The following is a 72089-nucleotide window of genomic DNA, read 5'->3' as shown; positions in this document are numbered from 1 at the left end:
CCCTAACATATCTTTTAAATAAACTGGTGCCATGTAACTAGGTGCATATACATTGATAATAGTTATATCTTCCTGTTGAATTGATCCCTTAATCATTATATAGTGCCCCTCTTTGTCTCTCCTAACAGATTTTGTGTTAAAGTTTATTTTGTCTGATATTAATATGGCTACACCTGCTTTTTTTTGGTTTCTGTGGCATGGAATATCTTTTTCCAACCTTTCAGTCTGCAGGCATCTTTGTCGGAAAGATGTGTTTCTTGTAGGAAGCAAATACATGGGTTTTGTTCCTTAATCCATTCAGCCAGTCTGCGTCTTTAACTGGAGAGTTGAGGCCATTAATGTTCAATGTGACTATTGATAAGTGGTAACTTTGCCCTGCCATTTCCCAAAAGATATTTTCTAATATATGCTTTGAACTTCCAGTGATCTTTTGCTGTGAGGTTTCCTTCCTTTACCTTCTTTCATATCGATGACTGTGTTTCTGTGTTTCTGTGTGTAACACATCTTTAAGCATCTGTTGCAGGGCTGGACGAGTGGCGACAAATTCTTTCAATTTCTGTTTGCTATGAAAAGTCTTTATTTCACCTTCATTCACAAATGAGAGCTTTGCAGGATATAATATTCTGGGCTGGCAGTTTTTCTCTCTTAGTACCTGGGCTATATCTTGCCATTCCCTCCTAGCTTGTAGTGTTTCTGATGAGAAGTCAGCTGTGAGTCTAATTGGAGATCCTCTGAGAGTAATCTGATATTTCTCTCTTGTACATTTTAGAATCTTTTCTTTCTGTTTCACTGTGGAGAGTTTAATTACAACGTGTCGTGGTGAGGATCTCTTTAGGTCATGTTTACTAGGGGTTATATGAGCTTCCTGTACTAGGATGTCTCTGTCCTCCAAACCTGGGAAGTTCTCGGCAAGTATCTCACTAAAAAGGCCTTCTAATCCTTTCTCTCTCTCCATGCCTTCAGGAACTCCTAGAACCCAAATGTTGGTTTTTAAATAGTATCCTGTATATTTCCAATAATATTTTTTAGATTTTTAATTTCCTCTTCTTTTCTTTGGTTTGACTGTATACTTTCTGTGCTCTGTCTTCTAAGTCTGATATTCTCTCTTCTGCTTCACTGATTCTGTTTTTAAGGCTCTCTGTTGCGTTTTTCATTTGATCTAATGAATTCTTCATTTCATTATTTCTCTTCACTATCACAGTTTCATGTTCTACTAGTTGCTTCATTTCATTTCGATTTCTCCTTAATATTTCATTTTCACGAGAGAGAATTTCTATCCTACCTAGTAAGGATTTCTGTAGTTCAAGAATTTGTTTTTGAGAACTTTATTTTGAGATCTGCTTCTTGCATTTCTTCTATCTCGTCATCTTATAAGCTTGAATTGGGGTGTCTTTTTCATTTGGGGGCATCATAATGTCTTCCTTGTTCTTGTTTCCTTGGTTTCTGTGTTTGTTGCTTGGCATTATGGAGATATTCTTTGGTTTCTTCACTGTAGTGTTTTTTCTCATTATACTATGACTCTAGATTAAGTGGACTGTCTGCTTTTGATGGATCCTTAGAGGCTTGTGATGGGTGTTGCCAGAGAGCTCTGGTTCTTCAGGGTTAAGGGTGTGCCAAAGATCACACACCTAATTTAGGAGTGGTAAATCTTCTCTCTCTCCCTCTCTCTCTCTCTCTCTCTTTATTCACAAGGGAAGTAATTCCACACAGCTGTGTGGAATTGAAGATAGTCAATGTCTGAGCTCTGGCCCCTGTGGGTATAATATTCGTCTGCTCTGTTCCAAGGACCACACAAAGGATCTGTGCAGACCTCAGTGTAAGCTCAGATTCCTCTGCAGTCTCCCACCGGGTTGCCAAGGTTACCAAGCTTGTGTACTCTCCCAAGAATATTCATGTCTCAGGTATTCTGTGAGTTCTCTCCCACAACCTCAGTTTTTCACAGTCTCAGTTCATTAGCTCCACACATTCACTAGGTCTTAACCTCCTGTTATTTCTCCCCACCAGAGACAGGTTTTTCTGCTTGGCTGACGGCAGGCGCAGCTTTTATGTATGTCCAAAATGGCATCTGCTCTTTGTCTTTCTCACCTTTATAAGGTGAGTGGAGAGAGAGACTCATGTCTGTACTGGTCCCTTTTATTTATTTATTTATTTATTTCTCTCCTCTAATTAGCCATGTGAACTTTTCCCAACAGGGCTTCAAGCCTTGTTCCCTGTAGGCTCTTCCTGCCATTTCCCCGCTGATGTCTCTGGCTACTGAGGTTTCGCCTCACCTCCCTTTCCATCGCTGGTTCGTAGACTCTGTGACTGGAGTCCTGAGCCATGGGCACCCTTGCCCTCCACGTAGGTCCACTGTGTCCTACTAGTTCTGGAAGTGTTTCCTCTGCAGTTGTTTCTTTTTTTCCTAAATTTTCACTGAAACTACAGTAACTCCACTTTTATTAAACAATCTTTTTCCCGGATTGTCAGTGCACACCCTCATTATTCTGCCATTTTGGAGGAGCCTCTCTGCAAACTCATAGTGTGCTATTATTTCTAAAATTTGCTATGTTTGTAAATTTAGAAATGCCTCTCATTCATGTCCTTTATTATCAATTGTTAACATCATGAATGGAGTTTTGTTATTTTACATAAATCAATATGGATAAAATTTTGACACCCATAAAAGAAACAGCATTTGTTATATCAGTCTCTCACACTAATTATAATTACATTCAAATTGACCAGTTTTAAACTAATTTTAAATTTATAACTTCTAAATCCAATAAAATATTAGTTTACCATAATCCTAAGTATTAAGATTTAAAAATTCATTTATGATTATAAATGATTTAACTAAGCTCAAGTCAATCAAATAATGATGAATTTCTGGTTTAAAAATTATGCAGAATATAATGAAACTCACTGAGTTTTGAAAATGTAGGTAAAAGCATGAAATATTTTTGTTCAGAATAAATCCTATATCATTTTAATAAATATTTTAAAATAAAACATGTGCATTTTAATAATATTTTTAAAGTTTATTTTTTCTAAAAAAATTCATGTGAATAGGACATCAAACCTTATTACATACAAGTTCCAATGAATTATGGAATAGTTTATGAGATTGCAGATGGAACATTAAATTGCTATTAGTGTTTTTATTAAACATTTAAAATACTATAAACACTACTATGTATATGTATATGTGTATATATATATATATGGATGTTTGTGTGCTATAAATGATATTCCAATTATTTATGACAAAAACTTACAGTCTTGTCACATATAGCACTCAAAATATCTTAATTTTATATGTGCATATAAAATATAAATTGCATTGCATTGTATTATAACATATTACTTTAAATTATATCAACAGTCACACCAAAAGTGATATAGGTACACAAATATCATTATTGAGTAATATGTATATAATGAAATGTAAATTTTATCATATAATAAATACTGGGAATGGCAAATATCTTTCATTGAATTGCATTTAAAAAACTATGAGAGTAATGTGGAGCTTCTTTTAGAACAAAGGAAATAATTTATCCAATGATTCAATTGCATAAAAAATATTAAAATTCATCATTCTGAGGTGAGCAGCCAAACACTGAATAATTCAGTCATAATTTTCAAAGATTAAAAAGTATATAAAAGACAAAAACACAAAGGGAAACAATGGATAATGATGCTAGGAGAAATTAACTCAGAAAAGTTTTCCATCTCTTTTCACATTGTACTTGCTTTCCAGTTTCAGTTCCTGATTTTTAAATATCCAGGGTTTTTGGAGAGACTGAATGATAAGTAATAAGCCATATAATTCTAGATTAAACATTTTTGAAATCTTAAAAAATTATTACTTTACATTTGAAACATGGTTATTGAATATAAAGCAGTTAAATATGTAAGTAGAGAAAAAAGCTGACAGTATATTCGTTCAATATTATTTTGTGCAATATCTAATTTATCCATTAAAAGAGGGCTGGTAAAATTTAAATGTGTGCTTCATAAAGTGTTAAAGTCTATTGTCCGGTACCTGTGAGTGTGGTCTCATCTGGAAATAGAATCTTTTCAGATGACAAAATTAAACAGGATTATTAGAATGGACTCTAATCCCTTATGATTGAGCCCTTAAAAAAAGACGGTATTTGTGCACAAAGAGAAGTTCTTTGTAAAAACTGGAGTTGTGCTCTGGTGGAGAAATACCAAAGACTGCCAAAAAAAAAAAAAAAATCAGAAGATAGAGACCAGGCACAAAATAGAGTCTCTTCACAATTCCCAGAACCAATCAACATTATAAATATATTGATTTGGGACTTCTTAGTTCCACAAACTTGAGGGAATATATTTATGTTGTTTAAATCATCCAGTTGGTGCTACATTTTGTTTTTCACAGTGGCATGGAAAACTAATACAGTAGAGTTATATATTTGACTTAGTATTTACTGTTGAGACTTACATTCTGTAAACAAATTGTTAACCTGTATATTTTATCTGGTATATTTGCAAATAGTTTTGGTTGGTAGAAAAAATAAACTCGAAGTTTCAAATTTTATTGTGTGACAGGAAAGGGAAAATTTGGTCTCATTGCCTTCTGCAATGCCTGCATCCCACACCGGAACTGTTTCCTGTCCTGGCTGCTCCACTTCCAATCCAGCTCCATGATATTGGCCCAGGAAAAAATAGCTAGGGCCCCTGCTACCCACATGGGAGACCTGGAGGAAGCGCCTACCTCCTGGTTTCAGCCCGGCTCAGCCTCTTCTGTTGCAGCCATCTGGGGAGTGGGACAGCAGATGGGAGATCTTTCTCACTATCTCTCTTTCCATCTCCCTCTCTCTCTCTGTATCACTGACTTTCTAAAAAAAATAGATAAATCGTCAAGAAAAAAATAAAAAGTAAATCGTATCTTAAAACTCTTCCAAGAATGTTAAAAATAAAAGAACTCTAAAGGGACTTAGATTTTACCTAGCTTGAAATTAGCGAGTTAGTCTGCACACATTATGAATACTAGTGGAATACATAAGATTTCTGAATCAGAGATCCACATAACAGTATAAATAATGAATATTTGCACCAGTTTCTGTCACATTCAATTACCACAAAGATGGCATACATAGTGTCAGATGGATGTCTGAAAGGAAAAAAGAGTCCTTCCCTCCCAGTTTATATGGTGAAAGCTTATCCCCTAAGGTGATAGAATTGGAAGCTGGGGTTATGGAGAGATGATTAGGTCCACACAGGCAGAGCTCCCAAGATTGGAACGGTTATCCTTATTGAAACACCAAAATGGTCCTGAGTCTTTTCCATCATGTGGCATCCATGCACAACTGGAAGGCACTAGTAGGTGATCTCTCATCAGACAGTGGCTGTGCCAACACCTTGATCTTAGAATTCCCTTCCTCTAGAAATGAAAAAGAAAGCGCTCTTGTTTGTCAGCCACCAGGTCTTATATTTGGTTTCACAAGCCAAACAGATTAATAATACCCATCAAATACATTATAAAATAAGGCAAAAGAAGGAAATGGGTAAAAGATATGTATAGTTACCTATAGATTGGAAAAGCATCCTGAAACATATATTATTAGCTTTATTAATAATTAGAGAACTGTGAATTAAAATATTCCATTAGACCTGTAGTGAATTCACAATCTGAAAGGGGAGTAGGAGGGTGTTGATAAGTAAAAATGTTCAAACCATACACTGCTCATGGCTGGATACATTCCTTAAAATCATTTTGTGCCATAATTTAGAAAAAGATACCAAGATAAAAATGATCATCACTAGGATGGCTGGCACACTCTAATTAAGGAAGGAATCACACAAATACAAGATGGAATTAATTATAATCTGAAGCTCTTCCACAGTTACACATATATAGATCTACTCAAGGGGTATCTGCATTACACCTACATGAGAAGGTAATTAGCTTTTGTGTGTGTGTGTATGTGTGATTGTATTTGTGGGTGTGTATACGTGTATGTCAGAATAATCATGCCTTCTGAAACTTTTGTGAAAAATACTTTAATATAACCAAGAGAAGGGTTGGAGCTCTACACTGTTGTATTTGGTTGAATTCCATACTTTAAATGACTACCTAAACGAAACTGAGCAAATGAATATGTAAGTATAGATAATTGAGTCCCTTGATAACTAAATGCAAATAATACTCAGCCAAGTGTTTTCAGTGTGCGCAATATAAAGCACACTAATTTATTGTCTCAATAAATAATGAAAATCCCTTTTCAAATAGTTTCATGTTATTACTTCAGCTATATTTTAGAAATTTATATTTATAAAAAGAAATTGAGCAATGTTGGTATTGAAGGTGATTTAAATATTAAGTTTTAGAATGTTTAAAGAATAAAATAGAATTTAATTTGCTCATCAAAAGAATTCTATTGTTACTATCTATAATGTAATATAGGAATTAACCAAAAATAAAAGTTCATATTTGATGGCTATTAACATCTTATTTTCAGAGTTTCATAATTACAAAAACAGACGTTCTTTTTTTAAGATTTTATTTATTTATTTGAGAGGTAGAGTTGCAGACAGTGAGAGATAGAGACAGAGAGAAAGGTCTTCATTCCGTTGGTTCACTCCCCAGATGGTTGCTACGGCCAGAGCTATGCCAGTCCTAAGCCAGGAGCCAGGTGCTTCCTCCTGGTCTCTCATGCTGGTGAAAGGGCCCAAGCACTTGGGCCATCTTCTACTGCTTATCCAGGCCACAGCAGAGAGCTGGTTGGAAGAGGAGCAGCCAGATCTACAACCAGTGCCCATATGGGATGCCAGTGCCGCAGGCAGAGGATTAACCTGCTGCACCACGGAGCCGGCCAGCCCCCCAAAACAGACATATTATAAGAAATTAAGTTAATGTATTATTAAAAATCAAAATTTACTGATAAGGGATTAATAACCAGAATCTACAAAGAGATCAAGAAACTCCATAACAACAAAACAAACAACCCACTTAAGAGATGGGCTAAGGACCTCAATAGAGATGTTTCAAAAGAGGAAATCCAAATGGCCAACAGGCACATGAAAAAATGTTCAAGATCACTAGCCACCAGGGAAATGCAAATCAAAACCCCAATGAGATTTCACCTCACCCCGGTTAGAAAGACTTATATACGGAAATCTACCATAAACAGATGCTGGTGAGGATGTGAGGAAAAACAGACACTAACCCACTGTTGGTGGGAATGCAAACTGGTAAAGCAACCTGGAAGTCAGTTTGGAGATTGCTCAGAAACCTGAATATAACCCTACCATACAACCCAACCATCCCACTCCTTGGAATTTATTCAAAGGAAATTAAATTGGCAAATAAAAGAGCCATCTGCACCTCAATGTTTATTGCAGTTCAATTCACAAAAGCTAAGACATAGAATCAACCTAAATGCCCATTAAGAGAAGACCAAATAAAGAAATTATGGGATATGTACTCTATAGAACACAACAGTAAAAAGAATGCAATCTGGTCATTTGAAACAAAATGGAGGAATCTGGAAAACATCATGCTGAATGAAATAAGTCATTCCCAAAGGGACAAATATTATATGCTCTCCCTGATCGGTGACAATTAACTGACCACCTAAAAGGAAGCCTGTTGAAGTGAAACGGACACTATGAGAAACAATGTCTTGATCAGCCCTTGTCCTGACTATCGAGGAACAACTTACTATTTTATTCCTTTTAGTATTTTTTTGTTCTACTTAATACCATTGGTTGAACTCTTTAATTAACACACAAATATTCTTAGTCATTTAAATTTGAACCTCCACTTTGACTATGACCTTGTCTAAATAAGATCGAAGTCGGCAAACCCAAAAGGCTTCCACAGCCTTGGCAACTCATGATAAGAGCGTGAGATCCCAGCAGAAAGAACCGGCAATCAAATTAGGCAGTACCTTTCTTTGAAGGGAGAACTTCTACTTTGCATATGGCCTTGTCTAAATAAGGTTGGAGTTGGCGAACTCAATAGGCTTCCAAGGCTTGGCAGCTCATCACAAGAGCCTTGGGTGATTGCTGACATCATAAATAAGAGTGTCAGCCAGCGCCGCAGCTCAAAAGGCTAATCCTCCACCTTGTGGCGCCGGCACACCGGGTTCTAGTCCCGGTCAGGGCGCCGGATTCTGTCCCAGTTGCCCCTCTTCCAGGCCAGCTCTCTGCTATGGCCTGGGAGTGCAGCGGAGGATGGTCCAAGTCCTTGGGCCCTGCACCCCATCGCAGACCAGGAGAAGCACCTGGCTCCTGCCTTCGGGTCCGCACGGTGCGCCGGCCACAGTGCGCCGGCCGCAGCAGCCATTGGAGGGAGAACCAATGGCAAAGGAAGACCTTTCTCTCTCTCTCTCTCTCTCTCTCTCTCTCTCACTGTCCACTCTGCCTGTAAAAAAAAATAAGAGTGTCAATTTTTAAATCAACAACGGGAGTCACTGTGCACCTGCTCCCCATGTAGGACCTCTGTCCTTAAATGTGTTGTACTATGCAAATTAACGGTAAAACTACTACTCAAACTGTACTGTAAACTTTGTGTGTCTTTGTGGGTGTGGTCTATTGAAATCTTTACTTAGTATATACTAAGTTGATCTTCTGTATATAAAGGTAATTGAAAATGAATCTTGATGAAGAATGGGATGGGAGAGGGAGTGTGAGGTCGGATGGTTGTGGGTGGGAGGGAGGTTATAGGGGGGAAAAGCTGCTATAATTCAAAAGTTGTACTTTGGAAATTTATATTTATTAAATAAAAGTTTAAAAAATCAATATTAAGAAGCTGGCATGTTGGCGTAGCAGGTAAAGTTACTATCTGAAGTATCATATGCACACTGGTTCAAGTCCCAGCCACTCCACTTCTGATCCAGGTCCCTGCTAATTAATGTACCTGGGAATTCAGCAGAAGATGGATCAAATTCTTGGGCCCCTGCACACATATGCGAGACCCAAAAGAAGCATAGGGCTACAGCATGTCCCCTCCTGGCAAGAGGCCAGGAAAGAAGAGAAGGGCCCGACACAGTGTGTCCCAGGCTTTTAACCCACTTCCAAAGGGGAGTGGTTAATTAACCTGATTGGCTGGTGGGCACCCAGGTGTGGCCAGGTAGTGGGATGAGGTCACACAGGGGCAGGTCCAAGGCCTGGTCTTCCAGCTCACAAACCTTATCAATTTTAAACTATATGCCTGCCTACTTCACAGGGGCCCAAGGACTTGGGCCATCATTTACTGCTTTCCCAGGCCATAGCTGAGAGCTGGATGGGAAGCGGAGCAGCCAGGACTCAAACTGGCACCTATATGGGATGTCAGCACTACAGGCCAGGGCTTTAACCCACTGTGCCACAGTGCTGGCACCAACATCAACTTTTTTAAAACACTAGAAATTAATTGAAGTCTTTACAGTACTTCATACAGTATTTATTAAAGAATAAATAAATGAACTTCAGGAACAGTAGTAGTGAAATTTTAACTTGCTCTAATGTCCCTTTCTCTGCTCTGAAGTAGCCTGAAATCAGGTGGAAAACCTTGGCCTGATGATGGTCAAAGTTGCAAATAGAATATATATCCATCAAAGCTCCACTCAATTTGTCAATAATTGACCTGTCCAGTGATTCTCCACCTGGCTCAAACTTCTCCAGTTTTAAGATAAAATTTAGCTGGTTGGCATCTGTTGAAAACAATCATCAGCAATTGCTTACAATACACATGCCTGAGGCAGTGAGAAACAATTGGGTCAAAATGTAAGCTAAGGAAATGGAAATGTTGGGAAATGAGATATCTGTAGGAGGCTTTAAATAGCCTTGATATGTTTTTTAGTATCTAGAAAGCCATGTGCAAGTGTCAGTCAGAGTGAATAGCTGATGGTTACAGACATGCTGTGACACACATAGATTCTTGGCAGAAAAGGAAGCTGTATTAATTACAAGCTTTTAGAAACATCATGAAACAATTAATGAGTATCCACCAAGCTTACCAAGAAGAAACTTAAGTGACAATAAAAATCACAAAATGAATTCAAATTTTACATCATTATTTTTTAAAGTCACTAAATAAGTAAGCAGCAAGAGCAAACTCTTGGTAGGGGGTTTGATTTCCAGAGTTGCCATGTTATGGGAAAATGGAGGTAGAGAAATTATTGTTACCTCAGTTTTTTGTCTCACATGGAAGAAGAATTTCCAAGTGGATGGCAAAAAGATTTAAAATTTATTAAATTTATTATAAAATTTATTAAATCAAGGGCCTCCAGCTGGAGGGGCATGGAGGGGGGGCTTCCAAGAGAGGAAAGAGCCCATAAAGTCTCATAGCATTCTGGTTGGTTTTTAAGTAAAATTTCAAAGGGAAAAAAAAAAAAAAAACTTGACAATCAAATTGGCATTCAGTTACCAGGTGGGGACAAAAACCATCAAAAGACCTCATTACAATCCAGGATAACTATCTGGTTTGCTCATAATAAAACAAAACCATCCAGAAGGGTGGGATAGGTGACCTGCCTTCACAGCACACTGTGAGCTCAGATGCCATCACCACTCCATTGCTATTCTCAGGGTAAATTTGTAAATTTGGAGATTCCTAAAGAAGCAAGACACTTTGATCTGCTAAAGATAAGCTTTTGGGGGAAGGAAGCAAATATTTTACACCAGGAATTCCATTGGGATCTCCTGGGTATCTATTAACCCTTCTGACTCCTCACAATGTCACATTTGAATTGTTTAATAAATACATATTCAATGATTGAAAAACAGAGGAAGAAATAAGAAAATATGGCCCATACATAGGAAATGAGGCAGCCAGGTAATGGATTTATTAGACAAAGTCATTGTTATTTTAAAGATTATCAAGTAACTTCAGGAAAATATGTCTACTCTACTAAATAATGGGAATAATATATATATCAAACATAAAATGCCAATAAAGAAATGAAGTTAGAGTCAAATAAAAATAAAGGAGTTGAAAAGAACAAGGAACGATGTCACCTATTTGCTGCAAGCATTCACAAGCCAATTGTACTTGGAAGACAGAAAACTGGATGGTAGCTGTACTTACATGAGTCAGTCTGAGAAACAGAAAGTGAAAAGGAAGGAGAAAAATTAACAGACTTTGAAACCTAGAGCATGGCAAGAAGTACAGCAATATTTACTTAATGGAGAAAGAAATGAGAACAAGTAAACGGAACGATTACTTTCAGGAGTTGCTCTGAGATGACATGAAAGAGTAAAAGAGAGAGAGACACTGAACTTCCAGGTGTCAGAGTAGATGATTTTAAAAACCAAACTAAAAAATGACAGTGTCAAGCTTTTTTAATTTTTTTTGGACAGTCAAAGTGGACAGTGAGAAAGAAAGAGAGAAAGGTCTTCCTTTGCCATTGGTTCACCCTCCAATGGCCTCCGCGGCTGGCGCGCTGCCAGCGCACCCCGCTGATCCGATGGCAGGAGCCAGGTGCTTCTCCTGGTCTCCCATAGGGTGCAGGGCCCAAGTATTTGGGCCATCCTCCACTGCACTCCCTGGCCACAGCAGAGAGCTGGCCTGGAAGAGGGGCAACCAGGACAGAATCCAGCGTCCCGACCGGCACTAGAACCCGGTGTGCTGGTACCGCAAGGCGGAGGATCAGCCTAGTGAGCCGCAGCGCCGGCTAGTGTTAAGCTTTTAATCACTTGTTGCAATTGTATAAGCAAGGGACAAAAACAGGAGAAAATATTGATTCCTACTTGTCACTCTTCCTTCATGAAAATACATGCAGGTAAATTAGGGCAGACGTGATATTGCCTCACTGTTGAGGCTGTATGACACAAGCTATTTCCATAGTTTACTCTCACTTTTCATGTGGCAAGGGGTGGGGGCGGAGGCTAAGAGGGTAAAGGCACTAGGTACTCATTCAGAGTGGGGAACATTTTCTTCAAGTTTTCCTACCACCGCAAGGTAATTTTGGTAAAGGTATGACAAGAGGACCTCTGTCCACGGTCCAGTCCAAAAAAACTATGAAAGCAGGGGCCTGAGCTATGAATTTAAATTTTTAAAAGAGCACAATGTGCTGCGGGCCTGAGACTTTGCTACTTCTTTCAGAAAGTGCAATGCCTTGGTACAGATTTGTGTAGGGTGGACAGTTTTGTCCAATGAGGCATGTCAACAAGATTCCTTGTCATTGGTGTTGGTCAAGCCTGGAAACTTGTATGTGGGCTTTTAACCAAGAACTGGGCTTTCAAAATATTTGATGAAATAATGAACCAGAAGTTCCCAAGTTTGAAGAATGATGTTAACCTACCTAAGGGGCTCAACATGCTTCAAATCAGATAAAATGAAAGGGATCCACACTTAGACATGACGAAAAGAAATTGTTAAAAACACAGAAAAGATGTTGAAATGAGTAACAGAGTTGTAATTCATTATACACAAGAATTCCACCGAAAGATGGGTAGCTTGCCTTTTGTTTTTAGGAACCAAACAGGCCAGAAAGCAGCAGTCTATCTAGCAAAATGGGATAATTTTATAGATACTAAGATGAATAAAAACAGAGAATTTTGTTGTTACAAGACATGTTCTACAAAACAAATGTTAATGGGAATCATTCAAACTGAAAAAAATTACACCAGAAAATTATTTGATTCTACAGGAAGACGTAAGGTGCATCAATAAAGATAATGCCATACATTAATCTTAGTATATGTATAATGTTTGTGATAGAATATAATGGCAACTAAAGAAAACAGCATGTACACATTTTGTTTGTTGTTACACAGTTTATGAAGACAGATTTTGGTGGCTAACAACAGCACAAAAATGATAGAGGGACTGAAGATGCAAATATAAAATATGTTTGTACAGTATTGGAAATAAGTTGTTATTAATAGTAGAAATTTTAATGTCATTGATTGTAAGTAAAACCAGTAAAAAATTATCTCTAACACTTAGTGAATGAACAACAGGTGAAAGAAAAGGATACACTGGGAAAACGTCTATTTAACCAAGAGAAAGCAGTAACTATAGGGTAGATAAACAAAAGGCAATAACAAATACAGAAAAAAAATTATTGCACAAGCATTCCACCTCATAAATAATTATGTCATAAAAAAGGTCCTGGGGTCCTGAATATTTCTGTGTTATATAAATGACAACTAAATAGAAACAAAACTGAGAACCATTCTGCAATGTTAGATATAATTAGCTTTATATCATACAGAAAGCTATTGATGTACAGAACTTTAAGCTGATGATGAATGTAACTGAAGAAAGATACAGAAAAGCAATATTCTTGACTATAAAAGCATGCATATATATAAATATCTGTGTGTATATATATTTATATATCCTTTCTATATACAATTTTAAAATAAAAGCGGGTTAGAGATAGATCTTTTCTTTTAAACATAAAAAATATCTTTAAAATCTGTTTAAGGAAAAATAAGCTTTAAAACAGTCCCATACACATTTAAAAACAATAAAAAATGTACCTACACATATATAAGGTATTGATTTTATTATATACTTATAAGGGCTTACAACATGACAATATACTGAGTGTATAAATCTGCAGCCAAGGAGTTAATTTTAGGGAAAGGTAGTGTGGACAACTATGCTCTTAAATGATTTCTAAAAAGAGTTCACTTTTAATTTCATTACAATGTTTATATTTCCCTTGTTAGAAGACTATGTTTGTTTTTGTTTTTGTTTTTGTTTTTTTACAGGCAGAGTGGACAGTGAGAGAGAGAGACCGAGAGAAAGGTCTTCCTTTTGCCATTGCTTCACCCTTCAATGGCCGCCGTGGCCAGCCCGCTGTGGCCAGCGCATCGTGCTGACCCAATGGCAGGAGCCAGGTACTTCTCCTGGTCTCCCATGGGGTGCAGGGCCCAAGCACTTGGGCCATCCTCCACTGCACTCCCTGGCCACAGCAGAGAGCTGGCCTGGAACCTGGAAGAGGGGCAACCGGGACTGAATCCGGCGCCCTGACCGGGACTAGAACCCGGTGTGCAGGTGCCGCAAGGAGGAAGATTAGCCTAGTGAGCTGTGGCACCGGCCTTAAATGCTTTTTATATCATACTTTCAAGTTATATATTATATCAGTAAATTTCTGCTTCCTACTTTATATAAGCAATTTAATCAAACCATTACAAATGAAATTAGAAGACAGTGAAAATGATTTTTGTTATTAGATATCCTATATCTCCCACATATTATACTATATAAAATGTTAAACAGTTCCTAAACAATACTCCTGTGCTCTGTATTTTCACATTTGTACTTAGCATTCTATGTACTTGTGGCATAGGAAAAAAAAAACAAGACTTCATAACTGGCATCAAACTTCTACAATATTCACAATAGGGATTGTATTCTGATTATTTATCAGCTTAAATTGTAGTTTGTAGTACTGCTTCGCACAATTAAAGAGCTGCAGCAATCTCCAATCTGGTTTCCTGGTGTTTCTCCTGCAGCTCTCCCAGCTCTGGCGCCAGATGCCTCTCTATTTACTCTTCTGACGATCAATATAATGACATAAACGGGATCACATCGCTCCTCGACTCAAAGTCCTCCAGTGACATCTCATTTCTGAATAAAAGCCACAGGTATTTTTATGGCCTGCATGACATTATGTGCACTTTCTCCTGATGCTGCCTTATTATCTTCCCATTGTTCTTAGCTATCCAGTAATCTTTTCACTTTGTTCCGTGAAGTGAAGTCAGTCCCCAACTCAGTACCACGTATTGCAATTACCTCCATCTGGAGTAATTTCTCTAGGGTATCCGTGTGGAGTATTTTCCTATTTTATTAAAAAATATGCTCATGTGTCTTGTAACAGAAAGGCCATTTCATTCTTAACAAGTTTTTATACCTCTCAGGTGTACTTCATTCTTTACCTAATGCTAATTTTATTCCCAAAAAGATTTTTTTTTGGTAGTCATAAGGGGCTGCAGCCATGGCAAGCCCAATGTTCATTTAGTTTCACGGACCAGAGCGACATCTTCTAGGTGTCTGGGTCTCACTTTCTCTTGCTTTAGTGATACAGTGACGTGTGGGCAAGTGGATGAGTTTTTCCTCTTAGGAAAAAGAAATATTGTCCACCGTGAAGCTGAGGATGAGTAAGGCTGTCTATCGTGTGTGTGCTAAAAATGAGTGATACAAACAGTCCTTCAGAAAGGAATTCATTCTTTTATCAGTATATGAATAGATTGATGCTAGAAAGAAACAGAAAACAGCGATACTTTGGTAAGCTGTTAGTGTGGAGGTAAATTATTTAATTCCATTTCTTTCTAACTTTGTGAGAGAAATGTTGGATAACTCAGTAAAGCAAAGAAAAAAAGTATCTCAAAAACCTAAAAATAACCATTAGTATAATTTTTATGTATACTCACAAATTTATATGTAATTTAAAAATGAGTCTGTTTTATACAAATAACAAAGTAGCCTATAAAATGTCATTTAATGTATCAAAAATTACATTTCAGGTTTGTTGAATTTTGTCCCACTGAGGAACTGTAATGTCAATGATCCTTTTCTCTATAAGGTTCTTTCCAGTTTTGCAGCATTTTAAACATTGCTATGTTGAATATTCTGGCAACTATTTAGTATTCATGCCATGAAAATTTCCTCTAATTGAAATCATGGATATACTTTTAAAACTCAGATGTATGTTAGTCTCTTTTCTTCAAGAATGAAATTTGTTGCCACTTTTTTGTGTGTGTGTGTGTGACAAGTAGAGTTATAGACAGTGAGAGAGAGAGATAGAAAGATCTTCCTTCCATTGGTTCACCCCCCAAGTGGCCACTATGGCCAGAGCTACGCCGATCAGAAGCCAGGAGCCAGGTGCTTCTTCCTGGGTGCAGGGGCCCAAACTCTTGGGCCATTTTCTACTGCTATCCCAGGTCATAGCAGAGAGCTGGACTGGAAGAGGAGCAACCAGGACTAGAACCCAGCGCCCATATGGGATGCTGGCACCGCAGGCGGAGGATTAACCAAGTGAGCCATGGCGCCGGCCCCTGTTGCCAGTTTTTTAAACAATTTATTTATTTATTTGAGAGGTAGAGCTACAGAGAGAAAGAGATCTTTCATCTGCTGGATCACTCCCCAAATCAATACTATGGCAGGATCTGAGCTGATCTGAAGCTGAGAGCCAGGAGCTTCTTCCCAGTCTCCCATGTGGGTGCAGGGGCCCAAGGACTAGGGCCATCCTCCACTGCTTTCTCAGGTCCATTAGCAGGGAGCTGGATAGAAAGTGGAGCAGCTGGGACTTAAACCAGTGTCCATATGGGAGGCTGGCACTGCATGCCAGGACTTTAACCCACTGCACCACAGCATCGGCCCCTGTTGCCACTTTTGTATCAGGAAATAAACAGTTTATTCCCTATCACAGTAGTTTAAGAAAAATAAAATCAATTTACAGTCATTTTGCATTGCTTTCTTCTGGGTCTGATTGGTAAATAGATGTTTAGAAGTTTCATTTTCTTAAAGAAACGATTTCGATCCCTCTCAAAGCCACATAAAAAGAGAAAATTCCCTGAATATAAAAATCTCATTGTGCAATCAAACATATACCACCAAAAATAATGATATTCATTGGTGTTGTCTTATCCTTAGAATATATAATCTATATGAATAGATTAAAAACAATGAGAAAAGGGAAACTTTCCTTATTCCATAAGTTATTAATTAAACATATATTATCAATAAAGAACCAAGCAAAAATTAAAAAAATCTATTACTCAGGAAAGAAAATAATGTAACTTAGAAAAATCTGTAATCAACAAATTTATTACAATTATCCAAATGTTATACAAATACAATAAAAATTATTTAACTTAGATTCAATGTCATTTTACTTGTTTAGGCATTGATTGCTAAAATATCATGTATGACTTTCATAAATAGATTCTCTACTTAACTTCTCATGATAATGTATTTTTAAAAAATATATTATTTATTTATTTGAAAGGCAGATTTACAGAGAAAGAGGGTAGAGCAACCAATCAATATTCCATCATCTGATTTATTTCCCAAATGGCCTCAATGGCCAGTGTTGGGTCAGGTGTTTCATCATTCAGGTCTCTCACATGGGTGCAGGGTCCCAAGCACTTGTGCCATCTTCTGCTGCTTTCCCCTGGCAGGGAGCCAGGGTGGCAGTGGAGCATTAGGAACTCAAACCGCCACCCACATAGGGTGCTGGTTTCATAGGTAATGGCTTAACCCACCAAGCCACAGCACCAGACCTCCTGATAATGCATTAAACCATTTTCTTTTACTCAGGGTCTTGGCTGTAGCTTTGTCACATCTATAGGGTGTAGTTAGTAATTTAAATAATTGAACCTGAGAAGATTGGTATGTTAATTTAATTAAAACTTCTCTGCCAATTGTTCTTGTTATTGTGCCATGTTTCATTGCCAAAACTTTCATAAGCTCTGGAAGCAGTTGAGGAAAATGCTTACACTTTGCAATGAATTTCTCTTTCTGCTGAAAATGAGAACCATTATAAAATTTTATTTAGCCATTTATCCAAGATGGCAATACACTACATGCAGGATTATAGGCCTGTCTGTTTGACATCTTCTGGTGATTGAATGCTCACTCTCCCAGCCCAGCCCTATGGTAACCTGATTGCACTGCCTTGAAGTAGTAAACACGCTGCTTGACATCTAAATACATGCAGAACTTGTGCCAAAAGCACAGAATTGACTAATGATGTTCAGTGGTGTCAGCCAAGAGAGTGTCAGAAAAGGCCAAGTGCAAGGTTTTAACTTGAGAGTCTTGCTACTGATCATTGGAAGTACTTGGCTGGAGCCATGTTTTTAAGGCCCAGTATTTCAGGTGAATTAGTAAATTAAATATGACATTATCTGTATGTATATATTTATATTCTTTCACATTCTCAGTAAATGCAATCTATCTGCAGTGACCAAATCTAGAAATCAGAATAACCAGACACAATTATGTACTGGTCAAGATTTAATTATTGAGATTTCGTTTAAGATACAACATAAGAGAGAAGCTTCAAGATATGACATGAGAGAGAAGATGCAAATATAGTTAGATCTAATTTGAGGATTGGAAAACAAGTTTAAAGACATTCAGTATCCTGTACAATTTAGTAATTTGGAGAACCAGGATTTAATAGCAAGCTGGCTATTGGATTTACATAAGCTTATTTTTTTACACTACATTATATTTGCTTTAAACTGATAATATAGAAGTCAAGCAGTAAGGTGAAGAGATTTGAAAATAAATAAGGAATCATCTCAAAGGCGCCACTGCCTTTCTTTGCCAGAATTACCCTTAGTGTCTCTTTAATTTTGTAGTGTCCAGGGACATTCACGCTGGCAATCACAGGAGACTATACATTTGGACTCTGCTCAAAATTCTCTCTCCACTCACATGTATTAACATTGTGTTACCTTCTCTTTCCTCTGGTAAATATTGATAGCTAATAAACAAACTTAGAAAATCTGCAAAAAGGGTATGATTCTGATACTAATTGTTTTGTAATCATTTTCTTTGAGGGGTTTTAATTAAATAAAGATTATCATAAATTCTTTGATACTGTTATAGTGTAGAGTTCTGTGTCCAATGTGGACATAGTCTTGAGAAATTCTAATAGAATAAGGAATAAATGACATAGCATCGCCTTCCATGTCTAGCTGCTTTCACTTTTTGTCTCTTATATTAACATGTGTAGAACCCAGGACTATGCCACAAACAGTCAAGGATAGAAGAGGAGGCCACATGTATTCTACAACTCAGCTGCCAGCCAATAGCAGTATAAACCAAAAAATGTGACTGTATTGTCTTTGCCATCCAGGCAGGCCAAGTTTGCAGATTGCACTAGTGCTAGCTTCCTTTTAATGCAACCAAGATGAAAGTTTCCAATCAAGATGTGCCCAGCAGATCCTTCTCAAGCCAGAGAAACATACCAGAGACAACATACTTTTTGTTGTTGTTGTAGGGAATCAAGTTTTGGTGTGTTATACAATAAACTCACAGGTTGTTACATACCCAATTATCTGAACATCACAGAAATGCAGTATGCTGTGATAAAATATAATACACCAGATGAAATATATCTGTGCCTGGCCCATTTCTAGAATCTATTTAAAATTTGTTATCAATCTCTCTATCATAACTTAAATTGCAATCATCACCTTAATGTGTCTCAAATTGATTAGATTTCTGTAACTAAAACCTACACAAGCAATTCAAACTTAACTAAATCATTTATTCTGCCTCACCATGTCCATGTATTCCTATACTACTTTCTTTGCTTAATAGAAATAGAATTTCAGAGCCACACATCCTCTAACTATCCAACGGTTCTTTAAATGTTTTAGGTATCTGAATTCTTCGTATTCCTCTAGGAACATCCTTAATTTTACATTTATGATTGATAAACCAAAACTTATCTTATCCTACTTACTACTTACCAAGCTATCTTCTACCTGGTTCTTTGGATTATCTTTCTGAAGACAAATGTATGAATGCCACTACTTCTCTTGGTTTGTTTATTATAGAACCAGTTTTATTTTTCTCAGTCTGGGAGATGTCAGGTAAAGAATGCTCAGGAAGAACTCTGGAGGTTTGGAATTCAGGAATTGATTAGGATTCAGAGATCCCAGGCATGTCTTTATACAAATTAAATCAAATAATGAAGAGTGATAGTAATGCTGAATACTTAAGTAATACTTCATTTAACTTCTTTATCTGAGTTTTAAATGCTCACCAAGGTTGAGGACAATAGGGACTCTTTAAAAAGGAGCTCTTTAAGAAGGGAGCAGTGTCACCTTCCAAATCTTGGGGAGAACTGATCAGACTAAACCGTTGGCATAATTTCCTGCACTTGACCTTTCCATACAGGAAGAGCCTGAACATTTTATTTATTCAGAAGATTGGACTTCACTTGATAAAGGAAAATCATTGGAGCAAGAGCGATTTGATTTTTCCTATGACTTTGTTGAATATGAGTAATGAAATGAGGTTTTCAACTTAAATATCAAGATATAGGCAGCATGACTTGATGAACAAAGGCATGTCAAAAATTTGTGGAAAACTGTAAGTAAAAGAAAAGTTTATTTTGTTTAAAAATAATTATAAAGTGTATACTTACTTTTAAGTAATATACATTTCCTATGAAATTTTTAAGATCCTAGCCCCCTCGTATGCATGTATTTAAAATATTTTGCATGAAAACATCTTTTAATTCAATATCCCCTGAACTTCTTGAATTACCCTCATTGAATGACTGAAAAATTATGAGGTGAGAGGTAAACATATGTGTGCTTTACCAGAGTGTCTATACTCTTTAATGTACATTTAGCTCATTTGTGTTGAAATCTCTAAGGCTGAGTCTATAATCATATGTTTGGTAGTTTTCTATTTTTTATTGATATAAAGAGAACAGATTTCATGTATCTCAAAGGCACAATTCTTAGAAGATAATTATACTCATACATCCCTCCCTCTTTCTTTCCCTTCCTCAATAGCCCTCCTTCCTGAGTGCCTTTTTTCATAAATTTTTGCAGAAAACAAAATTCCAGTCTGCTCCACAGTCAGAGGCTTAATGCACCACTAACCATAATATTAAAGATACAAAAAACATGGAAAGACCACAGTAACACAGGAGTATAAACAAGGGCTAACAATAACAATGGAATCTCAAGATGTCTTTTTTTGTTCTTCTACATTATTTTTGTATTCTATGTTAACTAATACATATCAGAGAAAACATGATATTTACCTTTCAGGAATAGGTTTATTACAGTTAGCATAATGATCTTCAGTTGCATCCATTTTGTTACAAAAGACAGGATTTCATTTTTTTATGGCCAAGTTGTATTCTATAACATAAATGTACCTTATTTCCTTTATCCAGTAATTAATTGATGGAAATCTGTGTTGCTTCCATATCTTAGCTATTGTGAATTGAGCTGCAATAAACATAGAGGTACAGATAACACTTCCATAAGCTGATCTCATTTTGTTTGTGCAAGTTCCCAAAGTAAGATGCCTGGGTCATATGATAGGTATATTTTCAAATTTCTGAGGAATCTTCATTTTGTCTTCCATAATCATTTTATGAAATTCTTTTTTTGTAAGATTTATTTATTTTTGCAAGTCACTTATAGAAACAGCAAGAGGAGAGACATATGCTTCCATCTGTATGCACGCACACACATACACACACATACACAAAGACAGAGAGAGAGGAATCTTCCATCCACTGGGTAACTCCCCAGAGGGCCGCTACAGCCAGCATTTGGTCAGGCTGAAGCCAGGAGCCAGGAGCCTCTTCTAGGTCTCTCACATGGGTACAGGGGCCCAAACACTTGGGCCATCTTCTGCTGCTTTTCCCAGGCCATTAGCAGGGAGCTGGATTGGAAGGGGAGCATCCAGGACACAAACCAGTACCCATATGGGGATGCTGGCATTGCAGGCAGTGGCTTTACCTGCTACGCCTCAGCGCCAGCCCCAGACATGTGGAGGTAAATCACCCTATACATTATTGGTGGGAATAGAATTTCATAAAATTTTGACAGGCTGAGTTAGACAGTGAGAGAGAGAGAAAGAAAAGTCTTTCTTCTATTGGTTCACCCCCCAAATGGCCGCTACTGCTGGTGCGCTGGGCTGATCCGAAGCCAGGAGCCAGGAGCTTCTTCCTGGTCTCCCATGCAGGTGTAGGGCCCAAGCACTTGGGCCATCCTCCACTGCCTTCCCGGGCCACAGCAGAGAGCTGGACTGGAAGAGGAGCAACCAGGACAGAATCCAGTACCCCAACCGGGACTAGAACCTGGGGTGCCAGTGCTGCAGGCAGAGGATTAGCCTAGTGAGCTGTGGCGCGGTCCAGGAATATTCTTTTTATAAATTATTTACTTGGCCGGCGCCGCGGCTCACTAGGCTAATCCTCCGCCTAGCGGCGCCGGCACACCGGGTTCTAGTCCCGGTTGGGGCGCCGGATTCTGTCCCGGTTGCCCCTCTTCCAGGCCAGCCCTCTGCTGTGGCCAGGGAGTGCAGTGGAGGATGGCCCAGGTGCTTGGGCCCTGCATCCCATGGGAGACCAGGAAAAGCACCTGGCTCCTGGCTCCTGCCATCAGATCAGCGCGGTGCGCTGGCTGCAGCGCGCCGGCCACGGCGGCCATTGGAGGGTGAACCAACGGCAAAGGAAGACCTTTCTCTCTGTCTCTTTCTCACTGTCCACTCTGCCTGTCAAAAAAAAATTTAAAAAAATATATAAATTATTTACTTAAGGTTTTTTTATCATGAAAGATGTTGTATTTTATCAAATGTTTTCTCTGCATCCATTGAGAAAATACAGTGGTTTTTATTCTTTAATTTATTAATGTGATGTATTATATTTATTGATTTGCATATGTTGCACCATCCTTACAAACCAGAGATAAATTTCACTTGGTCTGGATGAGTGAATACATATGGTATTTTCCCTTTTGGGACTGGCTTATTTAACTAAGCATAATGGTTTCCAGTTGCATCCATTTTGTTGCAAAAGACAGGATTTCATAGTTTTTTTATGGCTGAGTAGTATTCTACATATATAACAAATTCTTTATTCAGTCATCAGTTAATGGAGTTGATAGACATCTGGGTTGATTCCATATCTTAACAATTGTGAATTGAGATGCAATGAACATGAGGTACAGATAACTCTCTCATATCCTGATTTCATTTCCTTTGGGTAAATTTCAAGGAGTGTGATTGCTGGCCATATGGTATATGTATTTTCAGGTTTCTGAGGTGTCTCCTTACTATCATCACATGGCTGTACTAGTTTACATTCCCACCAACAGTGGATTTACATTCCCACCAACAGTGGATTTGGGTACCTTTCCCCCCACAATTTTGCCATCATTTATTTTTATTGATTTCTGTATGAAAGCCATTCTAACTAGAGTGAGGTGAAACCTCACTGTGATTCTGATTTGAATTTCCCTAAGGAAGAGTGATGCTGAGCATTTTTTCATGAGCCTGTTGGCCATTTGAATTTCCTCATTTGAAAAATGCCTGTTCAAGTCCTTTGCCCATTTCTTAACTGGATTTTTTTGTTCTGTTGTTGAGTCCATTCTGATTTCTCTTATGATCCACCATTCTTTCAGAAGTATGTTGTTCATTTTCCATATGTTTACATATTTTCTAGAATTTCTTAAATTGTGATTTTCCAGCCACATTCTGTTGTGTTCAGAAAATACACAAGGTATGATTTCAATTTTTATGAATTTTTTGATACTTGCTTTTTGGCCAAGCATGTGGTCCCTCTTAGAGAAAGTTCCATGTACTGATTAAAAGAAAATGTGTTCTGCAGCTGTGGGATGAAGTGTTCTATAGATATCAATTAGGTTCTTTTGGTCCATAGTGTGGTTTAGCTCTGCTGTCTTCTTTGTTCATGTTTCTTGTATCCCTATGTTTATTTTTAAGCATTTGTGGAAACACTTGTTTTTCTCCTCTGTTGGCTTTTGTCTTTGAAATACATCTCTGTGGATTAGTGGAGTTTCTGCTTCTTCATTGGATGTCTAGATATGCATGCTGGATGGGGCCGGAAACTGGTCAGTGCACAGGGGTGGACCAAGAGTCCAGGTGACACCCTGCTCTATCTATAGCAAGAGGGAGAGTATGATCACATTTGCTGGCATGATCACAGCCTCAGCCCCTCTCTGCCTATATGAACCAAGCACTCGGGGTGGCCCTGCAGCGCCATGCACTTCGCCCATGCAGGTGCCTGAACACACAAATGATCTGTGTGTTCCTCTGTGTGAGCATGGAATCCAGCACCTCTGAAGTTCGACAGAGCAGCTGCGCAAGGACTCAGCAACGCCCAATTGCACACCTTAACACATAGTAACAGAATTCCTGAAGTCAATAGATGCAGGTCTCACACAGTCACAGGGAGCAAGGGATCCACCCTTAGCGCAATAAGCCTCTGCAGTCTAAGGACACAGCCATGGAAATCCCATAGTTGGCTGCCTAATTTATAGGGTTTTTTTCTGATTCTCCACCTTTGCAAATGGAGTCTGGGTACTGTGATAGAGAGGAAGGGAGCTCTTCATGGATGTTTTCCTGATCATGGCTTTAGACTGTAATATTCATGCTACTGCAGGGCTACTCTTCTTTTTTGAGAATTTATGCTGCAAACTTCTCTCCAGGGGTCCTCTGGGAATACAGTGCCTCCTCTTTTCTTCTATAATCTTCCTGTGGTCAGAATGATAGTTTTAACATTAATTTCCATCCTTGCATTGAATGGGAATATTTCCAAAAATTAATGGTCATTTCTGTCTATGTTAGCTTTGCAAAAAGTTGGTTATTTACTTTTATAAGGCTTGTGATGAAAAATAGTAGCCTGAGCACAAACTTACTATCTATTCCCAATAGGTTATATCTTTCAACTCTTTTGTTATTTTTCTCCTTATCTCTAAATGACATATTACATTGCTATATTTGTTTATTTTTTGTTTTAGTCACTATCTATGTATATCCATCTGGGAGATATATGGTTATCTTTCTTTTTCCTCTCTCATATACTGATTTTTATCCTTTGATTTTCTGGAAGACGCAATAGTATAAGTTTTGTTATATCACCATTCAGTAGTTATATTGTTACGACAAGAGCATGCCTATGTCCTTCCTTCTCTCTTATAACAAATATGAGGTATTTTTATATACTAAACAATAATCTGAATATTAGAGATCATTTGTCAGAAAAAACTGAAAATGTCTCACCGTACAAAGTTTACATTAATGAAAAAAATAAACTACATAAATAATAAATGAATCTGAAATGAGGCTAGAAATAAATGAATACTACTAAGCAGAGTCAGAATAAAATTAAAATTATATCTGTATGGGGCTGGTGCTGATGTGTAGTGGGAAAAACTGCTCCACTTCAGATCCAGCTCTCTGCTATGGCCTGAGAAAGAATAGAGGGTGGCCCAAGTTCTTGGGCCCCTGCACCCATGTGGGAGACCCAGAAGAAGTCCTTAGCTCTTGGCTTCGGAAAAGGCTCAGCTCTGCCATTGCAGCCAATTGGAGAGTGAATCAGAGGATGGAATACTCTCTCTATCCCTACCTCTGTCTCTGTAACTGTCTTTCAAAAAATAAATGAAATATTAAAAAATTGCTCTTAGGAAATACACAATGAATTTAATTGAGCACCAATACTGTAAGACCCCTATGTAAAGAAAAATGATTGACCATGCAAATCTAGTGATGAAAATATTGTAGCCAGTGATAACAGTAATTATAAAGTTCCTCTGGCTTGAGTATATTTATATTGGACCTGAAAATTTTGCAAGAGACTTGTTGCCAGAATGGAAAGCAGGTAAATAAATAAGTAATGAGAAAAAAATGAATGGATAAGTCATGAATGGCCTTATACAATATTGTTAGATCTTTGGTTTTTCAAATGAATGGAATTGAAAAGCATTACAGGAAAAAATAATAAAAGAAATGCACTGCATAGTTGTGAATAGAAAAAAATTATCAGACTTAAAAAATAAGAAGTTCAGCTGTTGTTGCTGTAAAAATGAAATGTTGTTGAAATAAAAAATGTCACTCTCTAAGTGAAAGATATGATGAGGTCACAGCAAATGAATATGATGGTACAACAGACCCAGGAGTTAGCAGCTGAAATGGAGAGATGTTCTCAAATCTGGATACATTCTGAGTGTAAGAAATTGGGTTTTGGCCGGCGCCGCGGCTCATTAGGCTAATCCTCCGCCTAGCGGCGCCGGCACACCGGGTTCTAGTCCCGGTTGGGGCGCCGGATTCTGTCCCGGTTGCCCCTCTTCCAGGCCAGCTCTCTGCTGTGGCCCGGGAGTGCAGTGGAGGATGGCCCAGGTGCTTGGGCCCTGCACCCCATGGGAGACCAGGAGAAGCACCTGGCTCCTGCCATCGGATCAGCGCAGTGCGCTGGCCATGGCGGCCATTGGAGGGTGAACCAATGGCAAAGGAAGACCTTTCTCTCTGTCTCTCTCTCTCACTGTCCACTCTGCCTGTCAAAAAAAAAATAAATAAATAAATAAATTGGGTTTTGTGAAAGAATTGAATGTGAAAAATGAGAATGAAAATTCATACATATCATCAGGCTTTCTTTTTCCTCAACACCCGGGAGGAAAAAGATGCCATCAAGTGAGATATGAATGGTGTTAGTAGGGTAGCCTGATGTGAGGCAGAGACTTAGGATTTTACTTTCAGCTCTGCCTGTTCCAGATGCTAAAGAGACAATCTTGTGTGCGGAAGCCTACACAAGGCCAGCACTACAAGTGTAATTTTGGTAGTGAACATACAGATTTAATCTATGATATTGGGAGTGAACACCAAAGAAATGAAGATAGAGTCAGATTTGATGATTAAACCTTGGATATGCAGACATAAAGAAATTGAGGAGAAGAGGAAGAACCAGAACAAGAAACTAAGAAGGAATTTTCAGAGTATAAGAGGTGATCAAGGGGAGTGAGCTAATTATGAATGGGGAAGAGAGCTGCATTAAGAAAAAGTGATGTGTCAAATTTACTGCTACCTTTCTGAAGCACTGTGGTAACATTTTTTTGTTGTTGTAGTCCTGTGCTCTTTCATTTGTAGGCGTCTTCATTGTCTTGTCAATGGTCCTTTCTTGAATTCTGCAAGCATCTCTGTGTTCTCTTGTCTTTTTCTAGAACTTCTCTTATTTCTGTATAATCTGCAGTGAGTAGTCTGACTCTCCTCCCACCCTTTTTATCTTCCTTGTAATAATTTCCTGTTCATTTATTTTAGTCTTGTATTCTTTCATTGGAGATTTTTATTTCTGTTACATTGTTTAGATAAACATCCACCAAATAGCATTTTGTCCTCTGAATGTTTCTTCTTTATCACATCCACTTGTTAATTCATTAATGCTGGTTTTCTTTCAATGCTCACAAGCAATTAGTTTTACAGTTATCTCGGTGCACAGCTTCTGGTGTTTTCCTACTATTTTCGCCTTCTTATTTGTTAATCTCAATATATTAAGTAGAGGTTTTATTGGTTTTGTTTTTTATTTTTTATGTAAGCTTCTAGTGATCTCTGGTTGCTTTCTTCAAAGCAGATTACTTTAAATCAATGTACTATTTGGAAATGCTGCCCACCTAGATATGACTCACTTTCTGTGTTTTTATTGATGCATGCAGAGCCATGTCACCAAGAACCACAAATATTAAAATCTTTTATTTCTCTTGTCAAAGCCAAACAAAAACAAAAACAAAAGTTCCAGAAAAGGTGCTTTTACTTAAATAAGAAGACTCATGTTGCAAGTTGGGACACACATGCAGAGTCTGGAATGGTCTCCTGTGTGTCTGAACAAAAGCAGCATGGGAGCCTCTCATGGACTGAGAAGTCCATGAGAAGTTTCCAGGACGTCTCAGGGAGCTGGGAAGTTCTGTCTGGGAAGTGGCAGCAGTTACTCTGCAAAGCTACTGTTAAGATCACAGTTGGCAGGTCCATTGCTAGTGATGAAGAAATAAAACGTCTTGAGTTAGAGTGTTTCTTTGGATTGCTCTCATGTAAGCCAGTTTCTGAAGCAATCCTTTGTGATTCAAGCATTTCTTTTAACTCATGACCTCTCTGCTCTATTTTAAGTGAATGTGACAACAATGTTTTCATGTGTATGGCCAACTTCCACACTCTTGAGCAGGTAAGATTATGTGAAGGAGTTTTCTCCATTATTCAGCATAGAAGAATGAATGCCTGCCTAACTGCTCTAAAAAAATCCAGAATTCTGTCAGGAAAAAACACCTGTAGGTCCTAATATTCATACATGTTATGCAAGCTTTTCCTTAAACCATACCAATTGTATATTAACCTAGAATCTTATTGCTCTCTCTGAGAATTGTTTTCAATCTTCTGCTATATATAAGAAAATCAACTTCAGACAGCATGGAAAGGGCAGGTGGAGTGTGGTTATAAATTCAGTTGAGACAATCTTTCACTCCATCTTCCTATTTTCATATCAAGTTCACCTCCTCTTTGAGATTTATTTGTTGCAGCCAATCCTAGAAAAGTATACATGCATAATCACAGCAATCAATCTGTTGCTCTCTCAGTTTTCTGTTACTTGCTTAATCTTCCATTTTCCCAGGTGACCTCAGAAAGCTTTTATGAGTTTGAGGAGGCTAATATGTACCCAGTATGCATTGACACCCCAGAATGTCTCTTGTACCATTTCTAAATAAATATAATATAATATATATTTTTTGCATTTTATTTCATTTCTGTCATAACTTTTATGTTACTTAAATTAGCAATATTCTTAGTTTGTACTAGTATGTTTACCTTGTACTAAAACTCAATTTTTTTCTCATTTTTCTAAATACAGTTTGCTTCAAAATGAAGCAAAATTATAAATCTGATTTATATTAGCCACAATATAGTAGCTTTGCTGTGTCATCTTGGTTTATTTCTTTCTATAGGAATATTTTAAATTTTGCTGTTATTGGAGTGACAATGAGATAGAGAGATACCCAGAGAGAAGGAGAAAGAGAGAGAGGAATAAGGGGAAAGAGAGAGAGAGAGAGAGAGTTCTGACTTGTGGTTTATGGCTCAATTGCTCATAATGGCTAGGGTTGACTCGGGGCTAGAGTAATCCAGGACTTCCACATGGGTGGAAGGGAGCCAAAGACTGGAACCATCACTGTTGCCTCCTAGGGTCTGCATTAGTGGGAAGCTGTGGTCAGGAGCTGTTTATGTTTTGTTTTTGTGGTTTTAAATTGTTTTTGTTGCCCATAGAGGTTCTACTTGGCCTATTTTCTGCTAATAGAGATGGGACTAGTGAGACTTGATCCCATTCTGTGTTTATAACTGCTTTAATCATTATACTTACTGTATAGATTCAATTTCACATCTAGAGATTTGCACCTGGGAGACTTCTGTCCTGTTATCCTCAAGGACTCATGATTTCTGCTCTGCAACACACTTAGTTTTCTTTCTTGTTTAGAATGTTTCTTTTTTTCTCAAATAACTTCTCAGATAAAGGACAGTATCAAACATATTTAGGTATCTATCATTCTCTCAAATAATTGAACCTAAATGAACAGTTGACTAATTATACCATTTAAAAAATATGATATAAGGTGCCAGTATCACGTGTAGTGGCTTTACCACTATGTCAAAATGCTGACCCATGTTTAATTTTTAAGTTTCCTTAATTTTCTCTTATAATCTTCCATAAATCTTGTTGATGTTTCCTTGTACCTTCTGAGTGAATATTCTGTTTGGGACTATATTTTACATCATACTTGAATTTTTCTTTGAGTTTAGATTTCACAATACTTTTTTAAAAAGATTTATTTATTTATTTGAAAGTCAGAGTTACACAAAGAGGAGAGACAGAGAGAGAGAGAGAGAGAGAGAGAGAGAGATCTTCCATCCGCTTGTTCACCCCAAATGGCCACAATGGCCAGAGCTGTGCTGATCCAAAGTGAGGAGCCAGGAGCTTCTTCTAGATCTCCTGCGTGGATGCAGGGGCCCAAGGACTTGGGCCATCTTCTACTGTTTTCTCAGGCCATAGCAGAGAGCTGCATCTGAAGTGCAGCAGCCGGGACTGGAACCAGTGCCCATATGGGATGCTGGCACTATAGACAGCAGCCTTACCTGCTACACCACAGCACCAGCCCCAACAATAATTTTAGAATTTATTTCCCAACCTATTTTAAAATTATTTACTGTATTTTTAAAGGACTTATTTATTTGAATGGCAGAGCTACACATAGGCAGATGTAGAGGTGGGGAGAGAGAGGGGGAGAGAGAGAGAGAGAGAGAGAGAGAGAGAGAGAGAGAGAGATCCTCCATCAGGTGGTTCACTCCCCAAAAGACTGCAACAACTAGAGCTGTGCAAATACAAAACCAGGGGCCAGGAGCTTCTTCCGGGTCTTCTACGTAGGTACAGGGGTCCAAAGACTTGAGCCATCTTCTACTGCTTTCCCAGGTCATAGCAGAGAGCTGGATTGGAAGAGGAGCTGCCGGGGCTTGAACCAGTGTTCATACCCTTATGCCAGCACTTCAGGCCAGGGCATTAACCCACTGTGCCATAGCATTAGCCTCTTGTGTACTATTTATCTCTGTTTAACCACACACACACACACAATACATACACACAAACTCATCCACATGTGCAGAGGTGTTTGAGCCAGCAAGTAAACAACTGTGTACATAGGCTTTGCATATCTGACTTTGGTTGTTGTCTTTGTCTTCTTTGTCTACTATGGTAATTCTCAATCAGTCTCACAAACAATACTTGTTGGTTCTGGTCCAGGAAATTTCAGTGCTGTCAATGCTTAAATCTAGTTTACTTTTTGCAACCCACTTGTGGTTATTTTGCTATTAAACACAACCCCTGTCTATTTCTTTCTGGATCTTTCCCCAAGTCTCTCATCAATTGATAGCCAGACAGACTTTTATAGTCTGTTATGAATTTATGTTTTTATATCTGTGATATAATAAAATCTTATTTATACACCTATGCTACGTTGAACCACAATTCCCATCACTACTCTCTTCATAATTAAGTGCATACTTCATGAAACAGAAATCCTTAGTCTCCTCCTATTATGTACTTTATATACTTTTTATTCTATTTTGGAAGTTTCACATTCTTCCTTTTTCTATTGTTGCTGGTATTTTTTCCTTGATTATTAATTTAATATAGTGATGGGCTTAGGCAATCTATGACAAACAGGAAATCAGTAGACTTTACTGAATTTTACTAGCAGCCAAAAGGTGGCTTTTGCTCCTTCAAAAAGACATGAAGGATAGAGAATAAATGGTATTTTTCCAGAACCCTTTCCAATGAGCTGACATGTATTGCCAGGGCAGCTGATATTGTCCGTTCCATATGTCAGAAGTAATTTGGCATTTATGTGGGACTTTACATGTTCAAAGTGCTCTTCAATCATTAACAAAACATTTCCCTCAACATTCCTGTCAGAGAGGTCAGTATAATTATCAGTACCTAGAAGCACTTATTAATAAATGGTTAAAGAGTTACTATAATTTTCCTTCTTTCATTGTATTAATTTTCAAGCCAGTAAAAGTTGAACATTTATTAAAACCATTAACCACATTGCATTAAATATTGTGCAAAGCTTAAGAAGCTTTAATTTCCTTTTAAAAGCAGGCTGCAGACAATGAAGTCTACTAATAAATATATACTAATAGTTCACTGGACCAAGAATTGTCTTATTAACCCAGGAAGGAGAGAAGTCTAGAACTTTAGTGTTAGCAATACCCTTCTTAGAAACAGAAATGTAACAGAGACTAATTAGATGTTAAACTGATACTTGAGGGTGATTTTTGGTTCTCAAATGACTGTAAGTGAAACAAGTCAACCATTTGCTAATAGAAAATGAAAAATGGAAGGCAACATACCCAACTGTTGGCAAACCAAGTCACTGCAGAACATCATGCTTTTGCCTTCAGGTACCACACAGTGCAACTGTTATTGTTCACCAAAGTTTTCTGGTGTATGTGTGTGTGTTCACATATGTGGTTTATGTGTGAGGCTTATATTTCTATTGGATAGATATGATCCAGAATATATATTAATATTTATGAGACTCAGTTGAGAGACATAGAAAGAAGGAGGAGTAACAGAGAGGAAAATAGATTCTCTAGAGTCAACAAATTTGTCAACAAATTTGATTGAGTTCAAACTTTGAGAAACATACAGGAGTTTAAAGAGGCAGGAATAATTTTTTAAATATTAGAGGAAAATGGAAAGTTAATAGATGATTTTTGTATGTGGTGTATGTGCCATAAATTCAATGGATATCTTGTATTGGTTTAGATCCATAGTGAAAAATTGTAAGGGACACATCCTTCTGTCCTGCACGTTCCCTGTCCCTGGTGTTCACATCTTAGATTATCATTTCATTGTGTGTAAATGGGATCTGTTATTTGCTTCTAGCTAATAGAATATGACAAAGCTGATGAATTTTGCAGATATAATGAAAATCACCAATAAGGTTTATTTAAGTTAATCAAACTGGAAATTATTTTGTGTTGAACTTGGATAATTAGGTGAAAGTCCTTAAATGGGGAGAAGAACCTTGCTGAGTTAAAATAGTGTGCTTGTTGGCTTGCTGAAGATCTACAATTGTTCTATAGAAACTCAGAGTAGCATCTAAGATGTAAGCGTGGGCTTTAGCAGCCCACCTGCAGAAGGCTGACTCCCTTAGCCACATACTACATTAGAGGAATTAAGCAATGAACAATCTGTCTCTGTATTCCTGCCTCTGAAATAAATAAAAATGAAGTTTAAGAAAGTCTTAGTCAAAAACTAATAAACAAATGGGAAAAACGGAGTGTTCCTGTATATAATTGCTCACTATGGAAATGGAATCTTGATAATGGATAAATGACAAATACCTATGACATAAGATTCAGCTATGTTGTGCTTTTCTAAAATTGCGTAGCAAAAAATCTATTGTATGGCAGAGAAAACTACTTTGCAGTCCGGGAATTAAAGCACAAATCATGAAGAGGGACAACTACTTTCTTTCCTTTTAATATTCACATCAAATTATACAAGAGACTACATTTTAATAGCAAAATTAATAGGAGACTCTTGGAGTAATGAAGCCACATAATTCATAAAAATGACTGGCAGAATTTAAAAATAGGGTTTGATGAATACTAAACTCATAAAGGAAGGTATCGAGGTGTGTGACACAGGTCTATATGTATTTCTGTCAGAGATAATATTTCTATTGATGATTCAGGAAAATAAAGAATGCAGCCCACTAACCATATTTTCACATGAAATTACATTGAAGGAATGTGTGAAGAGAAAAGAGAAGCAATATAAAACAAATAGACTGTGACAGGATCACAGCAAACCCTTCTAGTTGTTGACAGTGTAAAACTTCAATCTAGGACTTCTTCACACAAATCAGAGTGGAGATGAATGCCAGTGGGGTCAGTGATGATTTCATTATTTAGAACTGATATAAAGAAAGGCATGTGAGAAGTAAACGTGGGAATGTGTCAAAATTACTCACTATTGCACAAAAAGATAAAAACACACATATATTCAGAAAGAAACACATCGACTGTTTTTATGAACTTGAAAATGAACTGTGAAATTTGAGAGAGTAGATTTGCAAAAATTAAATGGCCTAACATATAAATTTGTTTGGGTGGGAAAAGGAATGAGGAAGCCAGCATCAGTCACAACATTATTCCTTGCATCCCATTTTCCATATAAATTAAAATCCTCACATCAGTTTTATATTATCAAAGAAAAACAGTTTCTAATAAGTGTAAAACACATTTCGTGAAGTAGACTTAATCTTGAAATAGTAGCTTTCTTGAGTTTTCTCCTATACTTAAAAATATGTGCTGTGTATTTTTATACAGGTAATTTTTTTATTTTTTTATTTTTTGGACAGGCAAAGTGGACAGTGAAAGAGAGAGACAGAGAGAAATGTCTTCCTTTTTCTGTTGGTTCACCCCGCAATGGCCGCTGCTGCTGGTGCGCTGCGGCCAGTGCACCATGCTGATCCGAAGCAGGAGCCAGGTGCTTCTCCTGGTCTCCCATACAGGTGCAGGGCCCAAGCACTTGGGCCATCCTCCACTGCACTCCTGGGCCACAGCAGGGAGCTGGCCTGGAAGAGGAGCAACCGGGACAGAATCCAGCTCCCTGACAGGGACTAGAACCAGGTGTGCTGGTGCTGCAGGCGGAGGATTAGCCTATTGAGCCTTGGCACCAGCCAAAAGGTAATATTAATACACATTTTCTCAATCTCTCACAAGAATGTACAAATTAAAAGTATAATCAGAATTTCATCTCTTCCTAGTAACATCCCTCCATCTATCCCATTTAGTGTTCTTTGAAACAGTAGCTTTTCTGACGTGGGTAACTTCATACATGGACAGTTGAACAGCCAAAGTCTCCAGCATTTAAAAAAACAGGTATTTGGAATGAACCACATTTTTTATTTCTCCAGCTATGCTTCCTGAGATGAGTAGCAAAATTTTTTCTGAACTTCAGTTTTATAACCGGAAAATAAAAGCAGTGACATATTCACTCAGCATTTGGGTAAGAGTTGTATAAGACAATGCCACCTACAAGAGTGTTTAATACATATAAATGAGTAAAATTTCATAAGTACAATTTAGGAATATAGCAATTCTTCCCACCATACCTGCCCTCCCACACCCAGTCCCACCCAACCTCCTCCTCTCTCTCCCATTCCCAGTCCCATTCTCTATTAAGATTCATTTCAATTAACTTTATACACAGGAGACCAACTATATACTAAGGAAATATTTCAACAATTTGCACACACACACACATACAAAAGAGAAATGTTTGAGAACAAGTTTTACAGTTCAGTCTCATAATACAACTCATTGAGGACAGAAGTCCTTAATGGGAAGTCAGTGCACAGTGATTCCTTTTGTTAATTTAACAATTAACATTCTTATGTATGACATCAGTGATCACCCAAGGCTCTTGACTTGAGCTGCCAAGGCTATGGAAGCCTTTTGAATCCACAAACTCTTTCAGTATTTGTACAAGGCCATAGGCAAAGTGGAAGTTCTCTCCTCCCTTCAGAGAAAAGTACATCCTTCTTTGATGGCCACTTCTTTCCAGTGGGGTCTCTCACACAGATTTCCCTCATGTAGGACAATTTTTTTTTTGCCTCAGTGTCTTGGCTTTCCATGCCTAAAATGTTCTCATGTGCTTTTCAGCTAGACTAGAATGCCTTAAGGGCTGATTCTGAGGTCAGAGTGCTATTTAGGGCACTTGTCATTTTATGAGTCCCATGTTGGAACATTCTCTCCTTTTTAATTCTCTATTCTCATTACCAGACATTTGATCTTATTTATATGATCTCTTTAACACTTAGTTCTACCTAAATGATCACTTTAATACTTAATGCAGTCACTTTAACACTTAAGAAGACATTTTTACCACCCAGCTTAATGGATTTGGGGCCCCATGACAAGTTTTTAAACTACCCATAGAAGTAAGTGCATAGGAATGTATACAGAACTATGCAGATTTACAGCTACAAACTTCCTGCTTGCTCTCTTATTCCCACACTTATTTTTTTACTGAGATCTATATTCAATTAACTTTATACACATTTGATTGGCTTTATGTTAAGTAAAGAGTTCAACAAATAGTATGGAGGAAGAAAAAAAGAAAAAAAAAACAAACTGTTCCTTGACAGTCGAGACAAGGTTGTTAAAGTCATTGCTTCTCAAAGTCTCAATTTCACTTCTACAGATTTCCTTTTAGGTACTCTATTAGTTATCACAGATCAAGGAGAATATATAATATTTGTCTCCTTCGGACAGGCTTATTTCACTAATTATGATGTATTTCAATTTTATCAATTTTTTGCAAATGATCAGATTTTGTTTTTTACTGCTGTGTAGTATTCCTTAGAGTATATATCCCATAATTTATTTATCTGGTCTTCAATTGACAGGTATTTATGTTGATTCCACATCTTAGCTATTGTACATTGAGTTGCAATAAACCTGGGGTTCAGATAACTCTTATTTGCTGATTTCTTTTTTTGTTATTTACTTGACAGATGGAGTTAGACTGTGAGAGAGAGACAGAGAGAAAGGTCTTCCTTCCATTGTTTCACCCCCCAAAAGGCCGCTATGGTCGGAACTATGCCGATCTGAAGCCAGGAGCCAGGTGCTTCCTCCTGGTCTCCCATGTGGGTGCAGGGACACAAGCACCTGGCCCATCCTCCACTGCCTTCCCTGGCCACAGCAGGGAGATGGACTGGAAGAAAAGCAACTAGGACTAGAATCCGGCGCCCATATGAGATGACGGCACTGCAGGTGGAGGATTAACCAAGTGTGCCATTATGCCAGCCCCTATTTGCTGATTTCATTTCCCTTGGGTAAATTACCAGAAGTGGGAAAGTAGGATCCCATGGTAGGTCTATATTGAGATTTCTGAAGTGTCTCCAAACTGTCTTCCATAGTGGTTTTACCAGTTTCCATTCCCATGGACAGTGGGAATCCTTGCTAGCACTTGTTGTTTGTTGATTTCTGTGTGAAAGCCATTCTAACTGGAGTGGGGTGAAACCTCATTGTGGTTTTGATTTGCATTTCCCTGATGGCTACTAATACTGAACAATTTTTCATGTGTCTGTTGGTCAATTAGATTTCCTCTTTTGGAAAATGTCTGTTTAAGTCCTTTGTCCATTTCTTAACTGGGTTGTTTGTTTTGTTGTTGTTGACTTTCTTAATCTCTTTATATATTCTGATTATTAATCCTTCATCAGTTTTATAGCTTGTGAATAATTTCTCCCATTCTGTTGGTTGCCCCTTCACTTTCTTGAGTTTTTTTTTTTTTTTTTTTTTTTCGGCAGTACAGAAGCTTCTCAATTTGATGTAATCACATTTGTGAATTTTGTCTTTGATTGCCTTTGCCTCTGGGCTTTTTTCCAAGAACTCTTTGCCTATGCCAATGTCTTGTAGGTTTTCTGCAATGTTCTCTAATAATTTGATGGTGTCAAGTCATATACTTAGGTCTGACATTTCTTTCCTGCACATTTTAGAATCTTTATGTTTTACTGTGGAGAGTTTTATTACAATGTGTTGTGGTGAAGATCTTTTCTGATCATGTCTATTAGGAGTTCCATGTGTTTCCTGTACTTGCATATCTCTTTCTTTTTCCAAAATAGGAAAGTTTTCTGTTATTATTTCACTAAATGGACCTTCTAATCCTTTTTCTCTTTCCACGCCTTCAGGAACTCCTAGAAGCCGTATGCTGGGTCATTTGATAAAATCCTATAGATTCCAACAGTGTTTTTTTAGTTTTCTAATTTCTTTTTGTTGTTTTTGGTTTGACTGTATAATTTCCTGTACTTTGTCTTCTAAGTCAGATATTCTTTCCTCTGCTTCCCCGATTCTGTTGTTTGGGCTTTCCATTGCATTTTTTATTTGTTCTTTTGAGTTTTTCATTTCCGTATTTCATTTTGATTTCTCTTTAAGGTCTCAATTTCATGGGAGAAATTTCTTTCATGTCATGTTTGGATTTCATTAGTTGGTGCATTTGCTTCTGATTATTTCCAATTAATCCTATGATCAATTTTTTTAATTCCATTTCTGGCATTTCTTCAATCTCATCATCTTTACAATCTAGTATTGAAATGTTCTCTTCTTTTGGGGATGTCATTTTTTCTTCCTATTGTTGCTTCTTGAATTGGTGATTTGTTATTTGGCATTTGTGGAGATACTCATTGTTTTTTTTTTTTTTTTTGGTGTTTCTCCTATAGTGGCTTTTATTTTTAGATTTTATGTGGATTAGTGGAGTGTCTGCTTTGATGGGCTACCTAGGTGTATGTGGTAGGTGTGGCCCAGGAGCTCTGGTCAATGCTCCAGTGTGAAGGGCGCGTCTGAGGTGACACACCAGGTTTGGCATGGTAAACCTCTTCTTCTTCTTCTTTTTTTTTTTTTTTTTAATCAGAAGGGAGGTTTGTTCTTGTCTGTTGGTATAGACTTAGCTGAGCTCCTCTCCTCTCCTCAAAGGAGACCAGTGCCCTAGTGAGTATATTGTTTGTCTGCTCTGTCACAAGGACCACAGATAGGATCTGTGCAGTATTCAGTATAAGCTCAGATTCCCAAGCAATATCCTTCACCAGGTAACCAGGGAGCCCTGATGGTGTGGAACCTCCCACCCTGACAGCCCAAAGTTCCAGCCACATCCTGAGTCCTCCCATGGAGCCTCAGAGTTTTCACAGTCCCAGAATACAAGCCTCCCACAGTCAGGAGCACCCATTCCCCAGTCTGTTCAACCCACCAGACTCAGTAGTTTCCACTTAGCTTGTTGTTGGGAATAGGCATGAGCTGGTGCACCTATTAATGTACGTCTAAAATGACACTTGCCCTCTATCATCTTGTTACAGGATGCAGTTGTAGGGTAATCAGGGTGAGGGAAAATATATCCCTCCCCCTTTGTTTTTTCTCCTCTAGTTTGGCAGATACACTATCCCTCAAGGGGCTCCAAGCTGGATTTCCTCTAGGCTCTTCCTTCAGTTTTTTTCACCAGTGGTTTGGGCTGTTACAAGCTAGTCTCACTTCACTGTTGCATTGGGTCCTGGATGCTGGGGTCCTGAGTTGTGCATATCCTTGCCCTCCACCTAGGTCCACTGTGTCCTTCCAATTTATGTAGAGTTTCCTCTGCTGTTTTCTCTCTAACTCTCCCCTGGACTGTACTCTCCACTTTTTAAAAACTATCTTCTACTAGACTAGAGCAGCAAGTTCCTTACCTACTCCACCATCTTAATCCCTTCGTAGATCATGTTTCTTTATCTATCTAGCTACGTTATGTCTTTTGATTGAGAAGCTTAATCCATTTAAATTTATTGATTGAAAAGGACCAATGATTGCCATTTAATTTTGTTTTCTGTCACTTAGTTGCTTTCCTCTCTTTTTGACTTTATGCGTGTTTTTGTATTGACATACTTTGCTTCTTTTCTCTTTTCCTTTTGTGTAACTCTAGAGATATTTTATTTATCATTGCTATGGAGCTTACATAATATATCTTATAGCTCTGACAGTCTGTTTTAGGCTGATGAAATATTAATTCCAATCACATACAGAAACTTTCTAATGAATATAGATGCAGAATTCCTCAACAGAATACTAGCAAATTGAATTAAACCATACATTAAAATGATCATTCAATATGACTAAATGGAATTACATTTTTTTATAAAAGCATGACTCAAAATACAAAAAAATCAACTAATATTATACATCACATTTGACAGAGTAAATAATAAAATAAAATGGATCTAAATATATGTAGAAAATGTATTTGAAAAAATTTAAAATTCTTTCATGATAAACTCAACAAACCAGGAACAGAAAGAAAATACATAATCATAAAATAAATAATAAAACAATACTGTCATTCACCAAATAATGATGTTTCAGTGAACAATGCACTGCATATATAAAGGTGATCCCATAAGATTTTATTACCCAGTGTCATTATACCAGTCTTAGTTTATATAAGTATACCCCATGGATTTTAACTCAGTATAGAAATTGCCTAAAGCATTTGATAATAACTTTAGCCAAAATACACACAAAGACTTCCCAATGAACACACAGCAAATACAGCAAACAGGAAACAAACTAGGAAAAGACATCCAATTCGTTAAAATGGAAAATTTTCGTTGTCTGTCAACAATATGGTTTAATATACAGAAAGCCCTAAATACTTCAGTGAAAAGCTGATAGAATCAATACATAAACTCAGTAAAATAGCAGGATCTAACAATCAACATATAAATTATGTTTTATTTCTCTAAATTCATGACAAACTATCAAATAAGGAAATTAAGAAATAAATACCTTTTTTTTTTTTAAATGAAAGATCTCGGTGAGTGAGATCCCAGTGGAAAGAACAGGTCATCAAAGAAGGAGGTACCTTTCTCTGAAGGGAGGAGAGAACTTCCACTTTGACTATGACCTTGTCTAAATATGATCAGAGTTGGTGAACTCAAAAGGCTTCCATAGCCTTGGCAACTCATGACAAGAGCCTAGGCTGATTACTGATGCCATAAACAAGAGTGTCAATTTGTTAAGTCAACAACAGGAGTCACTGTACACTTACTCCTCATATAGGATCTCTGTCCTTAATGTGCTGTACATTGTGATTTAATGCTATAACTAGTACTCAAACAGTACTTTTCACTTTGTGTTTCTATGTGCGTGCAAACTGTTGAAATCTGTACTTAATATATGCTAAACTGATCTTCTGTATATAAAGAAAATTGAAAATGAATCTTGATGTGAATGGAAGGGGAGAGAGAGTGGAAAAGGGGAGGGTTGCGGGTGGGAAGGATGTTATGGGGGGGAAGCTATTATAATCCATAAGCTGTACTTTGGAAATTTATATTCTTTAAATAAAAGTTAAAATAAATAAATAAAATAACAATAAAAAAAGAAATAAATACCATTTATAACAGAAATCAAAAATATAAAGGACAGGCATTTGAGGTAGCAGTTAAGATGCCATTTAACATATGCACATCCCATACTGCACCATCTGATTTCAAGGACTAGTTCTACTTCCTATTCCAGTTCCTTGTAAATGTATAGTCTGGGGTGTATCATCACGGCCACAATAATTGGATTCTTGCCCCCCATGTGAGATCTGGACTGAGTTCCAGACTCCCAGCTTTGTTATTACCCAGCATGAGAAACAGAGTACATTTGTGGAGTGAATCAGTTGATGGGAGTGCTCAATGTTTCTGTCTCTATCTATCTTTCTATCTTTCTATCTTTCTATCTCTGTCTCAAATAAGTGAATGAAAAGAATAAAATACAAAGGAATAAGCTTAACTAAGGTAGTGAATGATTTGTAAAGTGAAAAGCAAAAAAAAAAAAAAAAAAAAAAAAAAACAAAAAATAAATTGATGAAAACATCAGGAAGACACAAGCACATAGAAAGACATCTTGAATTCATTGTTCACAAAACTTAATATTGTCAAAATAGTTATAAAATCTAACATTAACTGCAAATTCACAGCAATATTTATCAAAATCTCATTGACGTTTTCAGAATTAGCAAAAACAATCTCAACATTCACATGTACTTTAAAAAGGTCTTAAATATCCTGAGAAATTTTAAGAGCAAAGCTGAAGGCATCACACTTACTGCTTTCAAAAGATTATACAAAAATATAGTAATTTAAAAAAATATGTGGGCCGGTGCTGTGGCGTAACATGTAAATTGGCCGCCTGCAGTGCCAACATCACTTGTGGACACCAGTTCGAGTCCTGGCTGCTCCATTTATTATCCAGCTCTCTGCTGTGGCCTGTGAACACAGCAGAAGATGGCCGAAGTCTTTGGGTCCTTGTGCCCATGTGAGAGATCCAGAAGAAGCTCTAGGCTCCTGGTTTTGGATCAGCTCAGCTCTTGCCATTGAGGCCATTTGGGGGGTGAACCAGCAGATGGACGACCTCTCCCCTCTCTCTTCCTTTTCCTCGTTGTAATTCCACCTTTCAAATAAATAAAAAATCTTTAAAAAAATTATGGCAAAGGTATACAGGAAGATTCAAATAAATTATTTATGTATACATAATTTTTATTTATTAATGAATAATTATTATTTATATGAGTCTATAAGTAAATCTTTGATAAAATGATTAACTGATCTTTGAAAATGTTACCAAGCATAAACACTGGGGGAAAATAATCTCTTTAACATATTACATGGATATTCACATGCAAAATAATGAAAGTGTACCCTTGTCTTACATCATATACCAATATCAGTTCAAAATATATTACACATGAATCATAAGACCTGCCATTGCAAAACTCTAGAAGAAAACTTAAAAATGTTCACTGACTTTGGTCTTGACAATGATTTTATGAATATGACATAATAAGCACAGACAACTAGGATAAAAATAAGCTATCAAACTAAAAATTAGCAGAATGGCAATTAACAGAGTGGAAAGCTAACCTAGAGAATGGGAGGAAATATTTTCAAACCATATATGGAGGTTAATTTCAAAAATATGTATAAAACTCATGCATGTCAACAGTCAGAAATACAATGACCTGATTTAAAAAAATAAGCAAAGGTTTCTTAATAAATATTTTTCCTCCAAGGAAGAGATATCAAAGGTCAACAGATAACTAATGATGCTCAATGTGATTCATGAAGTATCACTTCAAATCTGTCTGGATGCCTATTATTGAAAAACCTAAGATGGCAAGTGTTGATGAGCATCTGTTGAAACTGGAATGCTTGCACAATGTTGGTGGGACAGTCAAATGATACAGCTGCTATGGAAACAATATCGAGAGTGCTCCAAAATTTAAAAAAAAAAATAGAATTACCATATTATCCAGAAATCTTTCATGAGGATTTTCCAAAAACTTCAAACTACGATTTTGAAAACATTAATCCTCCCACATTCATCTGGGCACTACTCACTGTAGCCAAGATAGAGAAAAGTGACTGATGTTTAGCATCCGGTCATGATATGTTTTAATTTGTTTATCTCCTTGGTGAATTGCTTCTTCAAATCTTTTTCTTAAAAGTAAATACTTAAAAATAATATTCAATTGAAAAGTTTACATATATAAATACATCTATGACAAACATCCTATTCATGCATACGGATTTCAAAATAATATTAAGTACTTTTTATTCTTGTGAAAGTATTTTCCAAGAGCTAAATTTTATTGTGTGCATGTGTGTGTGTGTGTGTGTGTGTTTAAGAGGTCATGTTTTCTTATTTTTTCTTTTGCTACCTAGCTACCTATAAGTTTTTTTCCTGGGCCCAGCGCTGTGGCATAGCAGGTAAAGCCGCCTGTAGTGCCAGCATCCCTTGTGGACACCAGTTCGAGTCCTGGCTGCTCCACTTTTGATCCAGCTCTCTGTTATGGCCGGGGAAAGCATATAAGATGGCCCAAATTCTTGGGTTCCTGCACCCATGTGGGAGACCCAGAAGAATCTGTTGGCTCCTTGCTTTGGAGCAGCCCAGCTTTGGCTGTTTTAGCCATTTGGGGAATGAGCCCAGAGATGGAAGATCTCTCTCTCTCTGCATCTGCCTCTCTGTAACTCTGCTTTTAAAATAAATAAATATTTTTTTTAAATAAATTTTTATTTTTATTTTTTATTTTTTTACAGTTTTCTACTGGAGGCTCTGTTATTTTACTTTTCATATCTGCATCTATAGTACATTGTCAATATTGTATCTGTAACCTATAGGAAAATTTACCAATTACATTATAACAGCATAGATATTTAACTATTTAAGCATGATTTGGCATTTCAATTTTTGGCTACCTTTGTTGAAAATCAATTGGGCATATATGTGCCTATTTTTTTTTTTAAACTTTTATTTAATGCATATAATTTTCCAAAGTACGACTTATGGATTACAATGGCTTCCCCCCCATACCGTCCCTCCCACCCACAACCCTCCCCTTTCCCACTCCCTCTCCCCTTCCATTCACATCATGATTCATTTTCGATTATCTTAATATACAGAAGATCAGCTTAGTATACATTAAGTATGGATTTCAACAGTTTGCTCCCACACAGAAACATAAAGTGAAAAATAATAGATGATTTTTTTAAATGATGATGAAATCAGAGCAGACCTATTGTCATGTTTAATCCCAGTGAGAGTCAAGTTGGGAATTGATAATTTCTTTTTTTTTTTTTTTTTTTTTTTTTTTTTTACAGAGGATCAGTTTAGTATGCATTAAGTAAGGATTTCAACAGTTTGCACCCCCATAGAAACACAAAGTGAAATATATTGTTTGAGTACTCGTTATAGCATTAAATCTCAATGTACAGCACATTAAGGATAGAGATCCTACATGAGGAGTAAGTGCACAGTGACTCCTGTTGTTGACTTTACCAATTGACACTCCTGTCTATGGCATCAGTAATCTCCCTATGCTCCAGTCATGAGTTTCCAAGGCTATGGAAGCCCTCTGAGTTCTCTGACTCTTATCTTGTTTAGACAAGGTCATAGTCAAAGTGGAGGTTCTCTCCTCCCTTCAGAGAAAGGTACCTCCTTCTTTGATGACCTGTTCTTTCCACTGGGATCTCACTCGCAGAGATCTTTTGCCAGAGTGTCTTGGCTTTCCATGCCTGAAATACTCTCATGAGCTTTTCAGCCAGCTCCGAATGCCTTTAGGGCTGATTCTGAGGCCAGAGTGCTATTTATGGTACTGGTACAGAAACAGATGCATATATGTGCCTATTGACTTGGGTTCTATTTTATTCAGTTTGACAATTTGTCTAGATTTTTGCCAATACAATACTATCTTTATTTTTGTTACTTTGTAGTAAGTCAGCTTGTCAGAAAGTGTAGGTTCTCCTGTTTTTTTTTTTTTTGTTTTGTTTTGTTTTTTCCTGCTTTTTCCTAAATTGTCTGAGCCATTCTTAGCTGTTCATGAAAATTTTAAAGTGAGTTACTAATTTTTTTTTTTTTGACAGGCAGAGTGGACAGTGAGAGACAGAGAGACAGAGAGAAAGGTCTTCCTTTTCCATTGGTTCACCCTCCAATGGCCGCCGCGGCCGGCGTGCAGCGCTGATCCGATGGCAGGAGCCAGGTGCTTCTCTTGGTCTCCCATGGGGTGCAGGGCCCAAGCACTTGGGCCATCCTCTACTGCACTCCCTGGCCACAGCAGAGAGCTGGCCTGGAAGAGGGGCAACCGGGACAGAATCTGGCGCCCCAACCGGGACTAGAACCCGGTGTGCCGGCGCCGCAAGGTGGAGGATTAGCCTAGTGAGCTGCAGCACCGGCCTGTGAGTTACTATATTTTACATCCTATTGGATGTTATAAGAAAACTATTTGGACAAATCCATCAATACATAATTATTTAACAAAATATTATAAAATGAAATCAAACAATGCTCTGGAATGATAGAATACTTATTGATCAATTTGTGTTTTTCCCAGTTATTCAAGATAGAGCAAAATAAAATGATATCAATCTTATCTCTTTAGCAAATCATAAAGGCAATTATATATGCTTTTATCATTGGAAACTATAAAATGTTATAAAGTTAAGTTCTGTTACTGATGAAAAGTAGTAAATATTTTTAGAGACAGGGACTTTCTTACCTGAAATTTAAGGCAGAAAAATTATGCAAGTATTCGTGCATGTGGAATCATGCAAAAGAAACTAAGGAATTTACTCTTTATTCATTTCTCAACACCAGCATTTTGAACAGGTCATTACTTATAAACAGGTAAAATATAAAAAAGTTCCTGTGCAAATAAATGACCAAGAATAAGTAAAGCAATATAAAATAATAAGAATTTTAAAGTTTGAATAATAAATCAGTGTTATGAATGTGGTGATACTATGTAAAGTAGTATGTAGCTGTAAAACAGATGTACTCTACAGATGGTAAGTGTGATATTTAACATATTGGGCACTGCAAATCAGTAGGAAAAAAGCAGAATTTTCAATAAACCATAAGAGGATAATTGGTTACCCATATGGCAAACAAATATAATTCAATATCTCATGTTTTATATATATTTTTAAACACTTGAGTGTGAACAGCAATATAATTTATATAGGATATAGGATAATGCACAATTAAGATAGCTAAGAATTATTTAAATGGATAATAAAATGAAAAATAATAGTAAAACTTGGGTACATTGAAATAAAGATCAATTTTACTCAAGATAAAATAAATAATTGCTTTTATTAAAACATTAACAAAAAGCATAAATATATATAGCAAAAGTAGGTCATTAATTGACAGTAAGTTAGTGTTTAGCGTATGACTTTTATAAATGTTCATGGACAAATATTCAAAATCCAGTAAGAAAAAAGCAGAAAGAACATTCTGCTAATGAGCATTACATAATAAAAAATCATAAAGGCCAATGGATATATAGAAAATAGAATTTTTTAAAGTTCAAAAATAACCAAATCACACACAACACTATATATGCATTAGCATCCCCAATATCACAAAAACATCTCTGAAGCAAAGAATTGACAAAGATATTAAGAAACAGGAGCACATACAGATCACTGACATTTTGAAGAACAAGTTGGCAAAACATTTTAGTTGAAAATGCAAAGGCCCTATGTCATAGTAATTACAATAATATGCATATAAGTCCAAAGAGCCATTCATGATAAAATTATTAAATATACATTCAAGATAATTACTAAAATTAAATATTTGTTTTCAGAGAAAAATAGATCTAAGCATATTCATATACAACAAAATGAAAGATCTACTAACTATCATAATGAAATTAAAATACTGAAAAGAAAAAGATGCATCTCATTTTGATATCTGTAATACCAAGGAATTTCGAAAAGGTCATGGAAAAATTGAACAATATCTCATCTACCTATCTATCTCTTTACCTACCTACCTTTCTATCTATATATTTCATATCCTTTTATTTTTGAAGGACACATATTTTTATAATAATGTGTTAGGGTCATATTTATTAACACATACTCCATAATAATAATACTATACAGATAGTCCATATGGCTATCTCAAAACATAAGAAATGTAGAAATCTATAGAAGTAAGTTACACTTAGAAAGCAGTCTGCATCCCATATTTACGAGAAACAAACTATGATTTTTTAACTATAATTTTTGTTTCTTTTTACTTGAAGGCATTCATAAGTACTAATATTTTTAATTCCACAGTAAATAATTCCATATTTGAAATTTGCTAAGCATACCTTTAAACTTATTTGAATATTTCATTATTTCATAAGATTAAAATTGACATTGAAACAGGAAAAATTACATAGAATTAGACTTCCTCGAGGGAGTTTCATGAGGACCTGTGCAGGGGGAGGGGAGTCATTTTGAGGAAGAAATGCTTTGAACTTGACTCGCAAGATGGTAAATTTTGGGAAAGGAATATAGTATGACATGAACTAAGAAATTTTATTACTTTCTAGCCCTTTTTAGCTGAATTAAGTAGTCTAACATTCACACTAAAGAGCTAGTGAATAATAATATTTATTAAAGTTGACAACTAAATGGAAGAATTTTCCCACCTGGTGACAGGTAAGATATTCTTAAGACCCCATCATTCTTCCTCATGACTGACATTTCTGGAAGTGTCAGTTCTTCATCTTTGTTAGTTATGGATCAAAAGGACCAATTTACAGATTTAGTTGTGTCTGAAAACTGCCTATTTTTGTATATGATAGTGGTTGCAATCTCAGAAACTGGTTTCAATCTGAGATCTGAATTCATTGTCTCTGTACCAACGGATTTTTTTCTTTAATGTGCAAAATGTAGTTAGCAATAGCAGCAACCTTACAGGATTACTTGGAGGGTAAAATGCATGCCAGGTAGTTTTCCTTATTGGAGAGCCTGGCAGTGCAGTCATGTTCATAAGATTCTGTTCTGGACTGAATTGTGTGCCCCTGAGTTTATACAGTGAGGTTCTAACCCCAGTGTAACTGGTTTTGAAGACAGGGCCTTTGCAGAGAGAGTGAAGGCTAAATGAGTCCATAGAGTGGACTCTTTCTTCTCTGGGGAAGAATGAGCACATAGGCAGGGCTTCCTCAGGACCCAGCAAGAACACAGCCATCTGTAAACAAAGGAGAAACCAAACCAGCTGCCAATTGAATGTGGATTTCCACCTGACAGAATTGTGAGAAATGAATTTCTCTTGTTTAAGCCACCCAGTTTATGATAATTTATTATGGAAATCCTAGCAGACTACTGAAGATTAGTCTCACACTATAGTTCTGTCTTTGATTGATTTATTTTTCTAATGATTGGAGCAAAGTCAGTTTTTTTTTTCTTTTTTTTGACTGTTGCATCCCAGTTATAAGTAAGAAGAGCTTAGTTTTCTCGTAAACTGAAAAATTTCAATGCTTCATGGGAATAGATGTTACATTATAAAATTTGTAGCATTTCTCTAGAAAAATTATCACTCAGCCTTTTTCTTCAAACACTTAGCTCAATTTCAAATTTGAATCCTCATTTATAGTATCTGTGCCATTCGTTCTGAGATGGCAAGAAAACAGTAAATTATTTCTATGAACATCCATAAATATAATATTGTCATCTACTTTTCCTTCTTCATACTGAATTAAATCACCTCAGAAAACTTCATGTAAAGAATTTGAGGGAAAGAATATTATATCCTGCCAAGCTCTCATTTGTGAATGAAGGTGAAATAAAGACCTTTCATAGCAAGCAGAAATTGAAAGGCTTTGTGGCCACTCGTCCGGCCCTGCAAAAGATACTTAAAGATGTGCTACACTCAGAAACACAGAAACACGGCCATCAATATGAAAGAAGGGAAAGGAAGAACACCTACCAGTAAAAGAGCATGGGAAGCTCAAAGCATATACTAGAAAATATTTCCGGGAAAATGGCAGGGCAAAGTCACTACGTATCAATAGTCACATTGAACATTAATGGTCTGAATTCTTCAGTTAAAAGACACCGTTTGGCTGACTGGCTCATAGAACACAACCCAACTATTTGTTGCCTACAAGAAACACATCTCTCTAACAAAGAGGCATGCAGACTGAAAGTGAAAGGTTGGAAAAAGATATTCCATGCCAACAGAAACCAAAAAAAAGCAGGTGTAGCCATATTAATATCAGACAAAATAAACTTTAATACAAAAACTGTTAAGAGAGACAAAGAGGGACACTATATAATGATTAAGGGTTCAATTCAACAGGAAGATGTAACTATTATAAATGTATATGCACCTAATTACAGGGCACCGGTCTATTTAAAAGATATGTTAAGGGACTTAAAGGGAGATTTAGATTCCAATACAATAGTACTGGGGGACTTCAATACTCTACTCTCAGAAATAGACAGATCATCCGGACAGAAGATCAACAAGGAAACAGCAGATTTAATTGACACTATTGCCCAAATGGATCTAACAGATATCTACAGAACTTTCAACCCTACATCTACAGTCTTCACATTCTTCTCAGCAGCGCATGGAACCTTCTCTAGGATTGATCACATACTAGGCCATAAAGCAAGTCTCAGCAAATTTAAAAGAATTAGAATCATACCATGCAGCTTCTCAGACCACAGCGGGATGAAGCTGGAAATTAGCAACTCAGGAAACCCCAGAAAGTATGCAAACACATGGAGACTGAACAACATGCTCCTGAATGAACACTGGGTCATTCAAGAAATCAAAAGAGAAATCAAAAACTTTCTGGAAGTAAATGAAGACAACAACACAACATATCAAAACTTATGGGATACAGCAAAAGCAGTATTGAGAGGCAAATTTATAGCAATAGGTGCCTATATCAAGAAATTGGAAAGGTACCAAATAAATGAGCTTTCAGCGCACCTCAAGGACCTAGAAAAACTGCAGCAAACCAAACCCAAATCTAGTAGGAGAAGAGAAATAATTAAAACCAGAGAAGAAATTAACAGGATTGAATCCAAAAAAACATTACAAAAAATCAGCCAAGCGAGAAGCTGGTTTTTTGAAAAAATAAACAAAATTGACACCCCATTGGCCCAACTAACTAAAAAAAGAAGAGAAAAGACCCAAATCAATAAAATCAGAGATGAAAAAGGAAACGTAACAACAGACACCACAGAAATAAAAAGAATCATCAGAAATTACTACAAGGACCTGTATGCCAGCAAACAGGAAAACCTATCAGAAATGGATAGATTCCTGGACACATGCAATCTACCAAAATTGAACCATGAAGACATCGAAAACCTAAATAGACCCATAACTGAAACAGAAATTGAAACAGTAATAAAGGCCCTCCCAACAAAGAAAAGCCCAGGACCAGATGGATTCACTGCTGAATTCTACCAGACATTTAAAGAAGAACTAATCCCATTTCTTCTCAAACTATTCAGAACAATCGAAAAAGAGGGAATCCTCCCAAATTCTTTCTATGAAGCCAGCATCACCTTAATCCCTAAGCCAGAGAAAGATGCAGCACTGAAAGAAAATTACAGACCAATATCCCTGATGAACATAGATGCAAAAATCCTCAATAAAATTCTGGCCAATAGAATACAACAACACATCAGGAAAATCATCCACCCAGACCAAGTGGGATTCATCCCTGGTATGCAGGGATGGTTCAACATTCGCAAATCAATCAATGTGATTCACCACATTAACAGACTGCAGAAGAAAAACCATATGGTTATCTCAATTGATGCAGAGAAAGCATTTGATAAAATACAACACCCTTTCATGATGAAAACTCTAAGCAAATTGAGTATAGAAGGAACATTCCTCAATATAATCAAAGCAATTTATAAAAAACCCACAGCCAGCATCCTATTGAATGGGGAAAAGTTGGAAGCATTTCCACTGAAATCTGACACCAGGCAGGGATGCCCACTCTCACCACTGCTATTTAACATAGTTCTGGAAGTTTTAGCCAGAGCCATCAGACAAGAAAAAGAAATTAAAGGGATACAAATTGGGAAGGAAGAAGTCAAACTATCCCTCTTTGCAGACGATATGATTCTTTACTTAGAGGATCCAAAGAACTCTACTAAGAGACTATTGGAACTCATAGAGGAGTTTGGCAAATTGGCAGGATATAAAATCAATGCACAAAAATCAACAGCCTTTGTATACACAAGCAATGCCATGACTGAGAAAGAACTTCTTTGATCAATCCCATTCACAATAGCTACAAAAACAATCAAATACCTTGGAATAAACTTAACCAAGGACGTTAAAGATCTCTACAATGAAAATTACAAAACCTTAAAGAAAGAAATAGAAGAGGATACCAAAAAATGGAAAAATCTTCCATGCTCATGGATTGGAAGAATCAACATCATCAAAATGTCCATTCTCCCAAAAGCAATTTATAGATTCAATGCAATCCCAATCAAGATACCAAAGACATTCTTCGCAGATCTAGAAAAAATGATGCTGAAATTCATATGGAGGCACAAGAGACCTCGAATAGCTAAAGCAATCTTGTACAACAAAAACAAAGCCGGAGGCATCACAATACCAGACTTCAGGACATACTACAGGGCAGTTGTAATCAAAACAGCATGGTACTGGTACAGAAACAGATGGATAGACCAATGGAACAGAATTGAAACACCAGAAATCAACCCAAACATCTACAGCCAACTTATATTTGATCAAGGATCTAAAACTAATTCCTGGAGCAAGAACAGTCTATTCAATAAATGGTGCTGGGAAAACTGGATTTCCATGTGCAGTATCATGAAGCAAGACCCCTACCTTACACCTTACACAAAAATCCACTCAACGTGGATTAAAGACCTAAATCTACGTCCTGACACCATTAAATTATTAGAGAACATTGGAGAAACCCTTCAAGATATTGGCACAGGCAAAGAATTTCTGGAAAAGACCCGGGAGGCACAGACAGTCAAAGCCAAAATCAACTATTGGGATTGCATCAAATCGAGAAGTTTCTGTACTGCAAAAGAAACAGTCAGGAGAGTGAAGAGACAACCGACAGAATGGGAAAAAATATTTGCAAACTATGCAACAGATAAAGGGTTAATAACCAGAATCTACAAAGAGATCAAGAAACTCCACAAAAACAAAACCAACAACCCACTTAAGAGATGGGCCAAGGACCTCAATAGACATTTTTCAAAAGAGGAAATCCAAATGGCCAACAGGCACATGAAAAAATGTTCAAGGTCACTAGCAATCAGGGAAATGCAAATCAAAAGCACAATGAGGTTTCACCTCACCCCAGTTAGAATGGCTCACATACAGAAATCTACCAACAACAGATGCTGGCGAGGATGTGGGGAAAAAGGGACACTAACCCACTGTTGGTGGGAATGCAAACTGGTTAAGCCACTATGGAAATCAGTCTGGAGATTCCTCAGAAACCTGAATATAACCCTACCGTTCGACCCAGCCATCCCACTCCTTGGAATTTACCCAAACGAGTTTAAATTGATAAACAAAAAAGCGGTCTGCACCCTAATGTTTATTGCAGCACAATTCACAATAGCCAAGACCTGGAACCAACCTAAATGCCCATCAATGGTAGACTGGATAAAGAAATTATGGGATATGTATTCTTTAGAATACTATACCGCAGTAAGAAACAACGAAATCCAGTCATTTGCAACAAAATGGAGGAATCTGGAACACATCATGCTGAGTGATGTAAGCCAGTCCCAAAGGGACAAATACCATATGTTCTCCCTGATCGGTGACAACTGACTGAACACCAAAAAGGAAACCTGTTGAAGTGAAATGGACACTATGAGAAATGGTGACTTGATCAGCATAGCCCTGACTGCTAATGGACAACTTAATACATTATCCCTCATAGTATTTTTTTTTGTCTGTTCTACTTATATGACTGGTTTAATTCTGTAATTATCACACAGTTATTCTTAAGTGTTGAAAAATTAACTGAAATGTGATCCCTGTTAAACATAAGAGTGGGAATAAGAGAGGGAAGAGATGTATAATTTGGGGCATGCTCGGGCTGACTTGCCCCAATTGGTAGAGTTAGAAACATACCAGGGGATTCCAATTCAATCCCATCAAGGTGGCATGTGCCAATGCCATCTCACTATTCCAAGTGATCAATTTCAGTTCACAATTGATCATAATGAAAGGACTAAGAGTCAAAGGGAGCACATAAACAAGTCTAGTATCTGCTAACACTAACCGATAGAATAAATAAAGGGGAGAGTGATCCAACATGGGAAGCGAGATACTCAGCAGACTCATAGAATGGCGGATGTCCTAAATAGCACTCTGGCCTCAGAATCAGCCCTAAAGGCACTCGGATCTGGCTGAAAAGCCCATGAGAGTATTTCAGGCATGGAAAGCCAAGACACTCTGGCAAAAAGATCTCTGTGAGTGAGATCCCAGTGGAAAGAACAGGTCTTCAAAGAGGGAGGTGCCTTTCTCTGAAGGGAGGAGAGAACCTCCACTTTGACTATGACCTTGTCTAAACAAGATAAGAGTCGGAGAACTCAAGGTGCTTCCATAGCCTTGGAAACTCATGACTGGTGCATAGGGAGATTACTGATGCCATAAACAGGAGTGTCAATTTGTAAAGTCAACAACAGGAGTCACTGTGCACTTACTCCTCTTGTAGGATCTCTGTCCTTAATGTGCTGTACACTGAGGCTTAATGCTATAACGAGTACTCAAACAGTATATTTCACTTTGTGTTTCTATGGGGGTGCAAACGATTGAAATCTTTACTTAATGTACACTAAACTGATCTTCTGTAAAAAAAAAAAAAGAAAGAAATTATCAATTCCCAACTTGACTCTCACTGGGATTAAACATGACAATAGGTCTGATCTGATTTCATCATCATTTAAAAAAAAATCATCTATTATTTTTCACTTTATGTTTCTGTGTGGGAGCAAACTGTTGAAATCCTTACTTAAGGTATACTAAGCTGATCTTCTGTATATTAAGATAATCGAAAATGAATCTTGATGTGAATGGAAGGGGAGAGGGAGTGGGAAAGGGGAGGGTTGTGAGTGGGAGGGACGGTATGGGGGGGGGAAGCCATTGTAAGCCATGAGTCGTACTTTGGAAATTTATATTCATTAAATAAATGATAAAAAAAAAGAATTTGAGGGAGAAATGTGCATGGCCAGATTGTGGGAACAAAATTGGACTTGGATGTATTTCTGCTTTTTATAATGCTATGGGAGTTCACAGCAGATTAATTTACTCATTGAAAAATCCAGAAAAATTCACTGAAGAGGTTGAGAGAATTTGTCTAACTTAGAAATATTATTTGAGGGCACTGGAGAGAAACCAAGCTTGGCTGGATTTATAAGAAAAGGCAGAGTTGTGTTAAGTTAAGGAAAGAAAATATTTCAAGAGAGAGCAACATTATTCTTGAAAAGATGAAGATAGTTTTGGTAGTCATGGGCAAAATGAAAGAAAGAAGTTAGCAAGTAAATGAAGGGTAAGGCAGTTGGCAGCTTGGATCCTGAAAGGAGACAATGCTTTCAGGAAGTTAGATTTAAGCTAAAGATGCATGTACGGTTCTAGGGTTTAGATTTTTTCATTGCTGGTCATTTCATCAAAATGAATGGGCATATATACATGCTAATAGAAACAGAATAGAAGGAAAACATGATAATACTGAAAGACAGATGTGGTGAAAGGTGGCAGAAGTTTGCAGAGATGGTAGATGGCGTGGGACCCAGAGTCATGTGAGAAAAGGTAAAGGGGGGTCAGCGCCATGGCTCACTTCGTTAATCCTCCACCTTGCAGCACCGGCATCCCATATGGGCAGCGGTTCTAGTCCCGGTTGCTCCTCTTCCAGTCCAGCTCTCTGCAGTGGCCTGGAAGGGCAGTGTTGGATGGCCCAAGTGCTTTGGCTCCTGCACCCGCATGGGAGACCAGGAGGAGGCACCTGGCTCCTGCCTTTGGATTGGTGCAGCGCTGGCTGTAGCGGCCATTTTGGGGTGAACCAATGGAAGGAAGACCTCTCTCTCACTGTCTATAACTCTACCTGTCAAATAAATAAAAAAAAAAGAAGAGGTAAGAGGTGGATATGATCATTTTATGATAGGAAAAGGAAGACTTTTTCTCAGAAACCATAAGAGTGTATGCCAGAGGAAACAGGTATGGTAATTAAATCTTTTCCATTGTTCTTTTTTTTTTTTTTTTGGTTTGTTTTTGTGATACATCAGGCAACATTAATATGGAAGAGGAAAGTAACTACATATTCATAGAAAAGTAAATCTTGAAAGAGTGAAATTTGCTTTATGTAAATTATGTCTCAAAAACACTGACTTTAAAATCAGAAGAAAACAAATTATGTTGATTATTACTATTTAAGCTTCATCATATAATGATATGGGAATTATAATTATTTAGAATAGGGAGATGGGATTTAAAATTCTTTGTCAAATTGAAAGTATATTACTTACAGCATGATAAACAACATCTATTTTAATGATAATGTTTATATCATATTTCACAAATTCTGGTTTTCTAAACACTGGATGGACTTATACAACATTTACTGTACCAAAGTTACAAATGAAGGTAAATGTTAGTAATTAATACATGTATCAGATCATAAAAGTAATAAATAAACCTACAGCAATAGCTTTAGTATATACTCATTATATTTAGGAAACCATTCTTCCAGGATTATCACTGTTCAAATTAGCATCCATAACATGTTGTAAATTATTTTCATATTTCAGACATTAAGATACTATATTTCAGATTTAGGAAAGATCGAGTACCTTTTCTTTAACTTTAATTCATATACTAAAAATTATCTCTGTGGATAATAGATAAAATGTTTGAAAAAACCCTTTCTAATTTCAGATTCCAATAATAATCAGTAATAAATTTAGCATTTTAATTTAATAATGAAACAATATTTATAGTAGCACATAGCATGGTAACTAATACACTGTTAAGATTATCAGTCACTGTTGTACAAAATCAATTAAAGCTTTTTTTATTTTGCTTTGTTTTTAATTTTGTTTTGTTTAGTAGCCCTCCCAAGAAATCCTTAAGGCTGTGTTAAAGTGTCACATAGAACAAACACATCTCATATCAGAGTGCCTGAGTGTGGGCCCCGGCTCCACCCCTGTTCTAACTTCCTGTTAATGTGTCCCTTCCGAGGCAGGAGGTGATGAGTCAAGTTCCTGGGTGTTGACACCCATGTGAAAGAACCAACTTGAATTTATAGATTTGGAGTTGGCTTGACCCAGCCCCACTTGCTGCAGGCAGTTTTTCCCTAGATAAAATAGAAAGTAATTTATTCCAAAAGATTACAGAAATAAATTCATCCTGGAAATACTGTGTGGTGTAAAAATGTTCGGACAGATCTTCCCTCGAGACATGCTTTCCTACTTCCTGCCCCATTTGAGTCTTATTTATCTTGCAGCAGTTTCAAGACTCTGCTGGTTCCAGGTGGCAAGCTGCCAGTGTCATCCTCCAGTCATCAGATTCCGAAGTGAGACTAGCAGATTTCTCAGATGATCCACACTTCCCATCTCGGAAGAGAGAATGGTCATCTTGTGCAGCAATGAATGGAAGATCTGCTTTGCTGTTTGTCTCTATCTCTCTCTCCTTGTCCTGCTGACTTTCAGATAAGTTAGATTTAAAAATTTAAAATACTCAATAGAAAAAAGGAATTATAGGATAAAACATTTTGGGGAAAGGATTTTGAAATCTTGCACTTTTTTTTCATAAAATGTATTTCCTGTAAACTCTTGAACTACTTTCAGATATCAATAAAAATGTAGTTACTGTGTTTCCAGGAGAAAACACAATACTTCTTTTGTTTTTCACATGCTAGAAACAAAATTCCTATTGTCATAAAGCTAAGAATATGACAAAGATATGCATAATGACAAGGGCATTTTTACTAAGCCTTAGCAATAATGCGACTAAGAAGAAGAAAGTGTCAATCTCAATAATTTAAAAATAAATAAAGCTATAGTGATCACTGACATGAAACCACAAAAACAGAGACAGTATATTGAAATAAATTATTGAAATTTATAAAATGAATATATTTTATGAATAAACAATAAATGGATGGATATGAAAGTGGACTTTATAAGGTTCATGGAAAATGAAATCATACAAACTAAAAATACAGATTTTATTTCTCAATATAGGATCCATCAATTTCAGCACACTTTATAAATGATGGTACTAGCTGTTTAGTCTATCCCTCAAGAACTGAGACTAGTAATTTTTACTGTGTCAATGCAGTTTTTATTACATTACTAGTTGAAGAGAAACGGGTAAAGATTTCTTAAGATTAGGAAACAAAAAGACATTGGAGGAGCCAAATAAGAATGGCAAGGTAAATGCCTAATGATTTTTTGAGGAAAGTCTCATAAAATTCTCTGCTTGATGGCAGGAATGAGCAGGAGAATTTTCTTGATGGTGAAGAACTCTCTGCTGAATATTTCTACATAGTGTGTGTGTGTGTGTGCGTGTGTGTACTGCTAAGGTTTCGACTAACTTTCTCCAAAAACTCTCCTACCAAGTTGACTAAATTAATTGACTCTCCTGAAAGTTGACAAGAAAATTGTCTTGAACATCCCCAAAAAACTGTTGCTGTGATGTTTGGTCCTGCCTAATCTGCTCTGGCTTTCACCGCACCACTTCTACTTCTTGGCAGCCATGGTTTTGTCTTCAGGATCTCTTCGGAAGGGCCGTGTTGCATGTCCTGTTATAATTCTTAGAAGACATGCCTCAGAGTTTTGAGGCCACTTGTTGGAAATGTCCACTGAAAGTTCAGCTCCTATTTGCAGCAGATCTAGATGCAATGCCTTTGGCACCCAATGGACAACGTTTGCTCCACTTTAATTTCTCAGTTGTAAATGTGTAAATTGCACTGACAAGTCCTCTGTGTTGATTACTATTTCTGCTGTTATCGATTCCTCAGATTCCATTAGGGGATGAACAAGATTCTTTTTTCCTTAAAAATTGATGAAGAACACCTGTCGCTCTGGGCCTTATCTTCAACACTTGTCTTACCCCTTCTTAAAACAGATTTTCTGCTTGTAAAGTTTTGATTTCTTTATAGGTATTGTTCCCACAACAATTACCTTGTTTCAGTTATTTCATCATTTTTGACCCAAGCTCCATCATGAATTTGATACTTGTTTTTGAGTCAAGTTAAGCAGAATTCATTTTGCTCTATAGGAGTTCTTTTCAAACTGATGTCTATCTTTCTTTATGCAAAGAACTTGATCCTATTCGGATATGTTATAAGAAGTTAGTATATGTGATCAAGTATTTCACATTATGCATTTTCATAAAGTTTTAAAAGAATTATTATAAACTGAAAGTGACAACTGATATAACTATTACAAAGCAGAAATGCATCTAGGTGAAATCTTAAAAAAGAAATGTGAAACACTTCACAAGACATATAAATGTATGTCACACAAACCAGCTTCAAAAATAGGTCCAGGGTCTTTAGTAGGACTTTATAAAAATGGCAATATGTCAATATGTCAATATGTGATTCATAAATTTAACTACATTTCAATTAATTAAAATCTCATCAATCACTTTTTATGAAAATAGCTGACTTTATTATCATGTTCTCTTGAAGAACATGAACAAGTACAACAATTTTTAAAAGAACAGTAAATAAGCCAACCCACAAAAGACAAATAGCATAGGTTTTCTCTGACTTGTGGTAGCTAATACAGAGATTACAAAAAGAAAACTAATATATTTGAGTAAAATTCACATCTTGAAATTTGATTGCTGTTTATAGACCTTGTGCATTTTCCTGAGGAACAGTGGCCTTTCTGCTTTCTACTTGTTGAATTCTTTATTTTGTGGAGGATTAAGATGGCTACTGAAAATTGAGAATATACTATCACAAAAATTAAAAAGGAAGGAGTAGGGAGTAGGGGGAAGGACTGCTAGGTTCTTAAAGTGATAGATGTGGAATACATAAGCCTTTCACTTTATATTTATTTATTAAAAAGAATGCCAAATCAAATATTAAATGTGTCATTAGCCCTTATTTAATTTTTGCTTCCAGGGGCCAGTGCTGTTGTATAGTAGGCTAAGCCTCTGCCTGTGGGGCTGGCATCCTTTTCCTAGCTGCTCCTCTTCTGATCCAGCTCTCTGCTATAGCCTGAAAAAGCAGTAGAAGATGGCCCTAGTTAGGGCCCCTGTTCCTGATTAGGAGACCCAAAAGAAGCTTCTGGCTCTTGGTTGATCCTGACCCAACTCTAGCCATTGCGGCCATTTGGGGAGTAAACCAGCAGATGGAAGACCTTTATCTGCAATTCTATCTCTCAAATAAATAAATAAGATGTTTTAAAAATCTGCTTTAATTAGTTGAAGTTATAAAGACTCACGAATATTGTGCAGGGCTCAAGAATATTTAAACTCTAAAAAGTTAAAGTTCTTATTTTTTAAAGTTTTGAAATGTTTTCCATAAAAATAATTAATTAATTAGATAATTAATTTAAAAACACAAAATAATTAAGCATATTGATCTTCTCACTCACAACTTAGCTTCCATAATTAATCTATAGACAAATAGACCAATATATTACAATTAATAAACCAATAATAGATTTGCATAGTACTATATGCTGTATCTACAAAAATATATGCAAAGTTGTTTTATTGGCATTATTTGTCACTTCAAACAATTGATAACATATCAACTATCTAACAAAAGATCCTAGTTGAATAAGTTTGCTACATGAAAAAAAATCTTTATGCAATGATTGGGGGTCATATTTTCATTCAAATACTGTTCTGAAGACAAGGTAAATGTGTATAGGTGCTTATGTGTATATACATATGATCAGTTTGTACACCTATTTGCAATGTTTCTTGGATATGGGGAGAAATGTGTAAATACATAAATAAAGATACAAATATGCACAAAGTGAATACTGAATAAGTCCATTCATAAACAATTATTTCCAGGGCTGGCCTTGCAGCATAGCGTGAAGACACCATCTGTGATGCTGGCATCCCATACAGGTGCTGGATCAAGACCTGGATGCTCCAGTTCTGATCCAATTCCCTGCTAATACACCAAGAAAGCAGTGGAGGATGGGCCGCCGCACCAACATGGGAGACCCTGGCTCCTGGCTCCTGACTTCTGACCAGCCCAGCTTCAGCCATTGTAGCTATTTGGGAAATGAACCATCACATGGAAGATTTCTCTCTCTCTCTCTCTCTCTCTCTCTCTCTCTCTCTTCTCTCCACCCGCCCCTCCCCCGTGTAAACTATGCCTTTCAAATACATAAATAAATCTCCAAAAATCCCAAGTATTTTCTTTAAAGAGTGGGCACTGTAGATTGGAGAGAACAGGGATAGAAGAAAACAACGAAGTTGATAGTTCTTCAGTCAAGCTGGGATTGCAACTCCAGCCTGTTTCCTGGGTCGGTGGTTCTGAGGTCCAATAGGCTTTTCTCCTTTGTGCTTTGTGCGGGGTGAGAACATTCTGATTTTCCTTCATCTGTGATCCGTGCCATAGACACTGGTTTTTAGTTTTTCATGTACTGTGTGGTTTGAGCTTTACCTGTCTCCTTGTGAAATCTGAGCACTCCATTTAATTCCTGAGTGCTGCCCTCTATTCTCTAAGACATTAAGGTGTTACGGTTTTTTTTTTTTTTTCAGGTGTGTTATAAAGGCAATTTTTTATGAATATGAAAAGATTTTACTTGGGAATAATTGATGTCTCTAAGAGGACATTTTTAGATGTTGGTGTGCAGACTACCCTCCCCATCCCCAATTCAGGGTTCTCAGACAAGACCTGGCTAACAAACATAGGAGACAGAGGTGGCAAACACTGAGATGATGTGTATATCTGTGTAATAGACCTTTTCCTGCTTTATATATAGCTTTTTGCCTGTAACCTTTATTACACTGTAAATTAAATGTTAACTTTTGCCAGTTTTTTCTAATTGCTAATTTATTTTTCACTTTAGGAATGATATAAAAGTTTTACATATTTACAAACAAAATTAAATTACAAAACCAATATTCTACAACTAAAAACTAACAAAATAAAAGAACACAGCCATGTATTGAAGACCTAGTCACACAAAATATAATTATGTCCAATGATTTTACAGAATAATATTTTGACTTTATATCCATTGGGTAATAACTATTTAAAAAGATAAGATTTATTTCCCTATAGATTAAATCAGTTGACTATAGTTTTACTGCAGAGTATATTCTTTTTTCTCAGTATCAAAATTAATGTAAAATGGCAGCTGATAAATATTTCTCTTTAACCATTCAGATCCCATGTAAAAATTCACTATAAAAAATTCTTATTGGTGAAAAGTTTGAAAACTGAAACTGCTTCAGAAAGGAACAGGAGCAGACTTCTGCGTGTTGAAAGTAGCTCTTATTCTACGGAATATCAAAATCCACAAAAGAAACGCAAGCCCTCCAGTAATTAAGTCATATAGACCATGACACTTTAGATACACACACCCACTGAAATATAAACAACCGACTTCCACATCACAATGTGAGGCAGGAAAAATGAACCAAAATAATCATTCTCATTAACAAATCTCTACGGAGTCACACAAAGAAAAACTGTCACATTTTAATCTTGCTATAATGACTGGAACATCAAGACTAGAACCAGATGGCCAAGTAAGATACTGCGTTCAATCCTGGTGCATAGAGTAAGTTTCCTTTCTCTTAATAAAGAGTTCATGTACTTGTTAAGTAGAATGCAGAATGGTTACCAGCTAGCTTTGCAACTATGAGCACAGTATCGGAAACCCAAGATTTCTTTTAAAGTCATTCTGATTTATGAGTTCTGATATCATTATTATTTGAACAAATTCAAAACTTCTATTTCTATTATAAAAATATAATATTTTCTTAATACATGCTTGTCATATGGCATAGACTTCTTATGATCTGACTTTAAATCAAGCTTCAAAATGGGTGCTAGCAATGAGTATCTACACAAGCGGAAACACATTTTAAACTTTACTTAGTCAGCCTGCTCTGTATAATGAAACTGTTACAACGCAAATCTAGACAGTGAAGGAACGAAAGCTATGCTTCAGAATCTGCGGCTTCTCCCATTACAGCATGATAACTAAGGTTTTCATTTACATATTTGTTTTCCTAAGCTGCATGACAAACTAGGTAATTATTAATTATAAGTTCTTATTAAATACTGGTAATTTGAAAACTCTATGACTTGTCAGTGTCAAAGAAAAAAGTAATGTTACATCAGCTACTTATTCTGCTTGGTTTGTAATCTGAGAGGTTAAAGGCCATTTCTAGTTGGATCAAAATTCTATCCACAAACTGAAAAAGTTTGTACATAGAGAATAATCAGTGAGCCATATTGAATAAATGAATGGACAAATGAATAATGATGGATTTTTAAGTAAAATTAAAATTAATTTTGCTATATTAAAATTCTTTCTCTAAGTTCTAATACGCTTGTGATGTTTAAGAACTTAGTAAACATAGTAGAAAAGAAATTTTTCACTAAGGAAATACCTGTCCCTGTTGAGAGGGACAGGTATTTTGTTTGTTTTAAAACTATTATAATAAAACTATTCATATACATAATAATATTTATTTAAATGTATTTTTTTACTGGTTATTCAAACACATGGCAAATTATACTTTCAGGACACAGGGTGAACATTTGGTAGAGCAGTTAAGACACTGCTTGGATGTTCACATTCCATGTTTGAACGTCTGAGTTAGAGTCCTGGTTCTACTTCTGATCCAGTTTTCTGCTAATGTGTTGCTGGGAAGCAGCAGGGGATGACTCAAGTAGTTGGATACTGACACCCATATGGGAGGCTCAGACTGAATTCCTGGCTTTTGGCATCAATGTGGGTCAGTTTGAGCTGTTTTAAGCATAGGAAATAAATCAGCTGATGTAAAATATATTTCTTTTACAAATAAAATAATAAATAATTTTAAAAGAACATACAAAAATAAACATGAGATACCATTAATCATATCAGATATGCATTTTATAATTTATTTATCATAACTAAGTCAGACTCAATATAAAGAGTTCAGGATGGTATTAAGCAAACATATTTTTCTCTTTTCTTATGTGACTTAATCAGAGGAAATTCAAGAACCACTAATCAAATGTGTTTCATTCCCTCATCCGTTGTTTTTGGTGGTATTTCATTATTGCAATTCTTGTGTGAACCAATATGTATTTCCTTCTCCTGAGAAGATAAATTTGCTATGTGATGAAAAAATGATTTTCCCAGGAACTTTTTGTCCTAAACGATCAATGACATAGTCTAAATTCCAAAATGTGAAAGCTCATGCTTACTATTCCTGCTATTTTGCTAGAGCTGCATTAACAAAACAGTACAGACCGAGTCACAGAAGCAACAGATGTTAATTTTCTTATAGTTCTGGAGTTTGAAGGGCAAAGATCAAATGTGGTTAGGATTGGTTTTTGCTGAGGCTCTTTGCCTTAGCTTAACAATGGTTGGCTTCTTGCTGTATCTCACATGGTTATTCTTCTACACATGTGTCTAGCAGATGTCTCGTGGTTTGTCCAAATTTACTTTTTTTGTGAAGACAATTGTTAGATTGGATTAGGATTAGCAGGAACAGTTTCATTTAATGTTAATCACATCTTTGAAGTCTTTATTTTCAAATATAGTCACATGCTAAAGGTACTAGGCATTGGGGTTTGATGAATTTTGGGAAAAAAAAATTCGGTCCCTAATTTGGTTGCATAATTCCAATGCAAATACCACAATCAAATGTTGTAATTCATGAGGTAGTGCTTAAAGCCGTTGCCTGCAATAGCAGCATCCCAGCATTCTATATAGACACTTATCCCAGCTGTTCCACTGCTGATCCTGCTCTTTGCTAATGGCCTGGAAAAGCACTGGAAGACGACCCAGGTGTTTGGCCCCTTGCTATACATGAGGGAGACGCAAATGCAGATGAAGATCCTGGCTTCTGGATTCAACTTTGCCTGATGCTGGCCATTGGGATCATCTGGGGAGTGAATCAGCAGATGGAAGTTTCTAGGGTGTGTGTGTGTGTGTGTGTGTGTGCATGTCTCTCTCTCTCTCTCTCTCTCTCTCAGTCTTTCAAATAAATAATCTTTAAAAAAAAAGTCTAGAAAATCAAGGTTGATTCATGTAGGAAAGCTGACAGTTGAACCCAAATTTGTAAAAACAAAGAAAAAAAAGTCACAAAAATTCAAGATAGATAAATTCATTGAAGACACCAAAAAGAGCAAGAAAAACAGTGAAAAGTGTTTTAATTCTAGTTAACTATTTTTTAACTTATAAGCAATTCATTCTAATTTTACTTTCCTGAATTACTCTTTTAGAGAAAAGTAAAAAAAAAAAAAAAAACTTAAGGTGTTGATTGCTTTCAAAATATTATTTATAACTTGATTTCAATCGCATTTTAATCTTGGGGAAATTTAGTTGTATAAACTATATGCCATTATATTGACTACAGATTTCAGAATTAACATAAAATTAGATTATGTTAAATGCAATGTAATGATTCTGAGACTCTTAAATACTGTACAGCTACCAGTTAAGACAGAAATCCCTCTTGTAAGATTCTCAACGGACTAAAATTTCAAATTAAGAACAAAGCTAAGCACAGAAACTCCTGATTTTTGTCAGTTCTTGAACTTCAACTCCACAATTCATTAGACTGCTTAATAGGCTGCAGTAAGTGATTTAAATGTGATACTTACAAGTCTTCTTTGAGTCTAGAGTCCATTGGAGAATAAAGCTCAGTGTGGCAAAAATAACAAAACGCATGAAAAGGAAAAAAAAAAAAAAACTTCACACCTCCTACTATGCAGTGTAAAATCGTTGGCTTTTGACATCCAACATGATGAAAGTATAGAGCCAACTGTTTCTGGTCTCTGTTGATAGTGTTAGAAAACAAGGTCTAGAAATTCTATGGAACTGAAAATCTTACCATGTATGGTAAAAATAACTTTGAGATTGATTAAATGTTCAGTGAGATATTTGAAAAAATATTAGAGAGGTTATTGTATAATTTAAAATAATAAGAAGAAAACATACCCAGGTCTGCACAAATGAAAGTCTTACTGTTGAATGAATGGCATTATCCTACCCTAACCTATCTTCACCATCCCTTTTCTTTATTTTCTGTTCAGGATATACTTTGCATATATGTATTTGATTCAATAAATTAAAATTGCTATTAAGTTTGTTCATTAAGAGTTCAGATGGTTTATAAAATGTGAAATTGACTTACTATTATTTTCATGATAATCTTTTTTCAGTAATAAAACCTGAAATTGTGACTATCATAACAATAAAACTATTTAAATGAATTTTATCATTTATCGATTCTTCAGTGTATTATAATATATTGAATTAAGCATTAGCCCCTTGGTTTTCTGTTAATCAGAGAAATAGGTGGAAATATGTAAATAATGTAAACAGGATAAGAAGTAAAGTATTTAAAAAATTCAGCAAAGTGTATTACTATAAATAATAGAATATTTTTGAAGTTTTGTTTTTAATTACATAAGTTCAACAAAAAGTGTAAACTCCACAGAGCATAACACAAATTTTATTTGCAAAACTTTTTTCATTTATTATCAGTACCATTTCGTAAGTGGCTTGTGATGATGGAAGATTGTATCCCATATGTTTACAAATAATTCTATTCAATAAGAAAAAAACCATATCCAACATATCATATCCATTTATCCTAAAATAAATTGCATATTCGTGTGCTATATCGCCATCTAGCTTACTGTCTAGGTATTGACTCATAGATGTATGGACTTTTATACTTACACATGCATATATATAAATATTTTTGGTGTATATATATGTATATTTACACATGTATATATATATATATATATATATATATATGTGGGCCCATGAATTTGCTGTAGATGCTCAAAAATATGCCATGTAAAAGCATCATGTTTTAATAATCAGGGTATATAGAAATCCCCAAGTGTTTTACATTTATAGATGTATGGGATTAAGTTTCAATTTTACTAATTATCACTTGATATCAGCAGAATAATCATTTTCATTTTCATATAAACAGAAGCAGTATCTGATTGCATGAATCCATTTGTTTATTAAATATTCATTGGACTGTACCATTTTACAAGTGGCATGACCATGAAATTGAATTGGCATTGCTTTACAAAATAAACATACAGTAAAATAACTGTAATGAACTTTTATAACTGAACATATCTCAGTTACTTTTTTTTTTTTTTGCTATTCAGATTCCCATGTAAATGACATGGGCCCAAACACTTGAGTCATCTACTGCTGATTTCTCAGGCACATTAACAGGGAGCTGGAACAGAAAAAGAACACCCTAGATAGAAACTATCACTCATGTTGGATGCTGGTGTTGCAGTTGGTGGCTTAACCTGCTGTGCCACTATACTTGGTCCTGATTATTTCTTTCAAAAAAGTGTTTATATATATACATATTTATGTTAAAACAGAGTGACATAGACTGAAAAGCAAACAACTTCAAATTTATAATTACATTCTTAATGCCTGCTTATCAGCTAACTGCTTTCTTATTTCTCTGTCTTCCTAGGGCAATCCCTGATCCTCAGCTTTGGTGGAGAGGGTACAACACGCTGATGACTTTGTGTTTACTTTTGTGTGATCTTCTCCAGTACGGGGATTTATTCTCATGACTGTTCTCTGCTTCTTTATCTCTCTGTTACTGTCAAAATAAGATGTTTGAAACCTTATTTTTTTCAGAAGTTACCATAAGAATTAAAAAGTACACCCTAACAGAAATACAAAAATGCGCTAGTTTAAACCATTGCTAGTATAAAGGAACACCTCCATTTACCAATTATGTCCAATATGCCGAATATGCCACACTAATGATTTATGTTAGCATTGTCTAAAGTAGCAGCAGGTACTCATCATTTTTATCATAGAGATCTCATATGAATTCTATATTCTTGTCTTGCTTGAAAAAGTATATGAACATCAACTGTACATAAGTCACAGTTTTATTAGAAAAGAGAGTGATCTGAGGTTGAAGTACAAAATTGTTTTCTATTCCTGATTCTGCCATTAAGTTGCCAGTCAACCTTGAGAAAATCACTACATTTCTGTGAACTTCAATTTTCTTATTTCTAAAACTAGGATAATGCTTATCCTGGCATGAAGTTTGATGATGTTTAGGATGACTGCATTGGGAACACCTTGAATAGAGTAGCAGAGCCTCAAGGTATTCATTATTTGGTTTGCTCCCACACCAGTGGGAAATATATAATCCCATAGTTTTTAATGCCTGACTGTTCTGATATTTTCTACTAACATCTTTATTAAATTTATAACTACTTATGAAAAAAGTATTATTTTCTCAATTACTGCTCATTACTATACTACCTAGAAATAATTTTAAAATAATAATGAAATACTTTAATAAATGAAGAGAAATTGTTTTCACTTTACTTCTAATTTTCAGCTATTCATCTTCTGGAAATATAAAGAATGTGATGCAAATGTATGGGTAACAAAGCTATTAAATGGGTCACCTGAAGTGTTTAGAGATTTACTTTTATTTAAAAAGCATACACACACACACATGCACACACATACACACACAGATTGAGAGAGAGAAGTCTTCCATCTGCTTGTTCTCTTCTCAAGTGGTCACAAAAGCCAGAGCTGGGCCAGGCTGAATTAGGATCCTGAAACCCCATTTTGGTCTTCCATGTGCATGGTAGGGACACAAGAACTTGGGCCAGTCTGCTGCCTTTCCCATTTGCATTGGCAGGGAGCTGGTTGGGAAGCAGAGTGGCTGGGAATCCAACTGGCACTCCAACACAGGATGCCAACATCACAAGCAGCAGATTTACCTTCTGCACCACAGTACAGGCTCTCTGTATTTAAATCACTTAAAATAAACCTTGTAACCTAAAATGAAACAGAGCCAACAAAAGTTTTACTCACTAAAACTCACTAAAACTCACAGTCTTTTTCAAAATGTGTAATTGGCTATACCTAACAGTGTTTCTCTTCCTCTTATCTTGTACCAGTGAAAAATGTACTGATTATAGCTACCACTTTATAAAGGCTGAAATTGCAAAAATATTACAAAGGCAGAAAAACTCTGCAGACAGGTCTCTGGTTTCTGGTTTCTGAGAGCATAGATGCAGGCAGAGTTAGAAATAACTTGAACTTTATGAATATATTTTCAAATTTTGGTAACTCACCACAAAATTTTGACAAGCACCATTAATATTTTAAAGCATTGAATCTCTTGAAAACAAATATTATGATCACAGAGAAGTTATATATTGTGCAAGAAGAAATGCCATCCAAAAGCCATTAGCTCAAGCTGCCATTAAATGATGCATATGAAATTATTTCAAGATGACTCTGCTGGGCACACTATAGATACAATATATTTTAGTGCACTTTGTTAGCATACATGTTATAGATTGACAAAAGATTTTCAATTCCAAATTTTTGGAATATTTACATGAGATTTTGATAAATATGTGATCAGATATAAAATACAGCATAACTGAGATGTTTGGCCTTCATTAATGAGCCAATGTGGACATAAGGAGAGAGGTGGAAAGGAATAATTGGGGTTAATATTTAGCATGAATTAGAAGGAAGTTTTAGTTCTTTGACATCAATTACATTATATAGTAATTAAGATTTGTGGTAATGGAGAAAATATGATATTATTTTTGGAACTTAAATTTTTATTCTCCAATAATATGGACATTATTTTATCAAGTAACCAAGAATCACTCCAGGATGTTACCAGCAATGAATTTAGAAACCAAGAGTAGGAGTCATGGGGCCGGTGTTGCGGAGTAGCAGGTTAAGTAACTGCCTGCAATGCTGGTATCCCATATGGATGCGGATTCAAATCATGGCTGCTCTTCTTCCTTTCCAGGTCCCTGCTAACATGCCTGGGAAAGGGGAGGAAGATGTCCCAAGTCCCTGGGGCCCTGTGCCTATGTGGGAGACCCAGATGAAGCTCCAGCCTCCTGGCTTTGGCCTAGCCCAGCCCTGGCCATTGCAGCCATCTGTAACTCGTCTTTCAAATAAATAAGATAAATCTTTTTTAAAAGTATGAGTCATTATTAATGAAGAGAAAGATAAGTGAAAGTACTATAGTGAAATTTAATTCTTCTACCAACTATCAGACTATGTAAAAAAAAAAAAAAAGTGTTTTAGAGCCCTGTCTCTCATAGTTCAATAATAGCAAACAATAGTTATGTAGGGATTGAAAAGTAAAGAGATATTGTCCTTCTTTGGGAAAATAATATCACAATTTGTGTCATTTAAATATGTTTCTTGCTGTTTCACGTTATGGATTCTTTGCAGAAGATTTTTTGTTTGATGTAGATTCACATATATGCTTTTGCTTTTGTTTCTGGGGTTTTGATTTCCTAGCCAAAAATAATCAATGTCAAGAAGTATTTTGCCTTCTTTGCTTTTGGGTATTTTATGGTTTTTAAGTCTGAAATTTAAGATGTTACTTCATTTCAAGTTAATTTTGAGAATGGTATAAGAGAGAGTTTCAATTTCCTTTATTTTTGAATTACTAGTTTTCCATATGCTATTGATTAAAGAGACTATCAGTTCTTCTTTGGGTTTTCTTTAAGCATTAGTCAACTTTAGTTGACAAGGCATAAGTGAGTTTATTTCTCTACCCTCTATTCTATTTATCTTTGTGTTTGTTTTATATCCTCTACTGTACTTTTATGATTAATACAACTTTGTAATATAGTTAGAATTAAGGAGTGTGATGCTTTCAGCATTGTTCTTATTTATAAATATTGCTTGGCCTATTCAGAGGTTTTAAAAGTACCATATGAATCCTTAGATATTTTAAATTTCCATGAAATTTGGAATTGCGATTTTGATAGATATTTCATTGTTACTTTTGGGTAACATGGACATTTTAACAATATTAATTCTTCAAATCCATGAATATAGGAAAGCTTTCAATTTATTTGTATCAATTTCTTTCATCAATATTTTAAAATTTTCTGTGTACAGGCTCTCATCTATTGGTTATAATAAGTCTTAAGCCCTTGAATATTTTTGAAGCTATTGTAAGAGAAATATTTTCTTAAATGCTTTCTCAGATATTTCATTGCTAATGTATAAAATTCAATTGCTTTTTGAATGTAATTTGTGTATCTTGAATCTTTATTGTGTTCATTAGTGTTTCGGTGGATTCCTTTGGATTCTCAAAAGAATTATTAGATTTCTGCATACAAAGAAAATTTACCTTTTTCACTTACAATTTAGGCCCTTAATTTCTTTTTCTCACCTAATTTTTTTCTGGCTATAAGAAATAGAAATGGCAAAGAGCATGTATTTTTGTCTTATTCCTAATCATAGAGGAAAAACTTTCAGTTTTTTTTTTTTTTTTTTTTTTTGACAGGCAGAGTGGACAGTGAGAGAGAGAGACAGAGAGAAAGGTCTTCCTTTTTGCAGTTGGTTCACCCTCCAATGGCCACCGCGGCCAGCGTGCTGCGGCCGGCGCACCACGCTGATCCGATGCAGGAGCCAGGTACTTCTCCTGGTCTCCTATGGGGTGCAGGGCCCAAGCACTTGGGCCATCCTCCACTGCACTCCCTGGCCACAGCAGAGAGCTGGCCTGGAAGAGGGGCAACCGGGACAGAATCCGGCGCCCCGACCGGGACTAGAACCCAGTGTGCTGGCGCCGCTAGGTGGGGGGTTAGCCTATTGAGTCGCGGAGCTGGCCACTTTTAGGTATTTACCATTGAGTATAACGTTAGCTGCATTTCCCATATTCCCTTTGATATATTGGTTTGGATCCCATATATATGTAATTTATTGACAGATTATTGTTACTTTATCATGAAATGATGTTGAGTTTTTATTATGGAAAGATTTTGTCAAATTGTTTTTCTTTATTGAGATGATCATTATTTAGCTGCTTCAATCTGCAATTACATTGTATCACACTGACATGTTATCTGTTTTTTTTTTTTTTTAGATTTATTTTATTTATTTGAAAAACAGAGTTACGGAGAGAGGTGGAGGAAGAGAGACAGGTCTTCCATCTGCTGGTTCACTCCCCAAATGGCCACAATAGCCGGAGCTGTGCCCATCCGAAGGCAGGAGCCAGAAGCTTCTTCTGGGTCTCCTACGTGGGTGCAGGGCCCAAGGACTTGGGCCATCTTCTACTACTTTCGCAGGCCATAACAGAGAGCTGGATTGGAAGAGGAGCAGTTGAGACAAGAACCAGTGCCCAAATGGGATGCTGGCGCTTCAGTCCAGGGCTTTAACCTGCTGCGCCACAGTGCCGGCCCTGATATGTATCTGTTAAAACATCCTTGTATCCCCAGGAAAAATCTCATCTTGTTGCATATGGTCCTTTGAACACATTATTTGACTCAGTGTTGTGTTTTGTTGAAGAATTTTACATCTACTTTCATCAGGCTTTGGCATTAGGTGGCCTCTCTCCTTTAGTTCCTGCTGTATTGTACACTTTCATCTCCATGATGATGTTCCCAAAGACTCACAGTGTTCCTTAACTCATTCTCTCATGATCTTCTGACTGGATAATAAAGTGATGTGCCTCTGAGCCCACAGATTTTTTTTTTCTGCTTGAACAAATCTGCTTTTGAAATGCTCTGTGATGTTTTTTATTTCAATCTTTGTGTTCTTCATTTACATAACTCTTTTTTTCAATGATTTCTGTCTGTCCACAGAACTGCTCATTTTGTTTGTGTATTGTTTACATGGTTTTATTTAGTTGTTTATGTGTGTTTTATTGTAATTCACTGAGCTTATTTGAAAAGAATGCTTTTTCAGAAACTTCTTGACCAACATTCAGGGTTATGGTATAATGAGTAAGGTTGTCTCCTGCAAGGCCAGCATTTCATCTGGGTGCTTGTTTACATCCTGACTGTTCCATTCCTAATCCAGCTCCCTGTCAATGGCCTTGGAAAATTAGTGGATGATTGACTAAGTGTTTAGGCCTCTGCCATCTGGGAAGACAACCAATAGATGGAAAATCTCTCTCTGTAACTCTGATTTTGAAATAAAGTTTTAAAAAACAAAGAAATTTCTTAGATTTTCATTTTGTGATTATTTCTTGCCATACTTTTTGTCCCTTCGAGGCTGTTGTATTTTCAAAATGATTTATGATTTTTATATTTTGTATAGGTGTTTGTGCAGTTAAGAAATCTATATCTCATAAACTGAGTGGCTCTTACCATGATAAAGAACAATGTTAAATAAAGGTAAAAAAGTTTAAAAATAAATTAAAGCAGAGAATAAAGGTTCACATTGTACAAATTTAAAGCTATTTGTAATAATTCCTTGCTTTCAATTCACTTCAAAAGTAATGAAAATGTGCTGAAGTGTTCTGTATTTGCAGAATTTGATACTAATAACTGAAAAGTATGTGTGTGTGTGTGTGTGTGTGTGAGAGAGAGAGAGAGAGAGAGAGAGAGAAATCTCAGAATTCATCACATGCAAATGAGCAAAGGATTCAAACAGCTCCAGTCTGAAGTTCTTAGAGCTGCATGAATTATACTTAACGTTGCAAATAAGATCAATGCTTTGTGGTTTCACTTGAAGTACACTTCCCACCTTTTAGTTAAGAAAATGACCCAAACTTCTGAAAAAATAAAGAATGAAAATTAGAGAAAGAGACAAAGGAGAAATAGAGACCAAGGCTCTCAGGATCGAACGAGTTAGGAAGTCTGAGAGGATACCATGATGCACTGTCCAGTATCACAGCCATTAGCCATGTGAAGTATTTTTTTTTAAATCACTAATATTCAGTCTCTTAAATTTAGGTCATCAGTTTTACTAGCCACTTTCCAAGATATTAATATTCACAAGTGACTAGTTGCTATCATATTAGATAGACTGCATTTCCTTTGTTCCAGAGAGTTCTCATGCACAGGACTGATAATCTGTTGTTTTCTATTTATAAAGTTGCTGAGGAACTTGCCACTGGACTCTTTAAAAAATATTCAATGCTTATATAAATGTACTGACCTCTTTGCAAAATTTTCACTCTTTAGTTGTACACATTTGGAAATTTCATACCTGTGAAACACTTTGGGAGTAGCTCTGGCTTTTTCTTCTACCTTTTCTTTCATCATCTCTCTGTTTCTTAAATTCCAGGATTCCTTAGCCTTCCCTTTGCTAGC

Source organism: Oryctolagus cuniculus, chromosome 14 (genome assembly GCF_964237555.1).
Source record: "Oryctolagus cuniculus chromosome 14, mOryCun1.1, whole genome shotgun sequence".
Taxonomy (NCBI): Eukaryota; Metazoa; Chordata; class Mammalia; order Lagomorpha; family Leporidae; genus Oryctolagus; species Oryctolagus cuniculus.
This window is presented reverse-complemented; position numbering follows the sequence as displayed.